We start from the raw sequence: 71,872 nt of genomic DNA, 5'->3' as shown, positions 1-71,872 counted from the left end.
TGTTCGGCCTGATGGTGGCTTGTACTCCGGCTCAACAAACGCCATCAGCTCACGGAAGCCCTCTCCTTCCACAACACTTAATGGGAGCATATCTCCAGTCACCGTGTTCGTTATTAGCAGGCTAATCTTCTCCGCTCTGGTATCATCACCGCGACGTGTGCTAACAGGGCTAGCAGATGATGTGACGCGAAACTGCCTGTTGTCTGTCTCCGCTGGCTTCTCCTTGTGTTTTCAGTGCATGTGGTTAAGCATCGAACCAGTATTTCTGTATTAACACCACATATCTTGCACAGCACGTTATCATCGTCTTGTTTTGTAAGTACTTCCAGACATCACTTTTCCTGCTCACGGCTGACATGGTGCATGTGACTGAGTTAAACTACTTTAGCTGAAAACAACACGTGCGCGAGTAGTGTAACTCGAATAATGACGTCAACAACAAGTAATTTTTGTTTGTATTTCTGCCATGTATTTGGCCTGTGTAAAAAGTCTGTCCATGTTAATTGTAGAAAGTGGAATGTTTTTTTGTCTTTGTGGACACACCACCCGCATTCCTTCTTGCTGGGCGGTCCTTTCACTCATTTCACTCATCTCACCTGGGCATATAAATCCTTTCTTAGTTCCCCTCAGTATGCTGAAGACGGCATAGAGCCGAAACGCGTACGTTCGTGACCCACATTAAATTCAGTCATACATGATTCTGTGAGTGCCGATTTGATTTTCTACCGTGCACCCGAAGCACTATTTTGAAAAATAGTTTGGAATTGTGCGCACTGCTGCTGTATTCATCAACAACAAGTACTCAAGCATTCGTCCCCATCCCTGGTCTACTTGTGTATAACTCATGAGCTGTCGAATGAGCTGGTTAATCACTGTGTTCTCTGACTGGAGTCGTTTGTTTGCAAAGCTAAGAGAGGTTGTGGAACTTGGCGGACTTGACGCTTGCTCGTGGTAGGTGAACGGCACAAATCTAGTTACTTAAAATAACCGGTCTCCTCATCACTACGGCCCGCTGTCTTCTCTGCAGGGGAAAAGCCAACAACAATCCTGACTCCTTTGCATATATGTATTTAAAATCTCAATAGGGAACCAACAACACAAACCTGGTTGTCATGATTAGAGAAATAAGCTATAAAGACCAAAGCTGTTGTTTGTACTAGGCTGTAGACATGGGGCCTTATGGGCCTAATATGGGGCCGAATGGGGATTGAGTCACTTTTGGAGACAGCCTCAAGTGGCCACCTGAGGAACTGCAGTTTTTGGCATTTTGGGGGGTTTGGTTTTTATCCAACCGATGCACATTATCAGCATTTTTCATTGGTGCACATGTTGTGATTTATCAGTTATTGTGTTTCTGAAGCAGCTTGAGTTGGTTGATAGAACCAGCACATAACCTTTTAGAGATTCAACCAATCAGAACACAGTGTTCATAACCCTCTTTATCTCAGTTTACTCTGTGACCTTGACTTCTTTCTGCCTAAACAACAGATATGTAAAATGTTTCACCACATCCTGCTGATTTTTTGTTACTTCAGTTTGTTACAGTGAGTGTAGATCAGTTTGGAAGCAAATTTTAACCCACTCAGCGTGACACAAAAAAGAGTTGATTAAAGTTGATTATATATAAAAGTTTAAAGAGATATGTGATATTTTAATGTCACAAAAATGTGAACATTTTTAATTTGTTATATTTTGTGTGTTTTTTATCATAGGACTCCACATATGCAGCCCCACAGCACTGAGACAACGACAACACGTGTTGAACTGCAGGTATGACAGAAAATCAGATGATTTCTTTCTGACATTCTCAAACACATCCATCCTTACAGAGACAAAGTGAGTGGAGATCAGCTTTGGGACAATGTTCCTGCTCTAAACGGTAACTTTGAGGAAAAGCACAATGTTGATCATCACAGAAACGTGAGGAAATAAACAGTTAGAACACTTTCATTAAGGTTTCTAAAGTACTGACAGCGTCACTCACAGAACCCAAAATAAGTACTACAGTACCCATGAGCCTCATTAGTTGTTGCTGTGGAGACAAAGAAGGAATGAATGAAAGATTTGACACATTCAAAATGCTTCTTTTTTATGGGATATTTAAAATTGATGGAGAATCTGTTAATAAAAATATTTAATTGTAACATTTTCTACAAATTTCAGCCTCGAAATGCGCCTAGTGGCCTGGATCAAATACATTTAGACTTGTTTTCTCACTGCAGCGCTCCACAGTATATACTTTAACATCTGTATTTTGTACCATTGACTTTTTATTGATTAGTCAGATATTGTTTCAGTGGAGTTTATTTTAACAATCGAGGGCCTGTGTCCACTAACAAAGTTTTTTGCGCTAAGCGCGCCAACAACCTCAACTTCAGAGCGCTTCTCACCAGCGCTTACTGTTGGTTACGAAAGTTGTCTACCGGCACTTCCGCTTCCCTCGGTAGTGATCTTTAAGTCTCTTGTAAATCGCTCTGCATGCTTCATATTTACTTTTATTCAGGACAATTTTATAAAGAAAACATAAAAACAATGAACGAAATCATGTCCTGGCGTTAGCAGCAGCTCGACACGCAGCTGTATCCTTGAAAAAACAAAAGGATTGGCTTCTCCTCCGCCATTGTTGTTGACAGTCCTCCATCACAGCACCCCGGTGGGGAAGTCTCCGGGGCAGCTAAGGTCTGCACCCGACACAGGTGGAGCAAATTGTGAGCCTTGTTCTTTGGGAAGATGTTCAGGGGTGGATGAGTATACAGAATCCATTCCTTTCCCCAGCCAGTTATACCTGATGCGTACCATACCGGGGTACACATGAACTGTACTTGAGACCACTTTTTCAAATGGACCCGGGTACGGATCAATGAAACATGCTCGAGTACGGTACACAGTGTTCACACTAATCAAATGGACTAGACTTTTTGGGTCAAAAGTACTCAGATCCAGGCCCGGGTCCCGAATGTGAAAGCCCCCTAAGACTCTTTAGTCGGCGACTTCAGAGCAGTGTAATTTTGGTATGCGCGCTGAGCAGATTATCAGTAATCGCTCGATACCCTTGAGAACACCCCGACACCTAAAAAGAAACAAAGCTGAACAACATAAGACAAAGATGAGACAACTGTCTGTAAATCAATTACACTTTCAAAGACTCTTGATGCTGAAGTGGTTATAATGTGAATATATTTAGTTTTTTTTCTTCACTCCAGAACTTCTTGTCTACATTTTTACTTTATGCTTTTGATCTAATTGATTTTAGTTTTTTTTCTATTTTTGCGAAGTGTCACATTTCTTTTAATGTTCTCAATGCTCTGTTTTTAATTGTGTAAGGCACTTTGAATTGCTTTATGTATGAATGGTGCTCTATAAATAAATTTGTCTTGCCTTGCCTTCTTGATTTTGATTGGTCGTTGAGAGAGAAGTGACACTGACGAGCGCGGCGGTGTTCCAAAAGTTGAACTACTTTCAACTGAGAGTGCTGAGAGGTTGAGCCACAGAAAACAGCTGATGCTGAGGGCGCCAACTGCATTGATCTTGTGCAAAAAACTGCGTTAGTGGACACCAATCTCGGATCCCATCCGTTATACTCTGAGATGATACAGCCTCTGGGGACACCGGTGAACATGCCGGGCGGTAAGCGATGAACGACTTCCTGTTAAGACTTCCTTTTCCACGTGCTGCATTGTTACAGGAAAGAAACTTGTGATTTACTTGTTATTAACGGGTCTTACCTTTGCCCAAATTTCAACATGATGCAGAGAAGTAAATCTGAAGCGTTGTCAGGTCTGTCCTCAAGAGGAGAAGAAAACTTTAAAAATGCTTGTTTGTTGAAGGGAGGTCAGATTGATCAGATGCATTCAAGGAAGTCGGGAAATCTGAACGATAAACGGCTTTTGTGACGCAACGTCAAGGGAATTTATCTCAAGTTAAATGTTAGATCTAGAACAGATGGTTAGCTGTTAGCATGCAGATGTCTGTTTATAGAGATGAATAAGAAGATAAACTGTCGTCAGATGATGCTGACGGGAGTCGGGATGTCATTACGGAGGATTACGTTCCGCCTTCTTTTGCTCTCCTCACAGACTGTTTTTCCTGCATACGCTGCAGCCTGCTGTTACATGATTGGTCAATATTACTTGGACAAAAATGAGTTCAAACAGAACACTTGCCATCCCGGAAATCCCCATCCCTGCCTACAGATTCTACATTTCTTTATAGAATCTGTGTAAATAGAGATTAGTGGACACAGGCCCTTATTCAGCCAGGAGAGTGAAGCTCAAATGATGAGTAACAACATTTGCAAAAAAAATCATCCAGATTTCTTGGACCTCAAACACTTAACGCAAAATGTTTTTATGAGTAGAACAAACTATAAATGAAGAAGGAACAACTGAGTTAACAGTTGCTTTTTACTGTAACTGTGAACTGAATGAAGTTGGTAAACCAGCTTTAAATGGTGTCCTCCTCCTCACAGAGAAAACACAGCTTCAGTCGTTTGTTAGACTTAACTTACAGTTGTGCAAAGTGTCTTAGAGGAGGTGGGATGTGTGTGTGGACGCTGTGAGCTTCAGGAGACGGATGTTTGTTTCACTTCCTCCCAGCAGTCACAGAAGTTCTTTTAATCAACAAGTTAAAGTGCACTCACACGTGTAAGATGGTTAAGTGTATTTCCTGTGATATTTGTCTGACGCTGCTGGTCAAAACATAAACAGGACACACACACACACACACACACACACACACGCACGCACAAGTATGACGTGGGACTATTAATAGTCTCCTCCGTTTGCGTCTGTTACTTCAAGTTCAAGGATTTCTGAACTGTTGACGGGACAAAACAACTTCTAATTAAGTTATTTTCAGTCGACTTTTATTTCAGTTAATTCAAACTGTAAAGTTAAACTCAAACTATTTAAATGTTTTAATTTAAATTCTGGAAACGAAGCTGAAACGTGCGTCCATGTTTCTCTCTTTATATTATATTCTAGTTTTTTAAATTTCTTCAAAGTTGAAAAGAAAATTGTTTCGAACGCTGTTTCTCACTTTTTTGTTTTACAGGTAACGCACGATGGTTAACACACACACACACCCACGCACACATACTGTATATATAGATAAACACACACACGCACACACACTTATCAGGAATACACAATTTCACAAGTAAATTCTCACTCGTATGCTGACGCACTCGTCCTGACACTTACTGACTCACTCTCACACTTTCTGTCTCCCTTGATCTCTCCTTACTGTCTGACACACACACACACACACACACACACGCACACACGTACAACAATACACCGCTCAGATTTAAACTTAATTAAACTCTCCCGGACATATTTACATCATTTATTCACATTCTAAACTTACATTTTCATATTAATGTTCGTCATCAGGAGCACAGACACGCTCATAAACATTTTTAATCTCACATCTACGGAGAAGTTCATCGTTTATCATTCATCAGAGGTCAAACCAACAACAGGAAGTCACACTGCCGCATTGTATGAATCACCAACTTCAGAAAAACAACATTTGCCTCACAACTTTTTCATCTTTCTCTTTTTCTGATCCGGATAAAAAAAACTTCTGTATCTGGATTTAAATTCTTCTCAGAGCACGACTGGTGATATCTTACCATGATGCTCTTCTGTAAAAAAAACATGATTGTCATGATCTGCAGGAAGAATAAACTCAGATTAGATGTGAAGTTTCGAAGCAGCATCACAGGTGTTTGACATGAAACACAGGTTACAACATGCTGCAGCTGCATCATCAGCTGATTGACACTTTATCCTCCGTAATAATTTATGAAAATAACATTTTAAAACCAAATGAACAGACTTTAAATAAAATGCTGTTATATTTCTGAATGAACCTTTTTTATTTTTTGAAAGAGAAGCAGAAACAAAAAAAATACCAGCTTGAGTTTGGAGTGAGAGATTTGAAAAGCACACGTTTGTTCATTGTTCTATCTTTGTATTTAACACAATAACATTTATCTGCTGCTTTATTGTGACACAGGTTTAAATTATTTTAAGTTTGATGCAGCATCAGATTTGTTTAAGGATGAACTCACATTAGGCCGTTTATCTAAAGACCAGTAAATCATTTCCTGAAGAGATTCAGAACATCAGCAGGTAGCCTAATATGCTTTTATTTTGAAAGGTAAATTACTTCCTAATTAATGATTTAAATTCTTCACTTTGCTGCCAGATTTCAAACTTTCACACACATGATAACACAGGCAGTGAAATCCTCCTGAGTCTCACCTGCTGAATATTTCCCAAACAGAAAACTGACTCGAGTCGAGCAGGAGAAAGTCTCTCCTCTCTGCTTCACATGTCTCACAGTTGTTCAGGATTTCTACTCATTTCCAGAGAGGTTGAAATATGGATATTCTTGCCCCCATTAATTTCATAATTTCAGGTTGATTTCTGAACTCTTGTTTGTCTGGACAGATGAACCATTATTATCCAGATGAGAGAAGTTGATCCTTGATACACTCACCTGTGCAGCCTTCAGGTGTTACCTTGCACTCTAACCAACAAGAGCCTTTTTTTGTCCTGAGTTTTGCCTCTCATGTGACTCTTAGGCTGCCTACCTGGGTTTTTTTTGTCAGTCAATATTTTCAAATTCATGATTCTCCCCCCAAAAAAAGATGTAAACATTAAAGCTAAGACAGATTAACACTGATGCAAAATACAACAATACAAGGAGGCGACATGACTCGGCTTCATTTTGATGTTTTACAGCTTTAGAAAGTTTAAAAAGTCACTTTTATGAGACAAATTTGATTAAACTGAATCGATGCTTTTCAACTCTTTACTGTACTTTTAGAAACACATCTCTATCTGACAGCTGATAACAGAATAACAGTCACACAGTTTAAAAAACTAGGAAAGATTTAAGTGAAAAAAACGAATTAAAAACTTTAAGAATCAAGGTGTGTGATGACCAAAGCCTATAGATGGACACACACACACACACACACACACACACACACAGTTTGATTTTGCTCCTCTTTATTTCTTCCTTGCTCCTTTTTCTTCATTTATTTATCCATTTTGTAACCTTTGCATATCTGCAGGAAACGTGAGAGACGGAGTGAGAAGGAAAAGACGACACCTCTGATGATATTCTCTGTGAGAGCAGCGAATACTGTGACGACATGTCCCGTGAGAAAGAGGCGTCACTTTCAGAGGACATTCTCGTAAGTTCTGGTAGTTTTTTTTGTTTTAAACAATCAGAATTAAAATATCTTCATACAGAGAAACATAGAAGAAGTCTGTCAACCTGAAGGGGAGTGTGTGAGGCAGCACCGGATGTTAAAACCTGACAGTCACAGCAGTTTGAGTGTCGGAGGTTTCACACCACAACGACAATGTTGAATTTATTGACGCTCAAATATAACACACATGAAGGAGAGTCATACAGTAAAGATATGAACTAACGCTCCTCAGATTGTGTTCATTGAATCATATTTAACTTTTAGTGCAACACTGAAGATGCACAGATAAAATCATCCGCACAGTTTCGTCCTTTTCGACATATAAAAACACATTTGTAACTTTAAATGATCACAGCAGGTTTGATTCCACAAACTACAAACAGAAGCTGTAAAGTGTGTGTGAGAGAGTGTGTGTGTGTGTGTGTGTTTGAGTGTGTGTGGGAAGAAATCTCTGTAAAAGCGAATTAAAGGCACTATAATTCACTAAGTGTAATCAAATGTAATGTCTTCATTTATTTTTGATTTGTATTTATTTAAATAAGTGACAAATAAACTTGTGTGTCTTCTCTGGTGTCTGTTTTCAGCACGTTGGCTCTTCTGTAATCTCTCCACAATAACTCGGTTTAAATGCAGATTTACAGTCACAGTCTGAGCGTTAGTAATAAAGATGATGTTCTGTAGTATTGAGGATTATTCTGCTTTAATTTGCAGTTTGAATTTTGCGTCCAGAAACTTCATGAGAGGACACGAGGCGTCAAACTGTGGCTGTCCGTGTGTGTGTTTAACTAAATGAGAGCTAAAGGCAACAAAAGATTTCTTTTAATCTTATAAAACACTTTTTAAGATCCTTTGTACAGTTTTCCCCAAAATGTATTATGTTAAAAAAACAAAATAAAACACTTTGTTGAATTATTTACGTCAACTTTTTCAGACCTCCTGACTGTGTTATTGTGGAGTGATTACAGAAGAGTCAATGAGCTGGAAAAGAGCAGATACCTGAGTTAATAAAAGGACTCAGCTGAATTAATACATAAAAAAAATAAAATTAATCATCATATTTCACAAAAAAAGGGATTTATACTGCCTACAGTTTGCTTTTCCTCTGGCTTTTATTGTGTTGAAGCTCCTTTCAGCCACTCAGAAGAGGCTGTAAGGTAAAGAATACATCTAAACAGTAAACTGTTAAAGATATACAGCTCTAGAGTCCACTCCAAATGTTCCTTAAATCAGCATCTCTCTGTACATGTCATGGTCAGCCCAATCCAGATCTGCCAGAGGAAGACGGATGTTTTTTTTTGCATCTCTTTCTTAACCAGTCCTCATTTTCTGCAAATAAATGACCTACATGAGAATATTTTATTTGGAAGTAGGAGAAATGTTGTTTACAGTAAAACAAAAGTTCATTTTACACAAACACAAACTTGTAAACAGAAAATTTTGCAGATTTTTGCTGCACTTTTTTCCGGAGCTGTATATAGAAAATGATCAGTTTCGAACTTCATATCTGCAACAACATTAATATCACTGTGTGACTTGAAAAAGTAACTGAAAATGAAGTTTCCTTTTGCACCTTAGAATCAGAAGCAGAAGGGTTTACAGCCAGGTAGGTTTACACATACAGGGGAAGTCATCTCACTGTGTTGGTGCTTAAACTTAGAAATATAATTAAATAATAGGAAGTAACAGCAGTTCTCCTCTTAAAAAACTTACATAGAATAAAATAAACAACACAAATGTAAAGGAATATTATATAAGGTATCTATTTTTTAAAGATTTATTTGCTCCTTTGTGATTTCTCCACATTAAAAGCGTCCTGATCAGGGCAGCACACACAGTGCAGACATACAGCTGCTGTGATGTTGCTGATGTGCAGCAGCAGCAGTTACACTCTCATTTGCAGCTTGAGTTTACAGTGAGTCAAATGCACGCAGACAAAACAAAGGAAAAAAAGTCTGAGTGTGCATGGAAGTGGGAGCACTCAGTCTGTTGTTGTATTAATAACAGTAATCACAGCAAACACCACGAGGTGTTCGTGACCGTCAGTGACTCGAGGAAAACATCTGCACAATTATAAATCCACCTCATGTACATTTTTGGATTTGTGATTTTGGCCTGAATAAAAAGACTGAATACTTTCTAATACAATATATTTTTTTTTAAATGTGGAGAAAATACAGAAACAAATTGTGCAAAATATGCAAGTAATGTCAATTTCTCCCCCTCCGACAATCTGAGCATTAAAGGCCGCTCCTCAGTGAGTTTTCTCCGACACTAAAATAAAGTTTTGATTGAGTTTTTTTCTACACTTTTAAACAATCAAGTAACCACGAACTCTGTCTTCGCTTCCTCTCTCACGATGAACTCCCTGACCTTCTGCCCTCTCCGTCTTCCTCCTGCTCTCCTTTTTAGTGGCCAAAGCTAAAAACGGGTGCGGTAAACAATTTTAATGGACTATTGTGTGTGTGTGTGTGTGTGTGTGGTGTGTGCAGTCTCATGCACTTATGCACTTACACGGTTCTTGATGTGAGTGTTTGGTTCGTGGAAGAAGTGGCCAGATGTATCCTTGCAGAGGAGGGGGCAACCTTTGGTCAACCTGTAAACAACGTTTGACCATCTCTCATTTTTGGGACACACCTCACAATGTTGGGACTCTTACAACTCGTCAGAAGTCCAAATTTTACAGACAAAACACTAAATAATTTAAATTTAACTTGTTCAGAACGTCCTGATTAATCTTTTCTTGTTCTCTCACCTCTTATAATTCTCTTCAAGCCGACTACATACCTGCCGTTAGCTTTAATTACTCCCTTCTTATTTATCCTCTCTTACTTCTAGATAAAGCTTTACAAATACTTTTAGTTTAGTGAGGACGTTCTTTAACTCAAAACATCTTCAGAATAAGACCTTTGCTGCTGACTGTGGTGCATTTAAAGCATCAAACTTGCCTGATTAGATGAATTATTGCAGATGTTTAAAGCACAAATAGGACCAAACTTCTTTAAAAGTGTCTCTGAACTACAGACAGATCTGAAATTTGCCAGCATGAAAGAAGTTTGACCAAGGACCGAGCTTCACTCTTCAGTATCACCTTTAAAAGGTAAAAGTTGATACTCAAATTGGCAAAATAATAATACCAATATAATTAAAACAAATCTCCTGTATCCTATTAAACAAAATAACATCAAATAAGTTAAATTATCAAACGGAACAATGTGAATAGCTCAAACACAGATTTCCACTGGCTTTCACAGAGAGGTCAATAACAGTCTGCAGAGCGATCTCCTTTTTTCTCCAAGTGACGGTTAACACGGTGACGTAATGGAGGAACATTTAAACCATTTAAAAAAAATCTTAATGAGATACAATTATCTAAATTTTTTAAAGCTCAGAAGATGATGCTTCATACAAAGTCCACTTTAATGACTGTCTCACCAGCGCACGCCCAAAAGACGTGAAACAATACGACAGGAGGGAGAGGATGCTTTAATCATTTGGCTGCATTTATACAAAGACAGTTTGTCATTCGTCTCAAGCCAATATTTCACCAAGATAATTCCATAACTTGAAGAATCTTTTCATGCTTTTAGTTTTGCTGACTTTAAAACTGAGACATGTTCTAAGAAACCTACGGAAGCCCTAAGCGGACATGCATCCATACATTTGATTTACTCTGTTTTCTCGTGATAACGTGATAATTTTCTGATCTAGAAACCAGAACAACAGGCTGCTGACTATAATATTACAAAGCAGGACATGCCATGCTGCCATTGCCCACACTAATGAGGTAAGTTAAAGCTCCTGTGAGGAACTTTCAGTTTGTGTTGATTTTGGCGCCCCCTGTGGACAAAGCCGTACCGCTGATCTCTTTGCTGAACAGTCACATGTATGTATGTGATTAATGTATGTATCACTTTAAATGTTTTCCCTGGAGAATGTAAACAAAGGCAGCGTGCAGTTTATCGCTTCGTCTGACACCTACCCCCCCGCCAGCAGTTTCAGGCATTAAAAATAACTTTATAGGAATAATCAATCTTGTCGTTGATGGTCTGGTTTGCTTTTGTAGCTCATATAGAGTCATCAGAATTAATTTCAGTCTGTTTCATAACCAGTGAAAAACTCCTCACAGGAGCTTTAAGCCTGTTTCTACGTTTGGTTTGCAGCTCTGGAGATACGAGTTCTGATCATCTGACGTCACAGCAGTGCAGCGTTGTTATCTCCAGATAAATAAGTCGAGATCTCGAGATAACCAGAAATGTCTCGTTATCACGGGAACGCAGAGTAAACAAAAAGTATGGATGCATGTCCGCTTAGGGCTTCCGTAGAATCCACTCTGTGAACCTTTGAGCTCCTGAAACAAACGTTAAAAACTGCAGGTCGGGTCAGCTGAGTCGTCTTGAACGCAGCTTAATGATCCTAACATCTGTGCATTTTACCTCTCAGGTGTGTGTTTGGTTTCCCTGAAGATGCAGGTCAGCCATTTTGTTGAGAGCTCACATTGGGTTCACATGTGAGGCTTCTGCTAACCGGGTGATAAAATAACCTCCTCTAGTGTCATTAGCGCTGCTGTTTACTCGTGTTTTTCTCCATGTCTGGCTGCAAGAGTGAAAAACATCCTTTTTATAAGCAGAGCAGCGTCAGAGCAGCCTCCTCATGTCACAGAAAATGGCTGACTGTACAGCTGGAGCAGAGCAGCTCTCCTGCTTCTCTCAGGCTCACAAAGACTGTGAGAAAGAGGTCGGAAAGTCTCCGAAAACCGCTGATATTTTAGACAATTCGTGATGTAAAAAAAGTAATAAAGACGGAGAGTAAAAAACATCCTGTGCAAAATATGGCCAACTTTGTTTTGGTGCATTTCAGTTTTAGTTTCAGTTGATTGTTTTACTCAAAAATACAAAACACAGGTAGAAAATATAAAAGAATGTGTCAGTATTGTAGAAACATTTGAATGTCTTGTATAAAAAAAACATAAAAGAGACATAAAGGTGATTCAAACTTACAGAATCACAAACACAGCTGAAATATCAGAGCTCCACATGTGTCTGAAAAAGTGAGATTCTTCAGGTTAAAAAGAAAAGAACAGAAAAAAGAGACATTGCTGTTTCCAAAAGTTAGAGCAACATTTTCTTTTAACGCTCATTATTGTTCCATATGTTGTGTTTCTGACAGCAAGTGATTTCTACGTCTCTGTTTGTACAAAGACAGCAACACGGAGGAAGTCCTTAAATAAGTACCTTCATAAATCTAATTAGACGTAAAGGCGATGCACAAATATTTCTTAAGGAGATTAAAGGACAAATCAGACTCCACGTGCAAAGCAACAAGTTACATGTACAGAAAGAATGAAACACACGATGAGCAGGAATAAAGGAAAGAATAAGGAAATAAACCTTAGTGAGACACACACTGCAACGACAGACACGAAACACAAAGAGACAAAACTAGACACATTCACACGCAGATTCATACACACACACACACACACAAGATAACTTACTGTGGTGCTGACCAAATTCTATCCTTTACATTACACAGAAAAAATATGATATAATAAGAGTATTTAAGTGTTATTATTTAAAGGTTTAATTTAAGCAGGAAAAAAAGCTCTTGAGATTAAAAATCTCTTTTTCAGGAGTTTTCTGTCCGAGAGGCGGCAGCACTCCAACAAAGTGTCTGACTAACAAGGAGCAGCCTCACATACACACATGACCCAGGATGCATGACTATAATACAATAAAAGACATGTTACAAGTTCAGAATCAGACTTTATTCACTGCACGTGTGTGTACATTATTCTGGTGTCAATAAGAAAGCAGTGAAATAAGATAAGAAATTAATCCTGATGGGAATTCAGCTCCCAGACGGCTCCCAAAATGAGTGATGCACGATATTATCGTCACGTTATCGGTATCTGCAGATACTGGCTTGAAATTGACATATCGGCATCGGCAGATATGTCATTTTTCAGCCGATATTTTCTGCCGATAAAACGCTTTAATTCTGCCTCAATGCTCGATCATTCCCTAAAAAAGAAAAGAAAAGTAGTTTTCTTATGTTGCTCAGTGAATGTGTACATTTTAAAAAGCACTGTGTTATGTTATTTCTGCATCTGACAGTGGGCCACTACAATCAGAGCAGGCATGATATCAATTCCACTGCAGGGGAGACTTGATGTTCTCTGCAAAAAAACATGTGCCGAATTTATCGGTATCTAAATCGGCAAAAAGGGTTGGAAAATATCGGCAAACAATCCGATATCGTGCATCCCTCCCAAAAATACAGAGACAATTAGAGAAATACAAAAAAACAACTGAAATATAAGTGAGAATATAAAGTCTATGGGTTAATGCAAAAGAGAATAACAATATTACAATAATTAATCTACAAAAATAAGCCCAAAAGTAAAGGTGGCGATTAAATTGACAGTATTACTGACAGTTATAATGAAACTAGAGAGGTGAAAAAGACACCACTAAAGTGGAGTAAAGCTCGGACACTTTAAATACAAAAGCACACAAAAACACTTTTATTTAAAAGCAGAATTTGTCGTGACCCGGTTTAGAAAGTCACAACAAAAAGGGAGACAACATGTGAAACATTTAAACAATGCTTTACTGAACCACATTAGAGACCAAATCAAACATCTAACATGTAAGATGTTGCTTTATTTATTAGATTAAACCGAATTAGGCCGAATTCAATAACCTAATTAAATACTTACAATATCAGTAAAGTCAGTGGTGTGTGCATGAGTGGAGGATGTGTGTGTGGGTAAGTGCTATAAAATGCAAACACAACAAAGGGCTAAACTTACACTGCGGAGAGAGTCTGAGCTTACTGCTGGAGCGTGAGTAACTTCAACACGCTGGGCCCAGGTGTGCTTCAATTAGTGACCTGCAAAGAGACACAGGTTCGACACACCTCCAGGGTGACAACAGTAACAACACGATGACACCGCAGGAGCATCACAGATACACCTAAGTTTAAAGGGGAGGTAAATGTGGACCAACTGTATGAACATGTCACTGACTGTTTAAAGCACCGTACCAATGTGATGTGTGACTCTGATAGTGTTTCATGTGTATGGAAGTAATAAAATCAAGGTGACAGTTATACACCTGTATGTTTCTCTGTGTGTTTACTTTGTGTTCCTCTTTCTCTGCACAGTAAACAGTATTTCTTTGACATACAGTCCCCATGTGATAAATTCTCATTAATCAACACGTATGTGCACGTGTGTGTGTCAGTGTGTGTGAGTGTGTATCTCACCTCAGTCTTGAGTCTTGCTGTAAAGAGGGTAGCTGTGAGCAGCCTGTCCTGTGGGCCGGAGGGACAAACAAAGAGGGACACCTGCAGTCTGTGTCCCTCCCCAAACAGGAGTCCTGACCCTGCTACCTGCTGCACACTCGCTGTTCGCTCTTAATTACACTCCCACCTGCATGCATGTGTTAACTTTTTCCACCCCTTCATATGTTCTTCATGATGTTTTAATGTCGCCCAGGTCGTGTGTTAGTGTGTATTCATGCTTTTAAAGAGTGTGTGTATTCATGCTTTTAAAGAGTGTGTGTCCTCCATGTTTTTATGAATGTGTCCTTTTTTTTGTATTCTCAGGACCTTGAATGGAGCCTGTGAGAAGGAAGAAAAAGGAAGCTAACTCACCCGATGAAGCAGAGAGGGATTATAAAGGCTGAGAGAGAGAGCTCGGGATCAACCGACACCTTTTCCCAGCAGCACCACCCGAAACTCCTGAAAGTCAGGCCGGTTTGAATGGGACACACCCGCCCCCTGCCTGTCCTCGGAGCCAAGGGAGACGTCTAATCCCAGACTGGGAAGGTAAATGGGTGTGACTTTTGATTGCTTGAGGGTGAATGGGTTTTTTCCAAGCACAAATAAACAGAAAGGTGCAGAATAATTCTTAATCTGACACATTTTTCATAATAAATTTACTGAAAAATGTTCTAAATTCATACATTTCTTTATGTTTGAACCAGAAGCTCCTTAAGGTAGTCAATTTATTATAATTTGATGGTTTTATTTGACTGAGTCTGACCAAAAATGTTGAATTAAGGCAAACTTTCTGAGTTAATTCGATCTGTAGGTTGTGTTTGTATCTGCACGTGGAGAAAAAAGGGAATGATATGGGAAAGAGGAGCAGAGAGGTGAAGCGAGGAAAAGGGAAAGGCTGGTCAAGTATCAACTCGCCGGCAAATTAATCACTTCAGTCGTAAAGGTAAAAAAACGACAACCATCAACAAACCGGTTCGGTGTCGCAGCTGAGCTTCAAACACACCTTCCTGTACCAGCTTTAAACCACCTGTCAGACTCTATCAGAGTATTTCAACATTATTTCTGAACATTCAGCCACACCTGGAAATCAGAATAAGTTTTATGAATCTGACACAAGAATGAGACAGTGAAGGAGCTTTAGGTGCAAACGGCACACCTGATGTTACCGGTCACACTTGTTGCAGCTGCGTTTGAACCAGAGCTTCTGTTCTGTTCACAACTTAATTTAAGACAGCAGAATCCTTCGGGTCATGAGAAGTTAAGATCGATAAAGGGCTGCAGAGAAATCAGAGGATTTGCAAACTTTGTAACAACAAGCGTTTGTTAGATGAGAGTTATATTTTGTCTGAATGTGAGACTGTAAGCACAATAAGTTATTTATTTTTTGTTTATTTTACCAGGAAGTCCCCTGAGATTGACATCTCGGTTACAAGGGAGACCTGGCTGAGACGGCGCAGCAGTTACAGTTAAATAAAGTTAAATAGAATATAAATAAATATACACGACAGCGACACAGACATCAAGCACAAAGGAGAAGACTAAATCCAGCTCATGGAAGGCAGTATCATTAGCTGCATCAATAGAGGAAGTATTATTTAAACTGCCAATCTATATTTTGAATGATTTTGTTCTTACAATCACAGAAGCCAGAAGTTAAATGTAAACGAGGTGCCTTTCTAAGCGTCCTTCTTCTGTTTGTCACATTTGTTGTCATTTTGCTGTGTGCTGTTTTTTTGCAGATACTATATGTTCTGTTTGTGCTGCAAACCGTGTGATCGTCGTCTTAAATTAAATGAAGTTAAATGAACTTTAAGTCACCAAAACTTTGCCAGTTTCCGACCGTTTTTTTCAGCTTTATACAAATATTTTGGCTTCATCTTTTAAAGGCTCAACAGATCTGAATCAGCGGTGCAGGGACTCATCAGAGGACCCTGAGGCGGCTCCTAAGGAAATGTGGGACAGTTCTGCTTCTTAAATATTAAATCTTTTGTCTGTTTATACTAAACACCTGTCCATATGGGGTCCTTGCACGCTGTAAAGGAGATGGGACATAGAAGCCGACAGGAGTACCCTGTTCTTACAGACGAGAGAGAAACAGCAACCGTCTTAACAAAGTAAATCAGCTGGGTAAAACCTCACCCCACAGTGTTCATTCTTTTCCTCTGGTAGGCGGTTTGTGATGCTCGGCCTTAATGCGAGCAATTCTGGATTCAATCTGATGAAGGTTTACGCTCTGATGCCGGTTTTTAAGGCGACTTAAACCTGAAACTAAAACTTCAACGACGATCCCTTTGTAGTTTGTGCTGCTGCTGAATTCTCAGCGTGACCCTGAGAGGTGTTTCTGATTTGTAACCCTCCCTCAGGGATGTAAACAGGGTGGACAAAACAACAGAACATTTCAGACGCACCACAAACTACTTCTCGGTCTGCAGAATGATCATGACGTTGAATTTACACGTCTCTCAAACATCAAACGTAACATTTACACCGTCGTGAAGGTACCATTTATCGCAGGTTTGTTGTTTTAAACTGCATCTGTTCTCAGGCAGCTGAGTGCATATGAAACACCTTTAAATGTGATTCTTTTAAAGGCAAAGAAACTTTAAGTCGTGTCCCTTCATCCAGCAGAAGTCACAAAAACCTTCATTTGAAATCTACAATGATTAAATCAATGTTATTGATAGCAGGGTCTGCAGCGTTATACCCCCGAGATGGTTCAAAAAAATCATGTCAAACCTCCGTCATATTTAAGACATCAACAGGCTCATATTCAGTCATTATTTAAAGGCACATGTCAGCTGATCTATGAGCCAAATAACCCTAATCTGGATACTGACGTAACATGGTCCTGAAGCATGTGTGCGTGTGCAGTAGTGTGTGTGTGTGTGTTAGAAGCTTGTGTTTGCTGACTTGTGTTCTCGGTGTCGACCACGGCAGGCGTCATTTAAACATCGTCCACAGTGACGACAGAGAGGGGAGGTGACGCAGTGTGATGACGTTACACACTCCTGCACGAGTGATGCTATAAAAGCTTATTGACATGAAGTCACACACTGCAGGTTAAACACAGGAGAAGAAGTGAACATGTGATACACTGCTGAAGGCAAAATTTGGAGCACATGTTTTAGCTTTGATAGATTATTTCTCTTAAAGTCAAGGTGGTTTAATTTGTATTTTGCGAGCCTTATTATCACAAGAGTGTCGGTGTGTGTGTGTGTGTGTGTGTGTGTGGGTGTGTTAGTCTGCTTTGTCTCTGAACAGTTACATTTATATATGAACAAAGGCACAAAGTGTGTATGGCTGATTTTATGTGTGTGTTTGTGCTCTCTTATTTTGTCTATAACAGGCATGTGCTTGTACTTAAAGAAGATTTGGTTCAATTGTTTTAAAATGTTAAATTAGAGAAAAATCTGACAAGGTTCACGCACACTTTGAACGGCCGGAAATGTGTGTGTGTGTGTGTGTGTGTGTATGTTCGTGTACCATCCTAAATAGTACAAATTGAGACATGTATTTAAACATGCAGCGACACAGCAGCACAAACATAAAGAGGCTTTTATATTCTGTTCTTTTTAATTGTTTAATTCAGGTTGTGTTGAAAGCTTTGTGTTGCTCCTTTGTGTTGCTTCTGACGTGCAAAACGGAGACAAACCTGACACGTCAGAGTAAAAGTGATTGTCCTCTTTTCTTGTTTACTTTAAGAGGAACACTGATGGGTGATTATATCATGCGACCCCGTGCCTGATCCCACAGTGAAGCAGAATGACCCCCGTGTTATTTGCCAGACTTTTTATGTAAATTTCAGCAGATTGATGCATTTTTTTTTAATATTAATTAATATACCCTTCATGTGTTTCTGGATGCTTTTGCTGTGATTCCAGCTGTTTGTATAAAACACGCTGCAGAGATGGATGCGAGATAAAGTGTTACATGTGGTGTCTGAGCGTGAGAGTGTTTGAGCAGATATTCTTGCACATCTGTAGGTCTTCATATATTTTTGAGTTTTTAAGTGTGTGTGTGAAACGTTTGTGTGATAACGTGGGTGTTTATAAGTCAAATGTGTATAACTCAGGTGTGCGTGTGTGTGTGTGTGTGTGTGTGTGTGTGTGTGTGTTAAATGTATCTTTATTCCTGCAGTTTTTTGAACATGATAGCGAGACTTTGATCAGACTGCACAGACGTGAAGAAGGTTAAATGTGGAGTGTTTGGGCTTCTTTTGTTTCATTTTTCTGCGTGTGTGCGTGTGTGTGTGTGTGTGTGTGTGTGTGTGCTGGACGTTCTGTTTCCAGCATGTAGCAGAGTGTGTATTTCTCCTTCTGCATGTTGTCAGTGTGTGTGTGAGTGTGTGTATGTTATAAAAAGCGTACTGCATAGTGACACTCGTTTTTAACACAATGTTTTTTTTTCTTGCAGGACAGACAGGACAGTATGACAGCAGCAGCCTCCATGTAAAGCAGTAACACACACACACACAGGTATGTTATACGTCTCCTGTTATATGTTCTATAAAACAAATCACAACAAACAACATAGACTGCACAGTGGGTCAGAAAGCAGCCTTACACAAAATTAGTCCTCTTTTTAAAACAGTTATTTATGGACTGATAAAAAAGACTGTAAAATATACTTTAAAGAGAAACCACAGCTGATGTCAAAATCTATAAATTAGATGTATCATTAATGAAGTTAGAAAACCAAGTTTGATGTATTAAAGTCCAACACACAGTACATTTGGGGTAAATGAGCATTTCCTCAGTTTTAAAATGTATTTTGAAGATGCCAAAGAGTGAAAATTCCGCGTTTTTTTCATCGTATAAACGTATTAAGAAGGAGGAAATGTTTCAAAATAAAAGCCCATATATTTGCAGAAAGTGCAGCGGCCAGAGTCAACTTAGACCTCTAATAAAGTAGTGATCTTTGTCAGTCATGTTTGTAAAGTTAAAGACATGATAGTGAGATATAAAAACTTCCAAATGTTTGTGCTTGTGTTTCTGTTTTTTGCTGAAATGAAACCGAAGCTCATTTCGTGTCTCTCTCCTCTTACGCAGCTGCTGTACTGTCGCTGTCGTCGTGGGATGAAACGGGGCTGAAGGTGTGTATCAAGTTTAATCAAATTATGAACCATACTGTGAACTGTTGGTTGTATATTGTTGAGAGGATGTACTGAGCTTCTGTCGTTTGTCAGATACTTTTAAGGCTTGACCACATGGCAGATATTTGTGAAAGGGGCTGTCCGGAAGTAAAATCTGAGTGTGACTTTTTTATTTGGAGGTCTTGTGTAGCTTAGTTAAAGCAGTAGTTACCGGTAATACCGCAGCTTTGAGCAACGGGTTCTCGTCCCATGTCGTCTACGCTTTGTCAGCCGTAAAAGAGGGACATGGCGGCGTTTGTTACTGCTTTGAAAAAGTTACTCTGGGGCTGATATGTGCATTCTGTGATACAGACATGAACGGAGAATATTATTAGCAAAAAATGTGCAAAAAGAGGAGCAGGAATGTTTGCTGTAGGGTGGACAGGCGCGTGTAAAGGACAGGGCAGGAGTTGTCTCTGTCATGTGTGTGTGTGGAGCTCGTGCAGATTTGAAAAAAGCCGTGCAGGTCAAAAGTCCATCTTAGTCCATTTATAAGCTTTGTCAAATGAAAAGACAGTTTCTGTGTGTCGCTGTCCACTGCTGCGGTGCTGAAATGCACGTTTCAGCACCCCAGACGCGGACAGCGACACATCAAAGTTTACACGTGGATTTGTGTGTGTATAAACTTAAACATTTCAGTATATTTTAAGGTAATTTCTTTAAACAAAGTGGTTGAAATCGGAGATGACAGTCAGGATGTTTTTGTCAGTTTAAGGCACAGAGGAAAAGTCGAGCCAAACGCTGCCTCGATGTGACTATTTTTGTCTCGTTAAATTATTTCTTACACACCTAAAAAACCAATTATTTCATGTTTAGTTAATGCAAAAAAATATAAGATATAATTTGGTCGTACCAGGCTTAAGAACACACCAATAACACAGCTGTCGGAGCATTTTCTGTGTCATGTTGCAGCGTCCGTGTTTCAGGGTGTGTGTGAGAGAGGGAGAGAGAGAGAGAGAGAGAAAATGGGGCTCGTGTTGACTCTGATAAGGTTGAACAATGAGCGTGTGTTTGCTGAGAGGAGGGGACAGAAACTTAAATGTGGGAGCTGCTTTGTGTTGCAGGATTTAGGGGAGGTGGTGTGTGTGTGTGTGTGTGTGTGTGTGAGGGAGAGAGGGAGAGTGTGTGTGTGCTCAGGGATATCGATACTGGGAGGGGTAAATAAACTTCTCGTGTAAACTAACCAAAAAAAGTGATATTAGAACAGAGCAGAGGGCTGGAGTTTTTTGTACAGTTGTTGCACACGGTGATAAATAAAGAGAGAAGTTGTGTTTATCTTTTTTGCCTCGTGTGTGTGTTTTAAATGAAAACATTCCCACACATCACTCGTGTTAGGAGGCGGTGGAAAAGCTGAAATTGTGCTATGTTTGTGCGCGTTCTCAGCTTGTTTAAAGTCCTACAGAATAAAACACACGTAGAGATTTCGACAGGAAATTATGCACGACTAAATCATTTTTCTTTCTTGTTTTCAGCTGTTGGGCTGCGAAGACACGAACGACACGTGAAGGTGGACTCTCAAAACGTCCGATATGAGTGTGTGAAATTTGTTCATATTTATAGTTATCAGTCTAAACTCGCTTTGAGACAAATGTAAAATGATGTCATGTTAATTGCTGTGTTACACTACACCTAAATGCTGTGTGTGTGTGTGTGTGTGTGTGTGTGTGTGTGTGTGTGTGTGAGTGTGTGCTGTTTTTATATGAAAGTGTTGCCAATGTTTTATGTGCAAAATCTGAGTGTCTGAGTTTTTAAATGTTTATTAAAGTGTTGCTGAATGTGTAAATGTAACTGTGCAGGGATGCCAGAATGTAGAAGAGTTGCTGGAAAAGTATTTTTGGGACGATTATTTCATGAAAAGTGACATTCTGTGAATATATTTCTCTCTGATTATTGTAACTATGACTGAAAAACATCTGGTCAGAAATGCTGTTAATTTCACCCCCTTTGAAACTGTTACACAACTTGCTGCTCCTTGCTTCCTCTCGGTGTCACGTTCACTTCGATCCCTCCACTTGTGTCAAAGAATGCGAGCAGCTGCATGATGACTGTCAGCATGTAGACACATTTTTATACTCTTGTCCCTCTGCTGAGTACATGACAGGCTTTGCTTTGTGCCACAGAGTCTCGGATTGTCAGGATTTCATGTTTAGTTTTGGATGTGTGAGAGGGAGAGGGAGACAAGGAGCATGGCGGCAGGGGGGTGGAGGATGTTGGAGACTAAAAACTGCTGCTGCAAATAGCCTTTCTGGGTCGAAGACAGCACATGCAGCTGGGGATGAAATCGTGACAGCTGCTTGTGCTGAAACATCAGTCGTGTGAAAGCATGACTGTGTTCTTCATGTGCGTGAAAATGTACAAAAAGCTCGTAAATAAAGCGATGCAAACACACATGCCTGTCTCTGTGTTTATGTAACGCACACATCACATCTCTTCTCCCCCTCCTCAATGTTTGGGATGGGGAAATTACTACGAGGGGGGAACTCTCGCGAGAAAGCGAAAGCAGGGCTGGGGATTGTAGTTTTTCCAGCACGTTTACGCATGCTGCAGCTGAGGAGAGTGTGGAAGAGTTATCTGGCGCAAAATGAGGAGATCTGGGCGCTAAGGTGTCTCACTGCACCTGTTTCCAACTTTCTTTATTAGTTATCAGCAGTGTGATGCAGACAGAATACCTAAAATAGACGAGTGACTCATGTCTAGGTGGGCACACGCTGACCTCACAGACTGGCAGCACTATAGCCAATAAGCCGTCTCCAAGCGCTCTCCAAAGGGCGGGAGCACGCGCACATTTTTCACCAATGAGAGCATCCTTTCATTCATAAAGTGGTGTGGGCAGTTTTTTTCCGAAAGCGTGGGTTTGGAGGGTTTCATAATCCTGACTGAAACCGACAAACCTGCTCCGGCGAGAGCCAATGACGGCCTCTGGATGGGAGCTGCCGTAATGTTCGCCCAATCGCTGCTCATCCCGGTCTCCCTTTGACCCGCCCTACTTCATACAGAAAATCGAATGAATGGGGGAAGCTGTGGTGTTGATTGACATGCAAATGCACCAACCGGAGGGGCGGATCAGCCGAGAGACAGCTGCAGCGGCGAGTGAGCAGCAGAGAAGGGCGGGGCGGAGTAGAAGGTGGGCGGTGCACTTTAAATCAGGCTAGACAAGTGTTGGGGGAGTTGGGGGAGTGTGTGTGATGCTACAACCTCCTTATAAAGGGACTCTCTCACGTTGTGGCTTGGAAATTAGAGCACATTGCCTAAAATTGAGGTCTCCATACACACTCTCTCACACACGCCGAGTCACCAAGAGCCGCTACCATGAGCTGGATGAACGTTGAGGAGACGCTCCGCAGGGCCGAGACGCCTCTCTTCTGGGTCGGTGCGTTCACTGTGGCCTCCCTGGTGCTGTGGCTGCTCTACAGGCTGCTCTCTGGCTTCAGGATCTGGGTCTTGGGGAACGGACAGCTGCTCTCTCCGAAGCTGGGCAAATGGGCAGGTGAGTTGGGTCACATCAATTTTCACGCCACCTACATCACGGTCACGAAGAGGGCAGCTCAGGAGCAGGCAGGTGGACTCGACGAGCAAACACCAGAATGAGGTTATTGGGCTAAAACTTCACTTTGGCACAAAGAAGAGCTGCGTGCTGGTGCGTTTTTGTGGCTTAATTCAATGGGAGGTTTGCGTTGCGTAACAAGCGCAGGTAAGCAGCTGATTGACTGGCAGGATAATGCTCCTTATTAGCTCAATTGAGTTTTTTTTCAGCAGGACAGCGTCTGCTCCTGCTGCTGCTTTCCGGGGCTCCAGTCAGCGTTTTCACCCACATTTGGAGCGGCAGGGGGATGCCCCACATTGGGGAGCCAGGAGCCAAATTGCGCAGGCTATGCGCACTTTTCAGAGATCTGTTTTATGTGGGTGAGCTCTCAGGCAGCGCACTACTGAACCACATTAGCCCATCCGCATGATGTAGGACAAACCCGTATTCCCAATTAAAACGTGACCTACATCTAGATCATTCTCGTAGCTCCTGTTTTCTCAAAATCTGTCACCTTGTGCTAGTTTGTCCCATATTTGAGTCTCGTGTGAATAATCTTTGACCCCACTTTGTGTGTGAACATTTCCAGGCGGTGTTTTGTCATGCTTTGGCTTCATGCTTGTGTCGTCGCTTTCTTCCTCTTCATTGCTTGTCACATCACCTTGTCCCAGTCCGTTTGCCCTACATGTTGTTAGATAACGTTTTTCTGTATTTAATTGCTCTATAATCTACTTTTTCATCGTGCTCGGGCAGATAGAGGCGAGTTCCCAGTGAAATCTGTGCGTATTGTGATTCAGTAGAGCCTAGTCTCTCAGGAATCGCCCTGCCATGGCTTGACCCACTTCTCTAGTCTCCTATTTTTGAGAAGACTGCTGCGTCTGGAGCCTCTTGCTGCGCATTTTTTACCGAGCGCTCCTCTTCTCATCAGGATAGGTTGATAATCTTAATTCTGAGCCCCAAAATCAGGCGAAACGCGGGATTTGATGCTTGCTGTGTCTTTTTAAAAAAAAAACTAACCCATATGTTTATCTGCACCGTGACGCACTTTGCCTCCAAATGTTCGTTTTTTATGAATGGGGTGTTTAATTGATGCCCTTTGCGCCATTAGAGGGGATGAAACGCATGACGCAAAGGTAGAATGCCTGTAGGAATGACTAATGTACATTTTTTTGTGATTCTGCGGGAATATGCGGAGGAATACCGGTGCACACCGATGAGTCATGCGCTTGTTCATCGCTTCGTCATCCATTGGTCATATAGAAATTGTGATACCCCCCTCCCCCATATCCCCTCCTCCTCCAACACCCCCACTTTCTTGTTTATGAGGTCTCCTTTCTGCACTTTTAGAACCAAAAATGATTTTGTGGCTGGTTTTTGTTGCAGTAAAAACCTTTCTTAGAGGTTTTCTTTTGAATGATGTAAAATGGGTCAAATGTAGTCCCTCGCTTCTGTTCCTGCTCAGCAGTTTAGATTCGACTTCTTTAAGGGTTAATGAAAACCATTATCTTCTGCTCGCGGTCACATTTATTCTCCTATTCTCTGTCTTGGGAACTTGCATGCCACTCCCTGAAACCAGTCGCTGTCACCAGTTTGACAAGTCTGACGTTAATTTTCAATCACAACGGTTTCAGCGTTGGCAGGAAGTAAATAGGTGGAGGGGAAGGGAGGGGGGGTTGGACGTGTGCTTAGGATGAAGTGTCCTCCTCAGCTGGTTGTACCAGATGTGCAGGTCTGACCAGGTTCAGCAGTGGTGTGATTTAGTCTTTACACAAACGCACGGTGCCTCTGCCTGTCTCCGCCTTTAACTTGGAGGCAGAAGCACCTGTTGCAACAAGTTCATCCTCCTCCTCCTCCATGGTGTTCTTAAGAAGTGTAGTAAGAAACAAAAGTGTGGTATGTGAAGTCTTGTTGTGGGTTTACAGTTTGGAAAGAATTCTTTGCAGTCTATAATTACATGAAATCTCGTTGTCTTAGTGACGGAAAACATTTGACGTTTAACATTTCACAACATTTTGCTTTTTAAAGACTGCTTTTTTATATAATAAGCTACCATCTATAGGGCTTTACATCCACATTGTTTCACTTTAAATACATAAGTTCATATATTGTTGCAGTTAGATTAAATAATCAGCCCCTGATTTCTTTTTTAGACCCAACATTATGAACTCTGATGAACTTTTCTGCTAGAATTTAACAGGAGGTTGCATCCTAGTGGAAAAAACAGTTAACACGCAAGACATAACTTCAAGTGACATGCTTTCTAGAAAAGCGTGTTATCATTCAAACATGTGCTTTGCAGTCCACATGTCTGCTGTTGCAACACAGGAGGCGGCTGCCATTTCCTGGTCAGACAGGTTTGAAAGTCTGCCTGGTTACCTCTTTAAAAATGATCAGATAAGAGTTAACCCCTTCCTCCTTTACAAGGTCAAGTGAGTAACCTTAGTCTTAAAGTCCTCAGTGTAGAGTTTTTCCTGTCATGGCTGCACAGTAAACTGTGGAGCTCTCTCATGCAGACAGGAGAGAGCAGGGATTTCTCTGGAGTTCCTCTGCTGGTCTTCCCCTTAGTGCATGAGACCCCTAGTGGCAGAAGAGGAGCACTGCAGCCTGAGTTAAAGCGGCTTCCCCAGCCTCTCTACTGCACTGTGCATCCACACATCCACACACACACACACTCACCCTCCCCACCTCCTGCCAGCCATATCCATGTCTGCAGCTCTGTTTTTTAAACCTTGAGCGCAGGAACGACAGTTTCTCTCGAACACGACACATTTTTATCTGCCAAGTCTTCAATTTTTTAGCACATTTAAAAAAAGAGTGCACTGAAAGAGAGGGAGATTCCTGCATTTTTTTGCAGCTGTTTGGCTGTTTGGCTTTCCGTATGCATATTTAAGACTTATTCTGGTATATTGTTGTATTTTTGCACGTTTTTTAATGATGGAGTGTTTAATTTTGACGCGTTAACTTCCACTGGAGCAGCGTTTCACTGGTAATGTGCATTAGAGCTCAGTTTTCTCCTCTGCTCACTCCACTCTTAGCCCCCAGCATCCTGTGTTATATAAGGGAGCCAGTGTCTGTTCTGTTGCGTGTGTGTAAAACTCCATTACAGGGAAGTAAATTAGACCAAAGGGAGCTTTTTCAGCGAGGGTGGGGGCTTCTGCTGCTGCTGCTGCTGCTGCTGCTGCTGGTGGGGATGTGACATGCGCCTTAGAAGTGCCCCCCTCCTTCCTTTGACATCAGAGTTTATTGAGAAAATGGTGCTATTATATAAGAGGGATGCAGCCATTCATCAGCAGCAGCACAGGAGTGACAAAGACTCGGGTCAGCACTTACGCAAGAATTTCGTCGAGTTTGATTCGACTCCAAAAATAAACATTTGAGGCGTGTGAGTTTGTCAACAGGAGCTGTGGGCCAATCAGAGCTCCAGGAAGGCTTTAATTATTATTATAAGGGAATAATTTAGTGCTTTTTTATGAATAGGATTAAGATTCATTCACGGTTAGAAACATGCACACATGTGAATGAAATGTATCTGTGTGTGTGTTTCTACTGAGGCAGGGTCTCCGCTTCTTCTTCATCCTTGTGAATGTGCTTCCCCCTAGTGATTTGTATGAGCGAGTGTGTGTGTGTGGGCGGAGAGAGAGAGAGAGAGAACACTGCTGTTCATGTGATGAACACGCTCTGTGACACGTGCCCGAGCCAGGGATGCTGGGTAAAAAAAAAAAAGGAGGGAGAGTGAGAGAGGAAAAAAAATCCTCTGCATCTCCCTCATTTCAAGCTCTTCTCAATCCCCCCTCCCTCCTCCCTCCTCCCTCCCTCCTCACCCATCTCCCCATCCAGCCGGTGTGTGTATCGGTTTTTCTTTGAGGCTACAGTCTCATCCTCCTCTGAGCGTGTTGATCTCTTCTCCAGTTTAATTTTTCATTCATCTCTTCTGTTTGTTTACCCCTGAACCCGCCTCATGTTGCCTCATAATGACTGCTGCTATTATGTGTCAATGCACAAGAAAATAGTCCAACTATAGTTTCATTATTCACCTTTAAAAATGCACATTACCTGCTCACACTGCAGCTGTTGTTGCTTTTCTTTGACATGTTATCTGAAGCGATGATGATGATTAATTCTTTTTAACTTTAAACCAATTATTAGTTCAATGCTCGAGAGCTGCAGAGTTTTTCTTCATTCATGATTTGGTCCATAAGAAGTCTGAAAATACCCGAACAATATCTGTCAATCAAACCCAGAGATGATAACAGACGAGGAGAAGCTGCATTTTCTCACAATGTTGGAATCAAGAATACGGGAATGCATGGAAAATATTCCGTCTTTAACCGTCCCGTTTGATCATTTAACAAAGACTCACTTGTTTTATTTTTAAAAAGCTTTAACTGCAACATGTTAGGGTGTTTACACTGCTGATTTGAGGTCATGTTATCAGAGGGTCGTACTGCTTATCTGTTAGTTTTGTCTGTTAATGCAAGATTTAGTTTATTAAAGCCTCAACATTCTTCTCTTCTAAGCTTTACAGGTCAGATGTAGGAAATGTAACCGTGCAGCTTCTTTACTTTTGTTCACGTTTGGTCCATCTTTAACTGTAATCAAAAAGTCCTGACTTAAATGATTGATTACGAGAATAGTTGCAGATAAACTTTGTCGAGCTTTAAATACACAGTTTGTTCCAGCTGTGAGAGGGTCATCTGAAGCCCTTGCGCCTTTGTGAACTGAAATACCAGAGGAAATTCAACATGCTTGGTTTGCACATTTAATCCTCTGAAACAGCTCTCGTATAAAGTTAATAGCCTGACTGTAAACAATAATTTACACGCACCCTGGATGAAGGGCTCATCGTGCACAGTAGCTGCTCTGCCAGGTAATCTAAACACACAATACTGGACCACCAGCATATTTGGCATGAGCTGTTTATTGCTTTCTGTGGAGTGACACCTTCCTGCGTTGGTTGCAGTCCAACATGCCTGAAAGGCAGTTTGGTCACTTGCGAGTATCTGTTGAAACGTTCTTGAAAGTGTCTCGGACGAACGCGAGGAGACGAAGAATGTGTGAGCATGTTCGGATGTAAGACAAACACCTGCACGAACACGGGGTGTATGAGAGGAAGAGCTGGTGTGCAGGTTTCAGGACTAAATAAGTGTCTGGGTTTTGATTTGGATGAAGAAAGCTTTAATATTTCAAACTGTGTGGTTGTAGTTTGGATAAACACGCCGAGAGGCAGAGACTCCGATGTTGGAATGACTGTTCAGAGTAGGATTTGGCAGTGAGGCATGCTTTTGTTGATTCCAGGCAGCATCCATTTGATAAACGAGACGTATCTTTAAATATAAGTGACTTTTTGCAGAGGAATTCCCCTTAAATTTCACCCAATTTTCAGGATGTGACCTGAACCGGCCTTTTCAGCCTTGTGTTTGCAGGGCTTTCCCAGCAGAGACTCCTGCAGGTGATTTCTCCGGCTCCTTCAGGCAGAGAGCAGGGATTAATACATTAAAAATCACCTGCTGTAGGCTTTGTTAGCAACTTCAAACCTCCGCGCGGTACTGCCTGTCCTTAACGGCACAAAGTCAAATATGGAAAGTTAGCTTCCTGCTGAAATCACCTTGTCTCAGTGCAACTACTGAAAGAAACTATTGATTTTTAAACAAAGCATGTGACTAAAGGAGGGAGGGAGGGGGGACTATTTTTTGCTCCGTACCCAAATATAGATGCTGCTTCTATCTTGGGCGACTCTGAAGTACATTCTCCCTTTTTCTCTGTCTCTTTGTCTCATCCTCCCTCCCCCCTGTTTCACCCCCCTCTCTCTTTCTCCCCCGGCCTGATCAAGCTTTATTTTTGTCGACTTTTATATTACCCATGTGACTCTCTTCCCCTGCTATTTAAAGCAGCGTTTGTGTGTGTGTGTTTGAATGTGGAAGGTGGGCGGATGGAGATGGGATGTGTGTTTTGGTCGGGGGGGGGGGGGGGGGGTGCTGTCTTTGGATCTTGTGCTGCATCCCTCCCTCCCTCCCTGTGAGGTAGGAGGGGCTGCTCGTTGATAGGCGAGTTTGGGGTGCGACAGATTACATAACAGTACGTAACGAGAGCGGGGCATACAAGGACCGCAGTCTCTCCTCACTGAGAATCTTAATTGGGGATTTGGAGGTGGTGGTGGTGGGGGGGGGGGAGGGAGGGAGGGAGGGAGGGAGGGGGGTTTGAGCTGATTTTAGTCTGTCTCGCTCTCTTTGAATAGGAAGTTGAATCTCCCAAAAAAACCTCAGCCTTTGGGTAACTGATAGTCACGTCTGTGCCAGCTTTCTCCTCAACTAAACACTAGATAATGTTATTTTAGTAACAAGCGCAAACCTTCAGGATGAATGATCAGCGGTTTCACACAAGATTTGAGGCTTTCCTTTGTCTTGTTCATGAGCTGCTCATCCTCACACATGTGCCCTCTCGTGCAGTTCATGTTTATCTCAACGCAAAGATAATTTTTCAAGCTCCTGTCCTTTTTATCGCTGCTCATCAGATCAGATGTTTTGTGGTTTTCCCAGCCTGCAGTGCTCACGCAGGAATCAGGGCTTTAGGAGGAGGGCTGAGGATGCAGCAGCAGCCTGGTCGTGGTGCTGATGGTGGTGGGGGATCTTGTTGGTATTCAGGTGCTGCGGCAGGCAGGCAGGCAGGCAGCTCCCAGACGAGGCAGTGCAGGCGCGCTGCTATTTTTACTCCTCCTGCTGCTTTTTTTAGACCCTCAGAATAGTGAGCAGGCAGCAGCAGCAGCAGGGGCTGCTCCACTGCTGAGGAGGGAGGGAGGGAGACAGAGAAGGCTGGGGGATGTCAATACCTCTGGACGTGATGTGCAGCATTAAGCACAGCAGAGCTGCGGTGCTAGTGCGCCCCCGTCAGGACGCTTCAGAGCCGGCATGGTGGACCAGTTTCCTCAGAGGCGTTGTGATGGGGAGGGGAGAGGGGGGGTACTGGGGGATGAATGGGAGGTAGCCGTGCACACATCCTCTGTGCCAACACACACATGCATACATTCATGAAGTCACACACTCCTCTTCCCCGGCCACTCCCAAATCTCCCTTTTTTTTCCTCCCATTGTTCCCATCCCTCCGTACGTGGTTGCCCCATCAACACACATTCACCCTTTGTTGTCAGTGTGTGTGTTTGTGTGTGTGTGTGTGTGTGTGCGTCTTTGAGCGTCAGTAGCGCTGCTGTCAGTCACGTGCATGCTTACGTAGACCCTTTTTTTGTTGCATTACATCTGTGTGTGTCACAGATGTAATGCGTTGCTCACGTGAGGGGAATTAAGTCCTGCTGGGAGCACTGGGATGTGTGTGTGTGTGTGTGCGTGTGTGTGTGTGTGTGTGTGTGACTGAACTGAACAATAGTATTTTTGGACATTTTGTTCTCCTTGTACAGCAGAGGAGGAGTTGAATAGGTGACTTAGATTTGATGTGATGTTTGCAGAGTCCACTGTCGGTTCATTGAGCTTCTTCCTGTCGTGTGTCGCACCGGGCGGGTTTTATCGTCCTTTTTTTGTCATTAATGAAGTTTTCTTTGTCGCACTAATGACGGCTGATAGAGACTCAAAGCAAAGAGGAAGCTTTAAGACTCTGGAGGAACTCTGTGTCCTAATCCCACTGTACTACCCCCCCCTCCCCTGTTACACACACTTCACTCTCACTCACTCCCAAGACAACGTTTATTCAGAAAATGGTACTATTATATAATGAGTGGGAGGAGTGTAGTCATTCATAAGTACAGCACGAGGACTTGGGTGGTGGGTTGGGGAGGGGGCATCAGGCTTAGGGAAGGGAGGGGGGCGGCTGGTAGACATTTTCACAGTGGAAAATCACAAAAGTTCTGATGTTTTCAGTTTATTTCCGTCTCTTTCGTCCATCCATCTCTTCTCCTCTTCTCTGAGGTAGATGGAGGGATTATTTGCCAACAGTCTACGCTGTTTCTTGCCTCAAACTTTTCCCGCAGCAGAACATCATCCCCGTCCTACATGCCTGTTTGACTTCCTTTATTTTAGTTTAATTTACCATGGATTGAGTTTCATGTCTGCTAAAACAAATGGGCATCCTTAAAAAGGTGGATTATTGTTCTTTTATTATTCAACGTTCTACCTCAGATTTCAAATGTGCTTTGGTCCTAGCAGAATATGACTGTTTAAAATGATATTTTAGCTTAAATATAATAAATTCAAAGACTCTTTCACTTACTGCCCTGATTGGCTGACAGCTGCATATCCACTCGTTCAAATGACCTCCAGTTAACCCCTCAGATTGGATGTTTTCCACTTGAGATGCAGCAGACATGTCGCAGAAAAATGCAAAAGGTTTGGCTTGTTTGTTTTCAATCAAGGCCCTCAACATCTGCCAGACGTCACCTGGATTGGGGGCAAAGTGGCTCAGAAAGGTGGAATAATGGCGTTAAGTGTGAAACCTCTTGTGGTATTTTAGTAATGTGTTGTATGCACAGTCGAACATGACAGTAAAGAACGCGCGTTACGTGTCAGAGTTCACGGGGTGATGCTGTTTGCGGTTTAAACACATCGTACATTCTTGCACGCTCTCCCCTGTCAGGTCAGAGTTGAGGAGGTGATGCTGTACGTGTGTTCTCGCACGCAGGTGCAACTTTATGCACCTGCAACTCAGTCATGCAGGTGAACCACATCCCAGGCAGCTGCCTCTCTGCGGGGTGGGTCTGTTGTCCCAGCTGACAGGAATGTGGTCGGTGCTGTCGCTGACGCCCCTCGGCTTGTCATTTTTGTTTGGTGATTTTGTCCCGACGACTTTTCAGGTTCAGCTGACGTGAGCTGTCGTCTTTCCTCGAAGGTGTCCAGCTCTTTAATTACACCTGTTGTACATATTTTCTGAGTTCATTGTTCTGCACCAAAACAAATAGTTTGTATCTGTAAACCTACTTGGAACTAAACCTGATTCTGATTCTGGAATAGTTTTCCTCCGTCATCGAGGTTTTTCTCCGCTTGTTGGTTCGACATCTTTCTGTGACCAACTTTAACTCCAGCTGTGTTGATTTTACGACCGTAATTCATGACCCCTCATGCAATACTTTCTTATGATTTCAATAATGAATGCAAAATGGATCTTTATTCTTATAAGTAAATCAAAATCAGGAAACAGTTATTAGTTAATGGACAACAGAAGAACCTGCAGACACAAGATTGAATTGTATCATATTGTTTGTTTTCTTTGTAAAACACAAACTAATTCATTCTTCCTTAAATCTTAGGAGGCAATAACGTATAAAAGCCTCAAATGTTAAAACACATAAGACAAAACTGCCCAAACTCTCCCTCTGATGCTCACAGGAAAAGAACAAAATGAAAATTTTGCAGGAAAAACATCAGATTTTAGAGAGCTTTTTGTTTTAATAACACTGGGATTTTACTTTCGAGCACAACATTGTCAATGAAAGTATTCTCCTCTGATCGGGCTCTCCTGAACGCAGCATCGGGTTGTTTTGGTGGAAAACTTCCTCCTTTGTTTGAGCTCGAAGCTAAAGCTAAGTTTTAGCTTAGCAGTAGAATAAAAACAAATGATTTGTCTTTAAGAGCTGGACAATAGAGTCAAACCCGAACATGATACACCGTCTGTGATGCATGCTGTTAGTATGACTGACTCGACTGGTATTGACGTAGATGTAACAATAAAAGGTACACACACAAACGGTCAGGATTACAGCCTTTGTAGGTGTCTTAAAGGTTAAAGGCTTAATAAACTAAGAGCTTAAACTTAACATCCGTATTGCGTCATATTTCCTGCTTCCTGATTGGCATGTGTGTAGAACATGAACCCTGAGTGAAACCTTCTTTATCTAACTGTATTTTAGCTCATTTGATCGAGGTGCTTGTTGTGTCTTCTCCCCCTCTTTCCCTCAGCCATTTTCCTCTGCAGCTCGTGTCGCCTCTCCCTGCCTCCGCTCGCCCCCTCCTGCATCTGCAGCGAGCGCCGGCTTTGGTACGACCCGCGCCCATTGAGGCTTTTCTGCCATGGAGCGTTTCATTCTTAACACGGGGGAGGTTTAAAAATAACCAGGGATTCTGCTCTCTTTTTCACTTTTGACTTTGTGCTACTCTCTCTCGCTCTCACTCTCACTCCTCTCCTCTCATTCACTCCTTCACCCTCCATCCCTCCTCCTCCTCCTCCTCCACAACTGCCATCTCTATCCTGTCTCTTTCTCCTTCACTCATTCGCTCTCTTGCTTCGCTCCAGTTCTATTTTTAGCCGCCCCTAGGATCCCTCCTCAGCACCCCTCTCCCCTCCCCTCCCCTCCGTCTCCCTACCCCACTTCACCCTCCTCCTTTCTCCGGCTCCATGTTCGTCATCACTCCCTCCTCCCCGCATCCCCCCTCTCTCTCTCTCATCTTGTCTCTTTTTCCTTCTCTCCATCTCTTTGCCGGAGAATGTCCTCTACCTCGATTAATCTTTCATCAAGCCTTACTAATAATATATTCATGTGTGTGCGTGTGTATTTGAGTACCCTCAATCCCTCCTCGACACCACCGCCACCCTTTTTTTCTGTCTTTCTACCTCCCTTGTTCTTATTTCTCCCCTCTTCCTCCCTTCTTTCTTCCGTCCATCCTCCCCCCCCTCCTGTCCTCCGTCAGTCAAGAAGGAGCTGGGGTTGATGGGCAGTGAAGGTTTAAAAATAGCCCCGCTTGCTTGACAAGGTGAGGAGAACTCTGAACACAAGAAGAACATCAGCTCCTCTCTCCGTCTTCGCCTCCCCCACGCTCCGGCCGCTTCTCCATCTTTTGTTGTGTCTCTGTAAAATCTTCTGCTTTTACCTTCTGCTTGTCCAACATCATCCTCGCCTCCACCTTCGCCTAAACTCCAGATACATCTGAGTTAACCTTGCCAGTCTGATAGGGGATTCGAGGCCGGTTCGTGCGCATAACAACCCTAAATATCATCATGATCATGTTGCATTGCTTCCAGTGAGGTATCAGTGGGTGTTGAGGGCTTTGTGAGTCTTATACAGTCTTCTATCTTTGTTCTCCTGCAATCTATACCGTCTTATCTCTGCCTTTGTACAATCTCCGCCCCGTCTTTTGTCTTTGTAGCTTCCTCCTTTTGATTCCACTCCTATCTAAACTATCTTGGGCTGCTTTATAGCCTCCAAATTCACTCTGCGAATGGACGCCCTGTGAGCGTCTCGCCCAGAGAAAATGATACCTGAGTGATGAAAAAAGTCGTCACTATAGAGCTTAGAGAGAGGCTTTCCTAAATGGTATCGTAGGGTGTGTGCGCAAACAGATTTACTTGTGTGAAAGCCTTCAAATAATGTCCCGTCTGTCACCTGTGAAGAGCTCGGGGCTCTGAGCTGCTCTGATGACAGCTGCAAGCGGACAAACCTGATATGAAGGTGCGTCGTAAAACTCTGAACAAAGCGGCTCGATCAATGTGGGACTTTGTTTTGTTTCGCAAGATGCAAGAATAACCGAAGAGAGAAGGTAGCAGTGTAAGATGTGCCAGAGTAATGAGTCAGCCTGGCATGGTTTGAGTGTGAAGTATGTGTTGGTGATGTAATGGGACTTTGAGGTCATTCGAGAGGTTTGATGGAAGTTGAACTAGAATCAAAATCCAAAGTGAAACCATGGTTTCAGTCGGATAGTTTAGTCACAAGGGATAGGAACCGTTCTGGGTGGAACTTTTAAGAACGTTTATTTCGTCATTAGTTGAACACGGGTCGGCCCAATCTCCACGTCAAAGCCCGAGCACTCAACCCTCATCAGACGTCAGACATGCAGCATGTTAGTCCAAGAGAAATTATATTAAAAGGATGCTTGCTTTGTTTACATTATTGGGGGGCTGAATAACCACGTTTTTTTAGTCGTCAATTTGGCCTAAACTCTGCAAGTCCCACAGAAAGTCTGCAGATATTTGGGCCCATATGCACTGATGATTTGGCAGTAGGAGTCTGGCCTTTGACTTGACCCCTGTCCTGCTTCATAGTGTGAGAGTTAAAACACCTGTACTAACCTTTTTCCTTCTTTCTGTCTCCTTCTAGTTGTGACTGGAGCCACTGATGGAATCGGGAAATCCTATGCGGAGGAGGTGAGTCTCTTGGACCCTTATTTATTTTATTTCTTTCATGGAAAAAAAAAAAAAGCTATGAGTCATGCATACACACACACACACATGCTGCGTTAACTCATAGGCCACAGTAGGGGAGAGCTCTTACAGGCCTATTAACGTGGAGGAGAGTCCTCACACACGCATGCACACACACTTCAATCCAGGTTCATCAACAGGAGCTCATACGGGGGTAACAGGCACACGTTGAATGGGGGCTACCCTGCCACGTGTTTGCCTCTGCTTGTGTGGGTGTGTGGCTGTATAATGTAGTCATGTAGGGCCTTTGAGTCATACTGGTGGTGCTACAGTCGGGCTAGCTGCTTGTCACGCAACAGTAGACCAACGTTAACACAACGTGTGTTATTCTATGCAGGGTTTTAGGAGTGTTAATATTTATGCAGAAACGCACGACTGCTACTTTTACACAGACTACCCGAACTCTAGAACTTCATATTCATTCATTCATATACTTTAATTTAAGACTAAACTACTCTAATGCTCCTCTAAAGCCGCTTTCCCACTGGTCAAAAAACCCGCTAACACCCGGCTTTTTTGCTTAATGGGAAAGGTTACAATCTGCATTCAGACCCGGGTCAAATGACTGCAGCAGACCCGGGTAATTATCGCCTATGGTCCGATTGGCACTGATAGGAACAAAAAACCCCTGTCGACACGCTAAGCTCCGCCCCCTTATCAGACGCGATGCTATGCTGGGTCAGTAACTTCTGCGACTCCTTGTCATCTCGGCTACAAATTCTGCCCGTCTCCGTCCGAGCAGCGCTCGAGCATCATTCCATCTTTGTGGCAGAGTTTGATGGACAGACTGAATGAGTCTGTTTCGGGCACGTTTGTGACGTAGACGGTGATGCAGCAGAAAAGACAGGAGTATACTTCACTGGCAATGGGAAAAGAGACAATCAGCATCTATAAGCGAGTCTTCCCGGGTCTGAAAAACCAGCGCCAACGCTAATTTCGGTGGGAAAGCGGTAAACAGTTTATCAGGTTGTTTCGGAGGCTATAACCTACTTGGTTTTCAGCTAAAGCTAAAGCTAGTACTTAGCTTTGCAATAGCATAAAAAACGACTACAAACATTGCAGCTAGGTAACGATGCATAACTTTAAACACTAAAATGATACAAGTAAATACTCGTGTTTTCTTGTAAAATCTTGCACACACTAAGGGAAAGGGAGGGTCCTTTAGTTGCATGTGTTATATGTGAACAAAGTTATTACATAGCCAAATGTTTAACACTAGCAATGGTAATACAAAGTCCATTGTTTCAAATGACTTGTAATGAAATATGCCTTCATACCCAAAGATCAACCTGGCTGCACTTAGAGCCTCATGTTTGTCTGTCTTCATAAGAACAACCACAATCATTTAAAGATTTAGACTTCGAGTCTTTGCCCCTAAACCCTCAAAGTCTCATCTTTGGAGGAAGTGAGCACAGCGATCATATTTACGCGTGCAGAACAAGAGAAGTGATCAGTCGATTTCAGCTGATCCAGCGCCGAGGCATATGTGTCCGAAGTTTCTTCTACACTTTAGAGAGAATTTCCCTTAACTTAAGTTGTCTCTTGCATGCTTATTTATAATATTGCTTTCAATATATAAACTTTACGGTCATTTCTTTGCATCCATAAACTAACCTTGTCTTTCCTCTCCAGCTGGCTCGTCGAGGCTTTGCCATGATGCTGATCAGTCGCTCGCAGGACAAGCTGGATGACGTGGCCAGGTCACTTGGTGAGTGTGTGTCTCTATCACATCATGGAAACATGTTCTGGGTTGAGAGCACAGCGAGTGGGATGATGAGGATGTGTGTATGGGCAGGCGCTGACGTGCAACCTCCCACCCGGTCAGCTACAGGGTTTCCCAGGCCTTGATAGCAGGGAGTGTCTTGGACGTAAGGATGTTGAATATAGAGGGAAAATTATCACTGTGTCTTTAGTAGTTTAATTATTCAGTTTTACTCTTTATTTTACTCTTTTACATCCTGTTAAGTCACGCCTTTAATCGGTTTGGTGGACTAGAAACATGCAGCCAACAAAGCGGGTTGTGTTTTATTTCCTCGCAGACGGTTTGAACAAAGAAGGATTAAATATCTGCTCTGATTTAAAGAAACTCGTGGACCAAACCTGCTCCTGTGAGATATTCGTTTCAAACAGCCACGACTTTCCTCATTCACACAGACGGAAACAACAACTAGAAAACAAGCGTCCGTTTGAAAGGGAAAACTTGGCCCGTCTCCAGGTTATAACAGAGACTGAATGGAGACTGCCCCCACCCCCCGTCCAAATAGTGCCCTCTCCCTGACTCGCTCTCTTTCCATCTGTCTCTGACGTCTCCCACAGCGCAATTTCCCCTGTCGTGCTTCAGGTCCACAGAGGGGGCTGATGGGTAGTCACGAGCGGGGTGCGGCGTGCCAAACTCTGGCACTCCTCCCTCACGATTAGTCTGACAAAACCGCCCTCCTTAGCATGTAACAGGGCGACCCACCCTGTCTCACCCATCATGTCATTGTCCTAAATGACCCTACGTTCTCCTACAATCATCTCATTTCGATTTTATTGCACCAACCTGGCAACTCCAGAATTCCTCCTCTAATCTGGCAACTTCAGCTTTGATATTTCTTCTCTTTTGCATTTTATTTCGCTCTCTGTGCTTTTGGTGGCTAAAAATAATCTGAGCTGGATATAGATTTCAGGCCCCGAGCAGACATTCCTCTCAGGTTTCCCCCTGCTTTTTTAAATCTGGTCTCACCTCTGAATAATTTCTTACACACTACCGACATCCCAGGAATTTTCCTCTTCTAACTCCCTCCGCCACCGAACAGCTAAACGAGTCTTTGGACAATAAATTCTAATTGCAGCAGGCGCGTCAAACATGACGAGGGAGCGGAGGGAGGGATGGAGACGGGAGGAGGGGGGAGGAGATGGTCTGGTTTGTTGGTATGCAGTGCCCCCCTCAGTTCAAGTCGGACACTGACTGTTTTCATGCTCATTTATTTCAATGGCTCCAGAGTTTAGAAACAGGAGATAGCACTGACTGACTTTTGACGCATGAAATCATGCTCAGCCTGCAGTCATGTGTTACTCGGATGCTCGGAGTTCCCAAGTTGTCGTTCTTACGCTTTCAGGAGCTTTAAGTTGTAAGATGGAAACAACATGGATGCTACAGAAGATATGTTCATATATAGTAACTGACTAACTGATACAACCCGATATCATATTACACATAACATTTGAGCAACAATTGACCTGCAATACATGAATTTTCTTGCTATCCACTTAACATTTACTTTCATCCATAAGCATAAGCTTTCTCAGACTTTCCCACTTGTGCCGATATGAGGAGACGTTCATGTGAACTTTCTACGTCTGAAACTAATTTTCCCGATTATTGTGACAACACATGAAAGCATGCTGAGAGTGTGGATGCGTTCTCTTACCATGTGTCCTTCTGTGAACCCATTTTTGTTGCCCTGCATTGGAATCGTTTCAACCTTTCTAATTAGACTCTTGTTTTTGTCCTCACAGCGAAGCAGTATGGCGTGGAGACCAGGACCATTGCAGTCGACTTTGGAAGATCAGACATCTACCCTAAGATCGAGGCAGGGCTGTCTGGTCTGGAGATCGGTGTTCTTGGTAAGGAGCTCTTTATTTATCTTTCTGCTCCGTCACTGACGACTTACAGCCACACTTTGTCTTCAGTGCTGCTGTCTGTCTGTAAGAACCTGTTGAGTAAAGAAGTAGTGGAGTGGCAAGACTAGAAGTACAGGCTCTAAAGTGTAGCTGATGCACTGATAGAAAAGAGGATTCCTTGGTGTTATTGTTTGATCTATTTATGTTATCATATTTAGGCACCGAACTGTGATGCAAAATAAAGTTCCGCCTGCTTTTAAAGTGAACAGAGCAGAAAGTAGGAACAGTTTTTAGGTATAAAGTCTTTATTTATCTGACTTTTTACGTCACACTGTTGCACAAAGTAAGTAAAGATCAGTTTAAAACGAGTCATAATTCAGGAGATGAAGGGTGTCGTGGTGAAGAAAACCTTGCACAGATAGTTTAGCTTTGATTTCATTGGGGGCAAACTTTCCTCTGGATCTCACTGTGTATATCAGCCTACTATTGTCTGAGTCATACAACACTTATTGTGTGAGTGTAGGGTGCTGTGATCTCTCCTAAAAATAGAGTTGTTGGATCCATTTCAAACTCACTTCATTAAGACGCTTAAAAGGAATTTAATTGTAGTGTCTGTCTGTTTATCTTGTCTTTACACTTCACCAAGTTAACCCTCTTTTGTGCGTGAAAGGATCATTTCTCTCCTGCTTTTCATTGCATGCATTTGTTTAAAAAGTCTGCCTTTAGTTGAAGCTTAAAGGACGTCCCAGACGCTGTTTTCACTCTGACGTCATGACTCGTGCCGTCTGTTTAAAGCGGAGCCGAAGTTTCAGCTGTTAAGACGTTTCCACTCAACAGTTCACATTGTACTTTTTAGTTGAACATTTTAGGAACTCTGTGTCCTTTTTTATGATACCAATTGTACTCTGGTTGTAAGGTGTGGCTGAGTCGACTGTGGAGAGAAGGCCTGTTTTACTTGTTTGCTTTTGCTGCCACCTTGTGGTAGAAATGAAAGCTAGTTCTGCTACAAGTTATTTTTGTTTGGACAGTATAATAACTGCTTTTTTTTCTGCCTCCAACAGTTAATAATGTTGGTGTTTCCTATCCTTACCCGGAGTACTTCCTCCACATCCCTGATCTGGACAATGTGAGTTTATTATTTCGTTTTTACTTTGATGCTTTTAGTGACACATTTCTTTCCTGTCTCATGCTCCAGACTTAAGTAATATTTAGTCTTTAATAAACCTAAATCTGCTCCCTGTCTTATAAACATGTCACCTCATTCACGAGTTTAAAGCTGACTGGTGCTCTCTGTGTTTTCAGTTCATCACAAATATGATCAACGTCAACGTGACCTCCGTGTTGCAGGTAAGTTTGTCTCCTCTTTGCACACTTTCAGGGAGGAAATGTTCCTTCTCACCTTCAGCGCAGTGAATCCAAACTACATATTCATACTCTGCCCCGAGTGTTTGTTTTAAAGTTAATCCGTGGGCTTCACTTTTCTTCCACTTTTCCCCTTCTTTGTCCTTCTCCTCCTTCTTTTTCTTTCTCCTTCTGCTCTTTCTACCACGGTACCTGCAGTGTCTCAGTTGTTCCCAAAGCAACGGTGGACTACACCAACGCTGTCTGTACTCGCCACCCACGCAACTCTCTCTCTCTGTCGCTCTCTGCATCTCTCTCTCCCTCTTACTTTTAGTTTTCTCTCTAATATAAAACTCTTTCCCTTCTTTCTTGGTCCCCTTGTTCGTCCTTTTTTTTAACGTTCTCATTGTGTTTGCGTGATGTTTGACGGTAATGAAGATTGTGTTGTTGTTTTTCAGATGACCCGTCTGGTGCTGCCCAGGATGGCTGAGAGGTGAGTTGAATGATTGGCTTCCATGTTTTGCGACATGACTGCAGTGTTGTTGTGAATGAGGGATTGTCGCTCAGAGCTGCACAAGAAATCCAAAATAAAACACAAATAATGTAAATTTCTGAAGAGCACTGTTTGGCAGACTACACTTCATAAAAGTGACTCTCTTGTTGAAAAGGGGGACAAGAAATCCTCTCCATCACTGCATCTCTTTTCCTCTCCTCCTTTGTTCGCAATGCTGACAAGCTTTCAATTCACACAAAGTGCTCTTCCCACCTCATTGGCTGCTCTGTTCCCATGTGACTCCTGTCAGCCAATCGCAGCGCAGGCACATTTGGTGCCGTGTGAGGCTGGAGCGTCGCTCCACTACATCACTGCAGCAACAGGCTGCCATGGCAACACACACGGCCACTACCACACTGTTTTAGTGTGTGTGTTTGGCATCACTTTGTGTGTGTTTGCCAGTGTGCTGACTGTGTAGACACAGGATTCCCACTGGCTGGAAAATCATTGAAAGTTTTTGGATTCGCAGAAATAAATGACTGTTCTGGGATCAGTGCTGCACGTGTTGAGGAAAGCCCTGACATGCAGACGGGGCTGTTTTTCAGCAACATTAAAACTGAGGATTTCTGCAAGCTTTCCAGATTAAACACAAAACAAAATAAATGATCTGTAACAATCTGATGTTACGGAATCATCAGTATCATCATTAATTCATTAAATACTCTGAAGTGTTCCTGCTGCAGTCCTAAATGTCTGTCCTAAATCTTCCTCTTGTTTCTCTCAGGTCCAAAGGAATTGTCCTGAACATCTCCTCTGCCAGCGGCATGTACCCCGTCCCCCTGCTCACAGTCTACTCCTCCACAAAGGTACGTGCAACACCTGTATTTCTGTCCCATTTTTGGACCTTGTAATCACAGAGCAACATTTCCAGTCTGCTGTGTTGAAACTGACGATCCTCATGCTTCCTCTGTGTGCAGGCCTTTGTGGACTTCTTCTCTCGTGGCCTTCATGAGGAGTACAGGCGTCAGGGCCTCATCATTCAGGTGAGTTTGGGGCTTGTCTAAAGGATTAATCAGAGGTTTGGGGTTTTTTGGGAAAGGATGTCTTCTCAGCTGTCAGGACACTTAATGGTGTGACACAGTTCCCTCATCCTGGCCTCTGTCTAACTCAATAACCGTGTCCCAGCACTAAATTTAAGAAGCAGGCCCACTCTCAATTGATGTGTCCTTTAGGCTACATGGTCCACAGAACATTTGGTCTGGGAAGATTATGACCTTTTTCATTTCAAATGTTTAACAAAAGTAAATTAGAATAAATGGGAAGCATCACTTACTGTCTGAAGTTTTGCTTGTGCTATTGAAACCTTTGCTATTCACTCAAGATCTGTCTGACGAATGCTTCTTAATCTAGATTTAACTCAAATAGTTACAAAATCCAACGTGTGCTCGTCCTTCCTGAAGGGTCGTGGAATTAATACACATTCATAAGGTTTTCCTCTGATATACGTTTATACAGCAAAAGTGTTTTTCCAGACGAGGCTTGTTTGTTCTGTTTTTAGCCCTGTGTAGTTGGAGCTTATGCGCCACCTGGTGGTTGCAGTGTGTACAGCAGGTTCACCTCAGCAAACCTTGAGTGTTGTTTTCACCTGATAACTGCGGTCATCAGCCCAGCTTACAGAAAAGATTTCATGTCCAAGTTTAAGGGCACGTATCTGCAACCATTCTAAGACTCATCTGCAATTATGTCTTTGCTGCAGATCTGAAGCACACAAGCTGAGATGTCAATTAAATACAGAAACAGAAGTCTGTAGCCTATGCCAACATGTACTCATCCAACATGTCTTCCTGTTGTCCCTCTGCAGAGCGTGCTGCCCTTCTTCGTGGCCACTAAAATGACTCGTATCAGGACCCCCACCCTGGACAAACCCACTCCAGAGCGCTACGTGGCAGCTGAGCTCGCCACTGTGGGTCTACAGAGCCAGACCAACGGCTATTTCCCCCACGCTGTCATGGTAAGAAGTGGAAACCTTAACAATACTGAACCTGTCCAGGAATGCATGAAGTAAACTTCGATGTTCGATGGTTTGGATCCAGGATTTCAGCCTTTATTTTTTCTTTTTAGCAAAAAATGTTGGGAAACTTGAGAGAACACTGTAAAATTATGAAATTGTACGCAACAGATGCATTCTTTGTAGTCAGATTTTCATTTTTCCTTAATCTTTTATAAATGATCAATTAAGTAGCTATAATTTTACAGCACCTAACTTTCTTATTTGTATAGCACTGATCAAACCAGCTTTTCAGAGTGCTTCATAAAAACCCAACAATAAAATATGCAATAATGTGTGAATAGAACAGGAAGGCATGAGGGATAGAGAGGAACAACTTAAAAATGGCTGACTTAAAACGTTACATTTTATCCATGGTGTTTAATTCAACATTTAAAAGATATCTGATAGAAATATCTCAGAGAGGTGTTTTTAAAGAATAAAGCCTGAAAGCTAATGAAAGTTTATTTTTAAGTCATACACCTCTTTCGTGTTTCTTTACTTGTAGGGTTGGTTGACCACCAAGCTCGTGCCGGACAACCTCGTCATCTTCTTCGGAGCCAGAATGAACCGACTGCAACGCACCGGGTACCTGCAGCGCAGGAAGCTGCGGGAGCAGAAGAACGGAGCAGGTTTTAAAAGTGAATAAGAAGACGACTGATGAATCTGCAGGCTGACGCTCTGTTCTGACCTGGTGCAGTGTTTAAGGAAAAGAGCGAATATGTCTGTGTGTGTGTGTATCTGTGTGATTGATCCTCCAGGGTTGCCTGAGATTTCACCTTTGTGCCTTCAGTAAATGTGCATATCAGTGCATGTGCATGACTTGGTGCTCAAAATGAAAACCTCTGCCCTGATGTGATTTGTGTGGACAGAAATAGCCAAAGAAGGCAGGAGCTGAAATGATAATAAAATGCTGCTCTTAGCAAATGACATTAATTTTTTTTTTTGTCACTGACACTGTTGGTGGAAATAATAAAGCCATAAAATAAGTGATTTGTTACCCTGCTGTTATAAGCAGTGGAAAATGGTGGTGGGTATCTTTTTTTTTTTTTATATATATGTATGTAAAATTATTTATTTTATCTGACCACACGAGCCAAACACAAACTGGTTTCAACCTGTTTACAAATCACTGAGCTATTTAAAGATGGCAATCCTACTTTACTACTATAACTGAACTCTTCTCATCATCCGTTGGCTCTTTCTACTTTTTTTTTTCTCAAATAATGCGTGTTTACAATATTTAAAATGATACTTTGTGGTGGGTTGTTGTTGCACCAATGCATCACTGGTTCCAAACCAAAGATTTTCATATATCATTCACTGTCGCATTAAACAGAAGTGCCTTTCTACTGATGTGAATGCTGGATATGGTCAGATTCAATGAGCGGGTATTGAGCATGTGATTCACTTGGTGCTATGTTTAAATACCCCATTTTAAGTCAAAATGTAAACCTTTAATAAACAAAGAAAACTTCTTAACCTCTGCATGTGTAGTACATCGGGTGTATTTTGAAAGGTTTTCACAAGGATAAAGAATATTTTACATTATAAGCTGTGGTCACATGACATACTACTAAATGTTTGCTCCAAAACAAAAGAACATTCTCCTCTCTACACAGTTGGTGCACAATTTAAAAACCCCATATGACTTGGTCTGACCTGTGCCTCCACTAAGCTGCCTTGTGAACTTGTTTCCTCTGTAAAGAGTCTTTTAATATGCTTAGAAATAAACATTTGGATTTCTACATGTAAAATGCACTGTTTACATTTGTACTACTGGCAACTTGTGTTTTATACGATTTATTAATAAAAGCTCTGGCAAACAGCATGTTGTGTACCCTTATTTTCTCATAGCTGAAAACTTTTAAAATTATTTGATTGTACCTGTGATGAAAGAAGTGTTCCTTACAGATCCTTGCTTAAGTAAAACTACTAAAACTCTTTGTTACAAGTAAATGTCCTGCACTAAAATCATGATAAAGTAAAAGTAATTAACTTCTAAATCTACTCAAAGAATGCAACGTGGAAATACTTAAGTACAAGTACCTTAGATAAGACTTAAGTTAAGTGGTACTTCACCACTGTCTTTATCATACATAGACTGTAAATAAAGTCAATGGCACCATATATCATATCGGCTAAGTAGCACAACATACCTGGACAGTATCTGGACAGTAGTGTAAGAAGTGTAAGAATGTGATTGTAAGTAAATGTAAAAAACATTTAAGTAGTCTAAATATAAATAATTATAAGACATTTGACATTTACAGTATGGAAAAAACTGTATGGAAAAATAGGATTCTTTTTAGAGTTACAATGACTTGTACATTGCTGCTCGTTAAGTAAGAGCACATTTTAAGGATTTAAGATATTGTTGGCAGGTTTACCATTTTACAACGTATCATGTTTTGAACAAAAAAAAAAACATCTCGAACTGCAAACAAACCAGTCATAGCTGATAAATAAAAAAGTACTAATAAAAATGTATTTAGTTTTTTTGCAGCGCTGAATCCGGATCAAATTAGCCAAAGCTTTGAGACAAGGAGAGACCATTAACGGCTCGGAACCAAGTTTCAAATCTCAGTTCCGGGTAGGGTTTGTTTTTCTGTAACACCCATCTATGGCTGTCAAAGCACAGGCGTTACAGCTGCTTATATGGAGTTTTCTCTTTTCTGCTAGCTGTAGTGTTGCATTGTAGCAGCCATTTGGTAAGTTGTTTTAAGATTTAAGGGTTCAGCTTTAGTCAGTCCGATATTTGCCTTTAATGCTTACCTTTGTTTAGTGTTCATTGTAGAACTTTATGTAGGTTTAGCTAACCTAGCATAGGGGCGACATAGCTAGCTAGCTCAGCCTCGGTATGTTTCAGTGATATATAATAATATATTATTTTACCGATAGCATGAGAAATTATCCGAATTTCTTAAGCGTATTTTAGTGAAATATAAATGATGCTAAGGAATACTACATAATTAATTAAATTTTGAACTGCTGTTACAGAATAACAATTGATTTTACATTTTGGGAGGAATTCTACAACCCGTGCAGAAATGAACACATCATTGTAGACGGTAATACAAATTCTTCTAGTTAATGTTGTAGTCAAGACGAGTTAATCATGACCAAGACCAAGGCAAGACTTTCAGACTTTAAGGGATTGAGATAAAGTCAAGACCAAACCAGACTAGTGCCAGTCACACACGGGATGACACGACAAGTGGGGAATATGCAAACCATAGGCACACCTCAAATTAATCTGAAAGATTTACACTCTTATTAAACATCCATAGAAAACTGACGAAGGCTTACCTCTGTCATTGCCTTATATAGTGGTCATATATACTACATATCTGCATGTCTGTATTTTGTTTTGGTGTGTGCAGAATTTGCTTCCATCATGATGTAAGCTTGTCCCTTTTTTTACCCCACAGATGTGATGTGATGTCAGATAAGCGTCAACGTGCCAGAGTCCAGGGCTCCTGGGCCAAACCAGTGCCAAAACACTCAGGACCAACAGGTAATTTAAGGGTCATTATATACAGTTGTATGATATCTAATTAATGGTTGGTTTACTTATTTATAATCCAGATGATTATTTGCGTCCAGCTGGTACTCATAAACTTACACATTACCTGAACACATTTCTTAGTCAGATAACCTTGCCTGATATGTAAAACCATCTTATTTTTCTTTTCCAGGTGCGGTCCAAAACAACCAACAGCCCAAAAGTGTCCAAACAGCCCCCTCCTCTTGGGGATGTGGGCCGCAGAAAACACCTAAGACATTTGAGTTTCACGCGCCCCCCAAGGTAAACAGTATATGTAAACAAAATGGGTTTTGGAATCAATTTCTTAGAATGGACAAAACACACGCTTGCCTATTCTTTCTCTGCTCTGACTTTTTTTTTTGTTATCAGCCAGTCAGAGATGTTCCACCGGAGAAGGTCATAGAGTAAGTTACACTTTTTATCCTCACTGTTTGGACTTCTTTTGTTTCATGTGGCATTTATTTTGATTAATTTTCAGTCTATTATCTGATGACGTTCTGGCGTCTTCGTGGTGGTGAACTATGCACAGGTTGGCTTACATAAATCATTTGCTCTTGACAGACAGGCAGGTGATCATGAGATTAGCCGTGGACCATCAGGAGTGTCTAGGTAAGTAGAATCTAAATCCACACTCAGATGTAATAAGTTGAAAATGTAAACCAGATAGGAAAAAGAGGAGAATAAACATCAAAGTACCAGAATAATGAGTTTGGTTAAGATGACACACTTGTGATTGAGTTTGAAGTCCACTAGATGGCAGTCATCCCACAAGCAACAGTGTATGTATCTGTAAGTAAATGTCTTGCTTCCTACCTCACTTGTTGTTGTTTACAAAGATACATGGAAGTGAGTCAGTGTTTTAATAGATACTCAATATATAGTGTTGTACATTTGGCATGATGGAGAACCAAAATATGTCCCACTGTTGGTACCCTACAGTCCATATTCTGTGATTCTGTGAGTGTGATGCTAGATTGATCTTTTTATTTTGATTCACATGTTTGGTGGCTATCATCTGTGCCAAATAGAGACAAACATGTCATTTCTATAGACACATTATTTACTAGTTTTTGTTTGAACTATAAGGAAAATTATCCCTTTGGACCACTTTGCATCCGAGTCTTAGCTGGATGCAAAGTGCAAATGTGAAGATCCTTCCCACACTTATTTTAGATCAAGTTACAATACGCACCTATTCTTGGCAATAGCCTTGTAAACAACTCAGTGGCAGTGCAACACTATTAATCTCTTTCAAGAGAAAATATGCACCACTATCCCCACACTTGAGATTTGATAGTATAAAGGTAACAGGAGAGAAGTGTATTGCCAGGGATGTTTGATTAGCTACACACAGCACACCTGAGTTTTCTGGGTTATTAGTCTGTGTGTTTCTTTCCATTTCTCCAGACTACAGCTGCTACCTGGGTTTCTTTCTCCAGAAGAGGCTGACTGGATGTTCAGTAACCTGTTAGCAGAGCTTCCCTGGTCCCAGAAGACCAACTACAGACAGGGTGGGTACCAAGGGCGTAAGAATAAGCGGTATAGAGGCGCTGAAATGTGATCCAATTCGGGTAAACCGTGTTTTCCCAACGCAGCTGCTTTGCTTTTCCTCCTTATGGTACATATACAAATGAGAAAGTTGTTAGAGAGTGCAAACCTCTGCAACATCTGCAAAATCCTAAGTTTGTTATTGAACAGAAGAATGTGTCATTTTCAGTGTGCACCTGGTTTTGCAGTAGTGTGTGTGTGACAGTAGTACACAAACCAACTTCATTCCCTTCAGGTTAGTGCAGTTGATCTTGATAAGATTGCATAATTTGGAAATCGCAAAACCTGCATCCTCTCTCTTCTTGCAGAAGCGTAAGACTTGCAATGGCTTCATTATTGCAGGAAAAGAAAAAGTTCCTGTGAAAGGAAAGAATAAGTCACATTGTACCCAGACAGACTTTATACAGTGAGCCTGTTGAGCTGCAGCCAGACTTTGCCTCTGTCAGCTGGCGCTCGTCCATCTCGTGTGTTACTCTGCGATAGCTCCGCGGCAGAAGAACAGCTTGATAAAGACAAGTGACCAAGATGATTTCCATCCACAGTTCGCAGCTGCAAGTTGTGTAATCTCAATCCATCACTCCTCAGACTTTGTCAACAAAGTGCATGTGATGTTTGGGTTAAAGAGGAATTAGAGGAAAAAAGGCCCATAACCCTTCAGCAGTCCCCGCTCCTACGTCCTTTTGTGATTTATCCTGACTCCTTTTAAAACCCTCTTGACTCAGTTTTTCCGATCTCTGCTCAGGCTTCTAAACTTAATCCTGCCAATTTGTTCTTTTATCTCTGATAGCATATCTTCACAGAAAGAGTAAGGCTTTGGAAAGTTGATAAATGACCACACATATTTAACATTAGTACTCAGAGAGACCCTAGATAATTTAGAGCCATAAAAAGGCTGCTCGAACAGTTTGTTTTGATTTCACCGTGTTTTCCAGCAGAGGGCCGGCTGAATGATACTAATGATGGAGAATTGGTTCTTGGAAGAGATCTGGTTGTTCCCAGAGAAACACCAGGTCCACAGAGAATGACAGGCAAGAGAAATTGAATTTAGATGTTTACCTTTCCTTACCTCCTGCTAAAAATAGATTCTGGTGACGCGGCAGATAATCCTTGTACATATGTGGAAAGGAATACATTAAGAACAGAACTGTGTCAGTTTCCTGCCCTACTTGTCATTCAACAAACAAAGGAGGTAGCTATGAAAACAGACTACATTCTCTTTTGAAGTTTAAATTGCAGTGACCCAATTACTGCAACAAAGAGATGGATATGAGAGCTTTAATTTTTACTTTAGTACAATATTAATGGAATACAACATGCAGAGCCAACAGCAAAGCCTTTTTAAAATCAGTCAATAAAGCATACCGCCTTCATTTTCACTTATCAGCTCTCAAACTGGATATCAAACCAGTTTTTAAAATTGTGTCTTTAGAAAAATTATCAAAAGCTGTGTTTGGATGCTAAGTTAGATTTTGAAGGCAATGCTTTCGATTTACCGGTTGATCTACGTTCCAACCCTCACCTGTGGTCATGAGCTTTACTGCGAAAAAATTAGATCGCGAATGGGAGCTCAGACATTCGGAGGGAGCTCGGGGTAGAGCTGCTACTCCTTCGCATCGAAAGGAGCCAGTTGAGGTTGATCGGGCATCTGATTCGGATGCCTCCTTGGCACCTCCCTGAGGAGGTTTTCCAGGCACATCCAACTGAGAGGAGACCCGGGGGCAGACCCAGAGCTCGCTGGAGGGATTATATATCTCTTCAGGCCTGGGAACGCCTCGTAATCTCCCAGGAGAAGCTGGAGAACGTTGCTGGGGAGAGGGATGTATGGGTCAACTTGAGAGGCTGAGGATTGTCCTGACAATGGTCTCAATAGGTTCTTTGAGGTAAAGGCCTATGTGTCTGCGTGTGTTGGTCCAGGTGAGGCGTACGAGGAGCCCAGGCTGACCTGCTGGTATGGAGAGTTACCCTACACATATGCTCGCTCCACCATGGCTCCCAACGCTCAGGTTAGATCAACTTATTAATCTTCGTTTTTTAGTTTCTTTGTTTTCTTTTGTTTTTTACTTTACTCAGAGTATTTTGTTCTCCTTTGCTTCACGTGTTCCTTTTTTAGTACGTGTTATTTATTCTTCATTGCATAGATATTTGATGCTCTCCTTAATTATCTGCTTATTTGTCTTTCTTGTTCTCTTTTCCTCTCATAGTGGTATCCATTGCTGTTAACCCTTCGGGAAGCAGTGGAGCAGGCTAGTGGATGCAGCTTTAACTCGCTGCTGTGCAACCTTTATCGAGACGGACACGACAGCATCGGCTGGCACAGTGACGACGAGGCCTCCTTGGGTGACAAACCCACCATCGCCTCCCTCAGTCTGGGCGACACCAGAGTGTTCAGCCTCCGCAAACAGCCTCCACCGGTGAGATGATGGTAGAGGGAGGAAATTAGTTTTCATCTTATTCCAAATATATTTCCTTTTGCTACATTAGGTTCAGATACAGCATAACTAGAGCTGGCAAAAGCACACAACCTTTACTCAAGTGAAAGTACAGATATACTTTTAAAATTTTAAAAGAATGCTGCAAACACTTTGTGTTTGTGTAAAATGATCCTTAGTTTTATTGTAAACATTTCTCATACTTCCAAATCAAACATTCACATTTAGGTATTTTATTGTCGTATTTCTGTATTGCAGAAAATGATGGCTGGTTAAGAAAACCAAAAGATGTTTTTCATAGCTCGAATAATGCAAAGAAAACAAGTTCATGTTTTAAGTAAGGAAGAGTTCACAGATAAATAATTGGTGGAATAACCTGGTTTTTAATCACAGTTTTCATGCATCTCTGCATGCTCTCCTCCAGTCTGTCACAGAGCTGCTGGGTGAAGTAGCAGCTCGTCTTTGTCCGATGGCTTGTGACCGTCCATCTTCCTCTTGATCACATTCAGGAGGTTTTAATCGGGTTCACATCTGGTTTGAGATAATCATGACATGTAGCGAGAGAGGCTGATTTAGTAGAAGTGCTTAGTCAAAATGAAAAAGTACAGGCTCTGAAATGTAAAAATAAAAAGTAAACCATGTCATATTTGGGAGAAGATTAATCTCATTCAAACTAAAAAAAAAAAACAATATACAGAAAATAATGAACATTAACTACGCTTAAGTGTTGAAACCAGTTGGATGGGGAATGGGAGGCTGCTCTGAGTAAGCTCTAGTGTCTCACTTACGTCTCCTCCCCTATGTTTTTTTTTTTGTCATGCTACGTCAGATGGTGTTGTAGATACCCCTTGCAGTGGTATAATCAATGTGGACGTGTCCCATCATTGAAGTTGAAATTGGTCTTGAAGTCGGGAAGACAGAGTGATGATGCAAAACACAGTAATGGATTCACCTCTAATGAATGTGTCGGTAAAAATAAAAAGTTTTCTGGAAAATAAATACTCAAGGAAAATACTAATACCTGACAAACTGTTTGTTCCTCTCTTCATCTCTGAGCAGAACAAAACTGTTGATCAAGAAACTTACAGTAAAGTAACTACAGTCCGCCTCTGCTGAACGTCTTGGCAGCATTTTTTTCTACTCATATACTAAATAGAAACAAATCCTTCTTACTATGTTAGTCTAGGTATAAAAGTCTTTTAGCATTTTTTCACTAGCCTAACACTAACCTGAGATCCAGCTCCTAGTGTTCATTAAAGTGGTCTCACAAAGTGTTTGATTTAGGCCTTCTTAAACCTGCAGACACTCTTTCTGACCTTCAGTGTTTCTCACGAGGTAGTTTGCTGGTCAGACTTGGCTCCCAGTCACAGAGGCGTTCCCCTGCTTCTACTGCACGCTACGTACTAAAGCATAACTGCTGCGCAAATCTTAATAAAAAAGATGCGACTGAGGGAAGAGGTGAAGAAGTGAAAACTGGACTCAGATGGAAGGCTTAAGTTGGAGTATTAGGAGGCCTGTGTTTCATAAGTGTTATAGTATACACTTCTTAGGAGGCAGGATTCATAATTGGGGTACATAATGTACCAAGTGTGTGTGTGTGTGTGTGTGTGTGTGTGTGTGTGTTATTGGAGGGTTATACGTTGTGCTTTACTCCCTTCTTTTTCTGTGTTAGGAGGAAAATGGTGACTACACTTACGTGGAGCGGATTCGGGTTCCTCTGAGTCACGGGACACTTCTGCTGATGGCAGGAGCCACACAAGACGACTGGCAGGTAGGCCCCTCCACAAACGCAATAACTCACTTGGGCAAAATGGCCGTGCATGAATCATAATAATAATAATTAGAAAAACAGGGAGGTATCATTATCAGGTGGAAATTAAAGACTTATTTTAAAGAGCTGTTTCTGGTCGCTTTTCCTTGTTTATTGTGCAAACATCTTTATTGATCAGTCTTTGTTGTTGTGCTGTTTTCAAAATACACTTGGTATTTTAGTAGTTTTAGCAACATGCTAGGCTAATCCTCGTGTTTTATATGATTCACAATTAGATGGAAGTATCCGTTTGTGTCACAATTTTGTTTTTCACTGATAAAACAATAAAAAAATCCGGATTAAGTGACATTTTTGGGCTTTGTACCAAACAAACATCTGGAGAGCAAGATTTGTTAGCCATGGCTTCTTCACAAGATTACAGCACATCAGTATAATGTGATTTGGAATTAGCACTTGGTCAAATTGCTGTTCAGCCCCAAGCGAAGGAGTTTAAGTATCTCAGGGACTTGTTCACGAGTGAGCATAAAATGGATCATGTGACTGACAGATGGGTTGGCGCATCGTCAGCAGTATTGCGGGCGTTGCACTGGATCGTCGTGTTGAAGAGGAAGCTGACCCGTGAGGCGAAACACAACAATTTGGAGTCGATCTACATTCCAGCCCTCACCTGTGGTCATGAGCTTTGGGTCGTGACCGAAAGAATGAGATCGCAGATACAAGCGGCCGAAATGAGTTTCCTTCACAGGGTTGCTGGGCTCAGACATCCAGCAGGAGCTCGGAGTAGAGAAGCTACTACTACCAGTTGATGTGGTCCGGGCATCTGATTAGGATGCCTCCAGGGCGCCTCCCTGAGGAGGTTTTCCTGGAACGTCCAACTGGGAGGAGACCCCAGGGTAGATCCAGAGCTGGCTGTAGGGATTATATATCCCACCTGGCCTGGGAACGTCACAGGATCCCCCAGGAGGAGCTGGAAAATTATGCTAGGGAGAGGGATGTCTGGGCTAACTTGCTTAGCCTGCTGCCACCGCGACCCGGCCCCTGATAAGCGGAAGATGATGGATGGATGGACAATATTTCAATTAATTGTGCAGACCATAGAGAAACTTATTTAAAAGCCAAAAAGTCGAATCACATTTTGTCACTCAAAAATAAAGAGTATTGATTTTGAAATGTAAAATGTAAAATGTATGCCTTATTACGTAAACACTTATTCATTAGCTTGTGCCACATAGCAGTTATTGTAACTCCATCAACATATTTACAGCCAAAGACAGAAAACATTGTTAAATGATAAAAACACCAACTAAACATTTGCTAAGTTCTTTGCTCTAAGCCTTCCTAAACTATCATCCCAACAGAAACCACAATCAGTTTCCTCATTTAACTTTGAATAATCACAGTAAACAGTCATTCACTGAGAACCTCAGCAGGATGAGGTCATATGAAGACCCAACTCACCTGCCATGCTCCTGTGTGCATCTCTGAGTGTTGTGGGTGTGTAAGTGCTTCTGTCTGAACACACATGATGGTATCGAGCTGTGACCGACAGGCAGCGAGGACGGATTTGAGCGGCCTGGAGAGAAGAGCAGAGCTTCAACATAATGACACTCATTTGTTTTACAATCGAGGCAGCGGCCAGGTTTATACGAGTGCATGAGAGAGGATGAAAGGTCTTTGTGTGTGTGACACAGGGTGTGAGTGTGTAGCTGGTTTGTGAGGCAATTGGGTCGCACTCAAACATGAGTATATCCTCTATTATGATCGATTAAATGTTTTTAGCTTCTTGAGTCCATTTTTGACAGAGATTCTGGTACAAAGTCGTGCAAATGTGGTGATTTTTGTTCTTCATTCCACTTTTATATAGAAAAAATGTAAAAACTAAACACTAACATTTAAACCGGCCGGAGCTGGTCACACTAAGGAAAGTAGGTGCAAATTAAAAGAAGTGATGGGGGGAACAAGAACTATAAAGCCTGTGATAGCACTTTGAGCTTTAAAGAAAAAAAGGTCACATGTGTTTTATGGCAACGCCTCCCTGAGTGTCTCAACAAAGGTTTCATCTCTGCTTTAAAGATCCTGCTCGGGAAAGATCACTTCGTCCATTAATTTTCCTTGTGTGTGCCTTCGGTCTCAGTCCGTCTAATGAAACCTCCCGGCTCAGTCGGGGAGCTTTGGAAGCGAGTGCTAAATATTTAAGTAAGCCTGTCAATCCTGCTCAAATACTTTGTTTGAAAGGGATACGGGGTTATTTCTGCCGGCTCCAGACTCTTTCTTTATGACACTGATGTGGAAAAGCAAACCTTTCGCCTCCTTCTGAGATGTAGGTGAAGGAGGAGTGTGTGTTTGTGTGTTTTTAAGCGGAAAACAAGGCAAGCCCAGGGGTGCGTTCCAGTAGAGATGACATGTTTCTTTGGTCATTTGACTTTTAGCCTTTGTGTCAAATGCTAAGAAAATGTTTTTTGGTTGTATTTTGTCCCTTTTTTTGTTACCCTTTGAGCAGAGTGCAGAGCTCAGCTGCAAACCAAAAACACTCACATTATTGGTATTTTTTTCTTGTGGCGTTGTCACGCTCCACCTAAGGCGGCCCTATGGGGCTAACAACTGTCCACAACTGATCCAACAAAATCACATGAAACACCTTATAAAGACTCAAAACCAAGGGATTTATCAAACGACGATGAAACCACCAAATCATTAACTGAAGGCTAACAAAAGCAACTAGAACACAACAACACAAAATCCCAGTCTGAGAGGCAGAACCAACCTCTGTCTTCAGATGCCATGTCTGGGGTTTACAAGCACCCAAGACCAGCGCTGTGTTCGAAATGTCGTATTATATACTACATACTGCACACTGCGTTCGGCGTATGGAGGAGCTTTTCATATTCATTTTGCAGTATGCTACGTCAGGCGGAAGTAAACAATAACCACTGCTTCTTTAGCTATAGCGCCCCCTTCTCCTAGCATGCTGCTGCGGTCCGTCATTTCATCTGCCGCTGTGACGTTTCAGCGCTTTGCATTGTGGGATACAGTAGGGGGGGTAGACTGGTCCGATGCATACTGGAGATTTTCTCCAAATCAGTACGACATCCGGGTATTTTTGGCATACTGCACATTTTGCTTTTGTTTGCATACTACAAACTACATTTAGGCCAAATCAGTACGTACTGCTAGTATAGTATAACATTTCCAACACAACACAGGTGAACCTCATTCTGCAATCACAAAGGGAAGAACTGGGAAGAGACAGCTGGGAAGGCACAACAGAAAGGGAAAAGGGACAAACAGCAGGGAACACATACAGCTGTAACAGGCTTAATTTTTGTTTTAATTTCTTATGCATGTATTCGTTGTTGTTTTTGGCTAATAACAGCTTATTTTCTTCTCTTTACTAGTTTTTTGAAAGATTATTTTTGGGGCTTTTTGCCTTTAATGGAAGGGACAGCTGAAGAGAGACAGGAAATGTGGGGAGGAGAGAGTGGGGGATGACGAGCACCAAGTGCTCGGCAAACCGGGAGTCGAGCCTGCGATCAGTGCGCTGAGGACTGTGGCGTCTGTATATGGGGCGCCTGCTCTACCAACTGAGCTAAACTAGCGCCCATTTACTTTTTTTTTTTACTGCATATATTGAACTTTATTTTGTACCTTAAATCCAGTCAAACCTTTTCCTTTAATTTGTATCCTGAATGGGGAGTAAAGGAATGCAGTGCAGCCTCTGCCTGTGTCACATACTAAACCTTTGATAAGAACGTTTAATTAAATGAACCAAAGCAAAAGATCATCCAGTTTTACAGACGCGAAAACAAAACACAAGTATCGTCAGAATTTTTGTTATCAAAAATCTATTGTTAGGTATTAACATTGTATAAAATACATCTTGTATGTGTGTCTCTGTCTCCACCAGCATCAAGTGGCCAAAGAGTACCATGACCGAGGCCCTCGCATAAACTTGACCTTCAGGACCATCTACCCGGAGCCGGAGGGCCACAGAGCGGGCACCAAGCTGAGATTCACAGCCCAGCAGCCGTAAACTCCCCTCAGAGTCAGGTACTTACAGTTCAGTGTTTCAGCTTCTCAGACACATTTCAGGTCTGAGGTTCGGAGTGTGAACAACACTGAAGCTGATTAATGACTTTAGTCTATGAATTACAACGTCAACAAGTCTTGCAAACAGGCCACAGCGTGAATGAAAAGCTTCCTCCAACTCAAACGGGGAGATTTCAGCTCTGTTTGAATTCACATGTTGCAAAAACAAACCACAACATCAATGCAGTTGTTTGGTGTAAATCTGATTTGAGTGTTTTCAGAGCAGGAGAATCAGGAAAATGAAGTGTAATGGCTGAATAAAAAAGGTCTGAAATATACTTTGAATTTATTTAACACAGATTGTTTGTTATGTTAATTTCAGACATATGTTCAGACTTTCATTTGACCCAGCATGTCCTGAAAAGCGTCTTTATTTAAGAGTCTGTCACTGTACAGAGGCTCACTGTGGAGGGGACCTTCAGTGAAATGTTGTTAAGTTTAAATGAATCCCTGCCTTGTTTATCTTTGGAAAACACTTTGGAGAAAACATGGTTGATATAAACAGGTATTGAACAGGTAAAGTGGCCACTTAAGTTAATTAGAGCTCCATTAGGACTGGAATCAGTTAATTATCCTGTGGAACAAGACTCGTCTGACTGGTCCCTTAAAGAAGTAGATCAAGTTTTTAAACCTCTGATTTATCAGAACCATCTAAGATTTGATTTGTTTAGTTGAAGTGTTTCTTTGGGTTTTTAATGAATAATGACATCATCTGTGTATAAAGTGGAGAACTGAAGACGGGGGAAACAGTTCAGTACTGTATGAGCAGCAGGCAGCCGAGCTGAAACACACACTCTTTAAATGTGTCCTTTTCCAGCATGATATTTACACCTGACATTGCATGGACAGAGGAAAGGAAATATCTTACAGGTTGATAAACATTACCTCAAAGGCCACATGATGGAATATTCTGTTTATTTTGTGACACTAAAAGATTTAAGAGGGTTTTTGTTGTTCTGTGGTTGTAAAATAAACAATTACTTATTTAAATTTGCTTCTATTGTGTCCGTTTTTAAAAAAAGAACAGTTAAATATGCAAATATACATTAAGCATTGAAAGATTTGATTCATTTTAAGCTGCTGTGCTTTGTAGGGGGTGCCCAACGGTATTTTCTGTTGGTCATGAAAACATTTTACTGCAATCAGTGTTGTGTTTACCAAACACAGGGATCAGTGAAATGTTCTCTGCAGGATCTCTGAGACTGGAGACATTATGCAATCATTGTTGTTATTATAAAAGATATGATAGTTCCAAGTAATAAGCTGTGTCCCAATCCAGGGGCTGCAGCCTTCGAAGGCCGTATTTGAAGGTCAATTGCGTCACAGAAGCGCTGTCCCAATTCGAAGGCTCCTTCAGAAGCGTTTGACAAATCCGTCCTCCACTTCCCGGGCGAAGGATCCATCAGGTGCTTCCTTCGCAGCCCAACGTATCCTGAGATGCATTGCGCGCCAATTCAAATGAAATGGCGGACTTTTACGCAGCCGAGGAATACACTTTAAAATGTAAAAGTTTTTATTTCAACTCAATCGAATAGCTAGCGTTACACATTTAAGAAAACAAAAGGGCCCTTGAGATAAATTATCTTTAATTAGCCTACTAGCTAACTGTTGCTCGGCGACAGGAGCGGCGTTTGGTGACGCAAGGGTAGACCAGACCGTCTTATTTCAGTTCGGTTTTAACGGTCAACACAGGCTATGAATGGAGCAGCCTTCGAAGGAGGCGGTCCACGGAACCGTAGTCTTCAACAGAAAAGGCAGTGTTTGTGGCCTGCAAAACGCGCTCTGTCTGATCGGGACCTTAACAGTCACTACCGAGGGAAGCGGAAGTGCCGCCAGACAACTTCCGTAACCTAGCAACAGTAAGCGCCAGTGAGATGCGCTCTGAACTTGTATATGAACACCCCCACATTAAAGCTTCAGGCCCATTTATCGCCTTGCATGAAAAAAATATAGTGTTCGAATAAAGAGCTATCACAAAAAATCGTGTCACTTATATAATATAATAATAATAAAGAATTTCTGTGATTCTATTTATGGGATTTACTCAATTTCACAGCCAATTTTTCAGAATACTGAATACACCAGAATGACTGTATATAATAATAATAATAACTTATTTATATAGCACCTAAAACAAAGTGCTTTGACAACCAAGCAAGCAGAGTAAAGCAGAGAACAAGCAGAAAACCAGCAAATCACAAAACAACCAAGGCACAAAACCCAATACCCAATAGGCAACAGGAGGATATGTTTAATTTATTGTTTTTTTAAGGAGAAGCAGAATTCTTCGTTTGTACTGAGCTTCTCTTTTTTTTTCAGGATACCAAAAAGTTTTGAGGTTTTAATGTCGAATCACACATTTGATCCCGTGTGAAGACCCTGAGCGCACTCCTCTGGGTGATCCCTGGTGATATCTTATATGTTGCTATATTTAGGAATCAGGTCACTGACTATGTAACATCAACTTCCTGGTGCAATGCCAAGTCATAGCTACAGCCCTCGATGTAGTTTATTAATAGGTGTTTGTGTCGTATGGATTTCTCCAAACTGAGGGTCCTTCTTAGCAAATATATCCTGCGTTAAATACACGATAGGCCTGATGCAACTTTAAAGATACAGTTCCTGAATCTTCAGCATCAAAACAATCTTTGATACTGAAGCTTCAATTCTACTGTCCCTCAGAGAAGAGCAGGCTAGAACAAACTAAGGCAGTGTGTGAAAGACCAAACTTCGTGTTGGCACAGGCTTTTTTCTTTAGCCCTCACACTCCTGCATTAGCACCAGAAAGCAGCTTGGTAACACATGACAGAACAGCAGACTGCACGTTGAATTTTGTGTATGTACAGGATTTGTGGACTCACGCTGTGTAATAGGATCAGCAGACAGTCTTTCTCCTTGCAGGACCCTCTGTGTGAGTGTGCAAGTTAATGAGGGAGACCCACAGTGAGTAAGCAGGTTGTGTAACAGGTCCTCGGCCTTTTGTTGGTGCGGTGCAGGTGAGAAACGAGCCGCATGCTGTGCTGGCTCCTCGATGTGGGGCCTCCAGAGGCACAGATCGGGATATTTTGTCCCAGAAGAGAACATCACATTTCTGAACGTGAAACAGGCCTGAGCTGAACATTTGATTTAGTTCTGGGACAGTGCTTTATGTTCAAAACATTGGGGCTAAATACCTGTAGCTAATATTACATCTGCTCAGTTATAACAGCTTGTTCTGGTCTCTGTTAATATTCAGAATTATAATAATCATAATCAATGAGGTCAATTTGATGCAATTAGGTTGTTTTTAAACGCACCACATCTCATTTGGATTCACATTCTGGGGAAGGACACTTCTTTATTTATGCTTTTCCTCTTACATTGAGGTTGATCTCTAAAACTACATGTGATCTTTGCTGAAAAACATGGAACTTAAGTTTGTTTTGTAAAGCTTAGAGATCGTGTTCACCTGTGATCGTAGTTTTGTTGAAGAAGCAACAGTTATTAACACACTGTAATGTTCTGTCTTCATAATGATAAAAAAACAGCAAGATACAGCTAAATAACAAGGCTGGCATGCATGTAATGTTGTATGTTATAAATCTGTTTTACATTTTTACACAGCTGTGTTAAATGCTTGATTCGGCATGTCGAGGTCTGCTATTTCTCGATAACAGACCGTTGCTATGAAGAACAGACCGTTGCTCAGGATGCGGCTCTAATCACAGAATCTGGGGGACCGGGGAGAAAAAGAAAAGAGACAAAAACAGCGGAGAGAAAGCAATAAATGTTAAAAGACATAAAAACTGAAGGCAAAGACAGAGAGATCTACAAAACTGAAGACGGCACACGAAGTAAACACTAAACAGAACACGGTACGAGATACGGCGGTGTTTAAAGACGGTGAATGGAAAAGAAAATATCGACAGACTCTGACAGTGACGAGACAAAAAACAGCTTGGTTAGCTCATTTCAATGTAAGTAGCTCGGTTAGCTTACTATAAGAAGGCTACAGAGTTAGCCGTTGCTATGGACGCAGCTCTCACTGTAAGTGTAACAGACTATTTTTAAACGGAAATATAATCATTTTTAAATTAATAAAATAATTTCCAAATCAACATTTTGTGTCTAATTGTCGATTTCGTAAGTAGCTAGCCTTGTAATAAACAGGATAATGTTGTGAGCAGGTTCGCACTCAGCGATTACAACCTGCTCGCTATACATTATCCCTTATGTAATGTCCAGTGTGACCTCTCTGGACCGTACACAGCCATGTCTCACTATGTATTTCATTAATTGAGTAGACATTTTGCTTATCTGTCCAGGAGAAAGAAGGCAGAATTGGTTTCCGACCAAGGTTGATGCACTATTACTGTCAATGTTAGCTTTTTTAATTCTATAGAATCCCCCCGTTTTTAAATCTCTTTGCTCATCCTGTCCTGTGTGTGCGTGTGTAGTATTATGCAAAAGAAAATATCCTCCTGTTTCCTTTTTAGATGTCCAGTGTGTCATTTACTGCAAGACTTGAATATGTAAACAAAGGGTATTCTGGTCTCTGAAACCGTCTCAACGGCAGCAGTGACTGGCATTGAAAATGGTTAAGGATAAAAGCCAATCTTCTTGCTGACAGTCTGGTTTGCATTCATAGGTCATATAAAGGAACAAGTATGAAACTGAGACTGTGTTATAACCAGACTCCTTTAAAATGTTCTGACAGTAAAAGAAAAACAAGGTACCTGTCCATCTTTAGTCCCAGCATTAGACAGAGCCTTCCTGTATCTGCAGCCCTTTCCCAGCTCTGTCCTGTTTCTGTTGTCGTTTTCTGCTCTGCCCGGAAAGGGAACCTGGCCTGTGACCTGATAGCTAACTAACAAGCTGCCCGGCATTCCTGGGTTAGCCACTGTTTGCTTGATTCAAATCCTGACACCTGTTGCACAGAGCTGGAAACATTTGGGTTTACGGGAGCTGCGGTTGTTGCTAACTCCTTTCAGCTCTCTTCAGCCATTGGAGCCTTTGTATGGATAACACCCAATTAGGCCTCAGTCCAGCAATGTCCCTGTGCGTGCTGTTTGCTGGCTTCCAGCTTCCAGTCTCTGCAGTCTCTTATTAGCAGACAATGAGCTGTGAACTACTGGACCGTGTTTGATTACAGAGCTTTAGATAGGTTGTGTGGCTTCATGAAGCCCTGATCCACAAGGATATAGGGATTAATCCAGAGGGGAATATATAGCCATGTATATTAACCTCCGATGCAACAGAGTTACATAATGTTAAAATTAGCTATCGAACTGGCTTGTTTATGTCCCAGCTGTTTGAGTATGTAAGGCCTGTTTTAATAAGTCTGATATTGATCATCCTCTGATGTGTTCAAGCAGTGAAATATGTAAAAGCAAGTTAGTGTTTTTCAATTATACCGGTAACAGAAACCTCAGCTTGACTTAAATTTGCCTTTGCGGTTCTGTGGTGGACTCAAGAAGCTGCAGTGAAGCTTAGAAAGTTATGTTTATTAGCATTAGCAATACTAGCATTTGTTAGCAACACTAGCATCATGGCATTTGGGACTGCAAGGGTGCGTCGGAGAGTTCTTTGGTCCAGACTAAAATCTTTCCACAAACATTTGATGATCTAGATTTTCATGGTTCCAGGAGGATAAATCCTCATAACGTTCAATTTTTGGGCACTTTACATTTTTGTTTTCTAGGGAAATATCTTGACAACTTTTGGGTGGATTTCTATGAAATTTTGTACCAATTTCGCAGTTCACCATCAACATGATTGTACAAACGTTGGTGTTCCCTTAATATTACTAATATGGTCGTATTATTATATTCGTCTATTGATTTGTTTTTGACTTAATACCTAAAAAACAAAATTCATTCCCATCAGAGCAAGCTCTACTTTGTGTTCAGTGCTAATTGCAAACATTTGCATGACAAGTTAAAAAGATAAACATTACCTGCTAAACATCAGAATGTTGAGGTTGTCACTTTGAGCTTGTTAGCATGCTGAATTAGCACTTGGCTCCAAGCATCACTGAAACCCCTTTCCCACCTAAATTTAGTGCATTGACGCAGGTTTTTCAGACGAAGGAAGACCCACTAATAGATGCTGATTGTCTCTTTTCCCATTGCCAGTGAAGTATACTCCTGTTACTCTCTCTTTTCTGTTACGTCACCGTCTAACGCGCCAGAGACAGGGTTAGTAAACGGTGAAGATGTTACGGTGGTTAGGTCTTTATTGTATCTACTCCTCATTCAGTCTGTGTATCAAACTCTGCGGCGACAAATTTGGAACGATGTTCGAGCGCTGCTCGGACAGAGATGGGTGTATTTGTAGCCGAGATGACAAGGAGACGCAGAAGTTACCGACAGAGCATAGCAACGCGCCGGAAAGGGGGCGGAGATTAACGTGTTGACACGGGTTTTGTGTTCTCATCAATGCCTATCAGGGCAGAGGTGATAATTATCCGGGTCTACTGCCGATTGTAACCTTTCCCACTAAGCAAAAAAGCCGGGTGTTTGTGGGTTTTTCGACCAGTGGGAAAACGGCTTAAGCAACACAGTACAGGCTCACTGAGTTGCTAGCGTAGCAATAGATTTTTTTTTTTACACAAACAATAACGAGAATGTTGTTGCTATTCTGGATACATTTCATTTTTTATTAGATTATTTTTCGGGGCATTTCATGTCTTTATTGAGGGAGAGGACAGTGAGTGGGGACGACACGCAGCAAAGGGCCGAGGGTGGGAGTTGAGCCCGGGGCTGCTACATCGAGTACTGAGCCTACATATCTTGCAGCTGTTGTTTCAAGTTCTCAAAAGATTTAAATCTCATTTGACTTTTTCTTGAGTATAGCCTGTTAAAGTGGACAGGGTTAGAAATTTGAGCAGAGAAGAGCAGAAATTACCATTAATTATTGTCCTCACCTACGTCCGCAGCGCGCACCTGCTTTCAAACACGTTGTCATCAGCCTCATAAGGACAGTCCTTGTAACACATTGCCCACAAAAGCGCCCACTGCCCTGATGCGGTCAGCCACATGCTAGGTTTTGACCTAGTCTTGTTTATTATTGGAAAGCTTTTAAGGTGTTTAAACAAACAAAAAAAAAAAAAAAAAAATCTGGTTTTATAGAGTAACAAACTCACGTCTTGCTCCATCGGGCTAAACCCTGATTGACACATAAATCAACAAGTCCAAAAAATGAGTAGTGAGAGCAGCTCATGAGCTTCTGCAGACAGGATGTTTGCAGGTCAGTGAAGTCTCAGCACTGGAGACTGTATCACTGTCGCTATGTTACCATCAACTGAGTTTTGAATCATTGTGTATGTGAGATATTCAGTGTTATTGTCTGTATGCATGTCTAAAACTGTAGCTGTAGGTTCTTTATGTAAGTTGTTATAAATCTGTGTGTGTGTGTGAGTGTGTGTGTGTGTGTGTGTGTGTGTGTGTGTGTGTGTTTTAATTTGCTGTAAGTGTGTCCTGGAGTCATGCTGTGATTTGCTGGGAAGCTGCTCTGGGAACGAGCTGACCGATTCCCTTCACCCTCCCCTCCTCTCCCCTGGGCTTCATGACTTCAGTTCACTCTCCTCCTCCTCCTCCGTCCTCTCCTTCCCCTCCTGCACCTTTAACCCGCTTCATCTTCACTTGTCCATGCCTGTCGTGTATCACCATTTCTTCTCTCTTTTATCCGGCTTGGTCAGGTTGTGTTGTTGGTCTGCAGCTGCCTCTCTTCTGGTCGAGCTCTGAGAGAGATTAATAGGTTTGTTTTTCTTCATGCTTTTTTAAGAACAGCTGCTGGACTAATAAGCTGTACAATTCTTCCAACATAAAAGCCCCTTCCTTGTTTTGTTCAAAAGCAGTAGTCTTGCATGTATCAGTCATTTGAACTCCTTTTCTTATTTTGGAAAATTGGAAAACATGACCTCAGCTGCTCCCGCTGTTTCTCGATATCCGCCCCCTGCCCTGCTACGTCACGTCTTCCGGTGTGAGTCTGAGCAGCTGGTGCTAATCTCGTGTTAACAGACACGTCATTAGAGGCATCTTGAGAACATAACTAATTGTAATGCACGACCAACATGGTAACAGACAAAGGAGAAATGCATGCTATTGGCTCTTTAACAGCAGGTTCTTATATGGCACGTGTTTGGCCTCAGTTACACTGGAAATAAATCAACCCGACATAAATCGACATATCAACCCTTGAAGATTTTTCTCTTGTGAACAGTTATACGAATATAGCAAAGAACTTCAACAGGCTTCCCACCTGCAATCAAGACAAATAGTTATTGTTGGAACACCTGGCAGAGACGGAGGTACAGCTACCAGGAATCAAAGCCCAGAGTGGATGGAAACTTTATCTCGTTTCCACTGAGAGTTTTGACCTGGATACCGATCTGGATGGTAGAACCCTGTCTTGCCGGTTATATTATTATGAGTGCATTAGTATAGCATAGTGCAACACTGATTTCAAAGTAATTTGCAGTTCAAATATTTAATATTCAAAACATTACATATGAAGACGATATCGTCATTGTAGGGAACAGATTTGGGCCAGTTAATACAATCAGGGTTGGGACTTGCCAGGGGAGTCTTCAACCCTACGGAAGCCCAAAGAGGACATGCATCCATACATGTTGCTTACTCAGTTTTCCTGTGATAACTTCTGATTGTTTTCTCGAAGATCTCGATCTCTGTAATATCACAGTAACCAGACTGTTTTCTAGATCGATAAGGATTTGTTTTTGTAAATCCCCTTTACCCTCCAACATTCTTTTTCCTTTGATTTTTTCTGTTTATTTAAATACCCCTTCCAGGTAAAATCAAGTGTTTCACCTTGTAAACATCTCCATGTGGTGTTTCTCATGTGCTACAAGACATATCAGGGACAACATCAGCAGTCATCTCCATGGCTGGGCCTGTCTGCTTTTAAACTGCAGTGTACCAAGGACAGGCTGAACAACACGTTTTCAAATTGGCAGGTTTGAGACGTCACAAACCTAAGGAGCCAATCCTGTTAATGGACGGGGTGACGCTATGCATATCATTATGTGTAACCTATGGCAACTTCGGAGCTGCACGAGCCAGCTGTAACAGTCATCATAATATTTGCAAACTCACTACTGACTACTAACGCTAACGTTACTGCTACTAATAACTACATTTCAAGCTAGCTAAGTTTCTACAAGTTGCCGCTAAACGATGGCAGGGACGTGTTTTGTTTTTGCGAGGGAGGGGGCGGTTGGAAATGTGCATAGCGGGTGGGGCCTATGCAGATTCAGGAATTTTTAATGAGGGAGAAGCAGGCGATGCCTTGGGAGGATTTTACAAGTGATTTTGCAGAAAAAACATATCAGACACAATTTATTATTTCAAGCAGAGCATTTTATATCTCTTAAAACATGACTGCAGCTGCTCTTTAACTTTATTTAAGTTCCATTTTTTTCCAAAACAAACCTGCTGAGTTGTATACGTGTATGAAGTTGACTGGAACTTGACCCGTCACATTTCCCTGTATAGAATATTATGTAAAATCATTCATTAATTTGATATCTTAAATACTGCCTGACTTATTGTTTTTCTTTTTGGTTTGGACTTGAGCGTGATTATTAGTTTAACAATATATCCATCTCAGGGCTCTCAAATCTTTTGCTTCCACATTCCCTTTCGCTCTTGGTGTAAACAGACTCAGTGTTCCTGGACCGGAATCCTTCCCAGTCTCCATGTCTCAGTCTATAAATAACAATGTTGTCCCTATGGTGTCTTGACACTGACTCAGTCTCTAGAGAGGCAGAACCAGGCCGACCCCCGGGGATGACGTGTTTACTGATTTACACAAACATTGCCTCAGCTGCTGTCTTACACCAACGAGTGAGTGATGTTAGTTATCCATACTCTGTATACTGTCATTAACACGGCTGCATAAATGTTAGTATTATAACTTTAGCTGCTGTATTTCACACATTTATGGACCTTGCTTTTGGTTCTTAGCCTGCTTTGCTAACCAAGTGTAACCAAGTGTAACAGTAACGAGCAGGCACATTACAGTCGCCTGCTTTTGCTACAATGTAACTTTGTGTAACATAACCTGCAGAACACATAATGTAAAGCAATGTAAATGACAACACTGCAACAAATAAAACCTTAATTAAGCATTAAATATTATATTTTCTTGCTTAAAATTTCAAGTGTTTCAGAAACTGTCAGACACAGCTTCTACAAAGACTGGATATTGAAAACTGCAACACTTGAAAAGTTACCACAGCTCATGGTGTGTACGGAAGCTACATTTGACTGGTAATAATGGAGCTGGAGTCATAAGCTGTGTCCCTGGGGCTGCAGCCTTCGAAGGAGGTTGCGTAGATGTTAAAGCCGAACTGAAAATAAACGGTGTGGACTATGGAAAATTTCCTGTTTGCGTCACCAGCTGTTCCTGCCCTTACCCTTGCGTCAACAAACGCTGCTCCTGTCGCCTAGCAACAGGTAGCTAGCAGGCTAACTAGCTACCATAACTCTAGTACGTTGACCTATTATTTTAAAGATAATTTGTTTCAAGGGCCCTTTCGTTTATTTGAACATGTGAAATGAATTGGCGCGCATTACATCTCGGGATATATTGGGCCGCGAAGGATGCATCCAATAGATCACACGCGGCCCGGGAAAAGGAGGACACATTTGTCGGCTGCATCTGAAGAAGCCTTCAAATTGGGACAGCCTTCGACGTGCTGCTGTGACGCAATCGGGCCTTCAAATACAGCTTTCGAAGGCTGCAGCCTCTAGATTGGGACACAGCTTTAGACTGTTTAATTAATGGATGAAGCCACTGAAGAGAGAGGAGTTTGCAAACACCAAGTTAAGCCCGTGGCTTATTGATTAGCTGACTTGGTAAGGTATCATGTTTCCTTCTGAATGAGATTATAAACTAACCAGGCTGTAAACAAGTGCATTTCTACTGTAATGGGAGGCAGTTTAATATGGGACAAATGGAATCACTTCTGGAGCCAGCCTCAAGTGGCCACTCGAGGAACTGCAGTTTGTTGCACTTTCAGCACCAGAAGTTTCTGCTTGGCTGGAGTGTGTGTTTAGCCTAGCTTAGCATAGCAAAGGAGAAAGGAGGGAAAAAAATAGCCGGACTCAAAGTTTCAAACTATAAAGCTGACTTGTAAGCACAATGAAATGTGACAGTTTGGGATTTTAAAGGACGTGACGTGAAGACCAGTTAATTTGTCCCGTATGAATTGGCAGATACAGTAAGTGGGCGAATGTTTTCTCTGTACGGGCAATGTGGTATCAAACCTGGCAACCTTATGGTGACATCAGGACTTTGGGAGGCTGTGCACGGTCACTGCAGCGAAAGTTTGTGTCCATTATGTCTTCTCAACAACTCGTTGTCTTGTATTATAAGTGTGCACACTCATGCTTCTGAAAGAGGGGGAGAAGACGTACAGTACCTGAGCTGTTATGTGACTCACTGCTTTTTCGCCCTCCTCTCTGTGGTCCCCTGACATTTAGGTTGCTGTGGTAGAAGGGGCGTCTCGTCACAGTGGGTACAGGGTGATTTGCCTGTGCGGGAATGCAGCCTGCGGCGTGTACCTCACCTCTTGCCCCGAGTGGACCTGGATAATGGATTTTCCTCTCCCCTTTCTTCTTCTTTCTCTTCCTCCTCAGACACTCAGTGGGAATATTTCTTTTGTACATTTTTGTGTTTTATGCCTGTAAATATGAATTTGTTTGGATGAGGTTGTTTCTTTTGTATGAATGCATGCTAGGACAACACTGGGATTTGTCAACAGGCAACAGACCTTTAGAGGTCTCACTTAGCACAGGCTGCATGAGGCTTTTCGTTACTGCATATTCATGCAAAACCTCTTATTTTGAAAATACCTTTTGTAGAGATACATCTTTCAGAGTGTTTCCTTTTTATTCCCGCTTTCAAAATTAAACAAACAAGACCATTCATCATCTATACCGCTTATTCTGTTCAGAGTCGCGGGGGGTGGAGTCTATCCCAGCTGTCAGTGGGCGGGAGAGAGGCGGGTTACACCCTGGACTGATGGCCTGTCAATCACTGGGCTGACACATTGGCTGCATTCATACTGCAGCTACAAGTGTCCCAATTACGATTTTTTTCTCCCCCCGTGTGACACAGACCAGATTTTTTTAAATCAGTGTGAACAGCAAAAAGTTGCATGATGTCGCATTTTTTAAATTCAGAACTGGGCTACTTGAATTTGTGGTCCTAAATCTGAATCCAAAACGTGCGACCTGCGTGCGACTTGTATTTGAACTGGTCCACGTTGCATTGGTAATATGCACATTTCCAGGAGTGATTCTAGAGAAGAAGAAGAAGCTTGGCAATGGAGGAAAAATAAAGAGTTTAAAGGCAAAATACAAAGAAGTAAAAAGTTGCGGAAATGTCAAAGCAAATCCAAACGCCAGAGAGCCATCCATGTTTTATGGAAAACGAACATCATCGGATGTGACGTCTTTTGTTATTGTTGTTTGCGTGTCTTTTTTGAAACATGTTCTGTTCACATTCATATCATACCTGGGTTACGTTCTAAATAGATATGAACAGTGACCCCAAAAAATCAGAGCCCCAAATCAGAATTGAGCCTGAAAGCCTGCAGTATGAAGGCAGCCACAGAGACAGACAACCTTTCACGCTTTCTATACTGAGTCAAACTTTATTGCCAAATCCTTATCATGGTGTACATCTCTACATTGGTGCCAAATACACTGTAAACCCATGAACTAATCCCTTACACTCAGCTGTAACTCTACCTGCTGCACACACCGCACACACACTGACACACCTAGGAAGTAGAACCCAGTGAAAGTGGAGCTCGCTTCTTATTAACAATGACTCCACATCTGATTCCTGTTCCAGTCGGTGCCCTCGTTTCCGACCATGTTTCATAACCAGGGCGGTCATATTAATACACACATTGTACCACTGATACTGGCTCATATTTCAGTTATAATTAACTCTGAGAGAGGCTACTGCAAGCACCCGTAAAAGGGTCAACTGTAAGTGTAGCTTAAACATGACTGAATAATAAAATTCAATTAGGTGCAAATTAAATGTATTGATTTTTAAGCTCCTTCAGCATGTTTTAAAGGACTTCTATCAGTGTATCTCAAAACCAGGATAAACTTTCCTTCCCACTTCCTGTTGACTAAGTTAAACTAGTTCTGGTGCTAGTTTATTAGAGCAGTGACACTGATACACCTACTGTGGAGTGTATTTTCTAATGTTTTATACAGATATGGACGTACAGTCAAGTAAAATGAACCGTGCAGTAAATATGAAGTAACAACAATACGCTAAAAGAGACAAGACTGGTTTTAAATCTGCAGAGTGGGGTTTATAGTCTCTGTATGTTCAAGGTTTCAAAAAGTATTACTATTTGGTGCTTTAAAGTAAAAACATACAGACATTTTTGCAGACAAGGTTGTCTGTGGCGACATTCACTGAAAAAATCACAAGCGGCGCCCAGTTAGTGACGCATTTCCTATCAGCCAGCAGTGGTTGGTCTGCCAGAGAGGGTAGGCGGAGCTGCTGGTCTCTGCAAGTGTTGCGAGTAAACAGTAATCTACTATGGCTGAACAAACAACTTCAACAATAAGTGAAAATCCAAAGAAGAAGAAGAAACAAACTCGACGCTCAGATGAAGCAAACAGTCTGAAAAGGAAAGGAGTTACGACCGTGACAGAGGGAGCCAACGCTAGACGTCTGGTTATCAGGGACGTGTGCGCCTGTGATTCCTTTTTATCACCATAAGGTGCCGCCAAATATAACGAAACAGAGAACTTCAAATTAGTGCTTTAATAACAATAATCATTTTCACCAGTTTTCACATTTTTCTAACGACAAAAACTTCTAACAACTATGATTTAGAAATATACTCATTGCTGCTTTGATTTGTCCAGAAGCTTACACTTTATTTCCTCCGTTTTCCCGTGACAACGAGTAGTTTCCAGTTCTTTTCTTGAGATCTCGAGATAGCAACGCTGCACCACCGTGACGTCAGATGATCATAACTCGTATCCCCAGAGCTGCAAAAGCACAAAACAAACGGGCTGAACTTACCTCATTAGTGTGGCTGATGGCAGCATGGCATGTCCTACTCTGTAACATCACAGTGAGCAGCCTGCATGTCCGCTTCGGGCTCCTGTAGATTTGATTAAATCAAACAAGAACATATGTGGAAAAGCAGATAATATTTTTATAACCCCATTTTAACCCCTGCATTTCAACTGGAACTGTTAACACGCCGACAGACAGACGAGGACGGATGTTTTTCTTGGCATTGTTTGTGCCACAGATGTCCTTGTTTACAACACATGCAGACCGTGAGGGTCTTTTACACAAACAAGGCGCCCCCAAGGACACACACAGCTTTAAGTCCTCTTCTCTGTACATTTCTCACTCCCTACGAGCTTTTCTCAAAACATATAGACGTTAACTTAATGAGGTTCTTATATGAAGTTAAACATCACTAAACGCCACGACATGTCTGGTTAAAAAGGAATCACAATTATCATGTGATGTCACTTGACTGGCAGCTGCCGGCTTGATGGAGGGTGACCGGAGAGCTCCTTAAAATAGAGCGAGAGGATATTTGCAAGTTCACATCCAGGATTTATAACCCTGCAGAATGTGTGTGTGCCTTCCTGTGTGTGTGTGTGTGTGTGTGTGTGTGTGTGTGTGAGAGAGGGGCGAGAAACAGGATGACCTGTCTCCCTCGTGAGGTGTCATCTTAGGAATGCATGACAGAACGAGGGGTGGGGGCGCGTTTAAGCTCATAACATCACTCCTGAAAACTCCGCAGCAAAGGAAAGTCCATGAGGTCGGCCCCTGAAATGCAAAGAAGTTCACACTGAAGTGCAGCTGAAGGAGCGTAGCATGATGCACATGCTGCTGCTGGTGATAGTGCAAGTTAATATTAGTAACTACGGATGACACTCAGGTTTGCCCCTGAGCTTCTGCTGTTTGTGTTCATGTTGCCTTGTCCACTGCCACTTATACGAGTTGTGATATGATTGGTTGGACTGTCCCTCTATTTTCTTGTATATGCATTTATAATGTTCAAAAAGTGTTGTGGAAATATACAGAATAATTATTATTTTATACGCTTAAACGCTTACTATTATGTACATGAGACATTAAAGTTACAATCTAAAAGATTTTCATGTAAATAAATGTCTGTAAGTCTCCATCTATCGCCGAATGAGCTAACACAATGGTGATTGAGCCTACGGCCCACTGATGAAAGCCTTTGCATTTGCACTATATAGTATTATTACAGACTGGGTGTCTGTGGCGACATTCGCGGAAAAAATCCCAAGCGGCGCCCAGTTAGTGACACGTTTTCCATCAGCCAGCAGTGGTTGGTCTGCCAGAGAGGGTAGGCGGAGCTAAGCGGCTGCTTTTCCGCTCTCTGCAAGTGTTGCGAGTAAACAGTAATCTACTATGGCTGAACAAACAAAGAAAAGATGGATGACTACAGATACAACTTCAACAAGAAGTGAAAATCCAAAGAAAAAGAAACAAACTCGACGCTCAGATGAAGGCAAACAGTCTGAAAAGGAAAGCGACCGTCAGCCAGGAAAATCAATGTATGTAATGTAAAATCAATGTATCGCCATTAAGGGGCGCCCAAGAGAACGAAACTGAGATCTTCGAGATTGTCAGTTCAAATCACGGGCTGCACAGTGGTTAGCGCTGTC

The 71,872-nt window shown here is 41.8% G+C and overlaps 2 protein-coding genes across 3 annotated transcripts; both read left to right on the top strand.

Moving 5' to 3' along the window:
- Positions 1-22,836: 22,836 nt before the first annotated feature.
- Positions 22,837-44,389, top strand: hsd17b12a (hydroxysteroid (17-beta) dehydrogenase 12a). The gene is made up of 11 exons (XM_069687145.1): positions 22,837-23,130; positions 35,194-35,240; positions 36,930-37,005; positions 38,799-38,906; positions 39,965-40,029; positions 40,206-40,250; positions 40,703-40,737; positions 41,522-41,603; positions 41,715-41,780; positions 42,599-42,748; positions 43,293-44,389. The coding sequence occupies exons 1-11, from the start codon at positions 22,953-22,955 to the stop codon at positions 43,431-43,433; spliced, it is 993 nt and encodes a 330-aa protein (XP_069543246.1). The 5' UTR covers positions 22,837-22,952; the 3' UTR covers positions 43,434-44,389.
- Positions 44,390-45,409: 1,020 nt separating this feature from the next.
- On the top strand, positions 45,410-57,120 carry alkbh3 (alkB homolog 3, alpha-ketoglutarate dependent dioxygenase). Of its 2 annotated transcripts, none has more exons than XM_069686706.1 (10): positions 45,410-45,495; positions 46,216-46,301; positions 46,483-46,592; positions 46,701-46,735; positions 46,893-46,940; positions 47,739-47,842; positions 49,794-49,882; positions 50,081-50,290; positions 51,981-52,079; positions 55,984-57,120. In XM_069686706.1, the coding sequence occupies exons 2-10, from the start codon at positions 46,226-46,228 to the stop codon at positions 56,107-56,109; spliced, it is 897 nt and encodes a 298-aa protein (XP_069542807.1). In that variant the 5' UTR covers positions 45,410-45,495; positions 46,216-46,225; the 3' UTR covers positions 56,110-57,120. The 2 variants fall into 2 exon arrangements, with proteins under 2 accessions (XP_069542807.1, XP_069542808.1); XM_069686707.1 differs by lacking the exon at positions 45,410-45,495 and adding an exon at positions 45,784-45,855.
- Positions 57,121-71,872: the final 14,752 nt, after the last annotated feature.

The sequence above is a fragment of the Semicossyphus pulcher genome, unplaced genomic scaffold, assembly GCF_022749685.1.
Source record: "Semicossyphus pulcher isolate SPU_LCO1_2020_fin unplaced genomic scaffold, fSemPul1.0.p SCAF_8, whole genome shotgun sequence".
Classification (NCBI taxonomy): Eukaryota; Metazoa; Chordata; class Actinopteri; order Labriformes; family Labridae; genus Semicossyphus; species Semicossyphus pulcher.
This window is presented reverse-complemented; position numbering and strand designations above follow the sequence as displayed.

Coding starts and splice junctions, on each gene's coding strand:
- hsd17b12a (XM_069687145.1), top strand. CDS start 22,953: ATGAGCTGGATGAACGTTGAGGAGACGCTCCGCAGGGCCGAGACGCCT. Junction 41,781..42,598: donor GTCAGGGCCTCATCATTCAG/GTGAGTTTGGGG, acceptor GTCCCTCTGCAG/AGCGTGCTGCCCTTCTTCGT. Junction 42,749..43,292: donor ATTTCCCCCACGCTGTCATG/GTAAGAAGTGGA, acceptor CTTTACTTGTAG/GGTTGGTTGACCACCAAGCT.
- alkbh3 (XM_069686706.1), top strand. CDS start 46,226: ATGTCAGATAAGCGTCAACGTGCCAGAGTCCAGGGCTCCTGGGCCAAA. Junction 46,593..46,700: donor AGTTTCACGCGCCCCCCAAG/GTAAACAGTATA, acceptor TTTTGTTATCAG/CCAGTCAGAGATGTTCCACC. Junction 46,736..46,892: donor CCACCGGAGAAGGTCATAGA/GTAAGTTACACT, acceptor TGCTCTTGACAG/ACAGGCAGGTGATCATGAGA.